Here is a 72,089-nt window from a genome sequence, read left to right on the forward strand (position 1 = left end):
GTAGGGAGGATAACACATGTATTATCTCAAAGTAATATCAAGTTGGCAAGATTAAGGATAAATTTGATCAAAAGATATCCATCATTTTGATATAATGAATATTGGCCTTCAAAATATATGGTATTCACTGAATACTCTGAGTAATGAACTTGATAGTAATGGTCTGCAGAATATCAACATATGATGTTCATCATTTTGATATCACATTTGAGTATAGGTTTACAAAATATCAGCATATGATATTCACAAAATACTCTCTAAGTAATTGTCTCCAAAATGTCAAGATGCAAGATATTCACCAAGTACTATCAAAAATGGTCTCCAAAACATCAAGTTGCATAACATTCACCATGTACTCAAAAAAAAATTTTATAAGGCATGTGCACATGCATTCTCATAATGCTTACCATATAAGCATCCACCATACAAAGCATAATATGTCATAATCTGCATAGACATCATAAGATATTCATCATAATAGAAAATTAAGTTATTTTAAGATTGTCACCTTTCAATAACTTTTGTATTTGGAAGTCGTCACTTCCTCATGATGTACATAGGGGGAAGGCCCATTAAAATCACAGAGTCACAAGGTATATTCACGAAGTACACTCCTCTTGACTGCTACAATTGATCACTCGAGAATCCATCTCAACATGGTTTATTCCCTTTGAATCTGTTAGAGTTTGAAAATATTGAGCAACAAAATTGCTCAATACCAGGATGATAATACTCAAATAATCTAAAGATTAGCCAATTCTTATAATCAATTACACAATTAGATCATCTGGACCCAGCTTCAATGAAACCAAGGATGTTTCCTACTCTTCAGGCTCTGCTAAACCAAGGTGGGTATACCTGGGGATGATTCAAATGCAAACTGATTATTACAACTATTTTAGTTTCATTCTGATTCTCATCTTCTATCCTCATACACATGCATAGTTTACCAATTTCTTTAATGCTTTCAAATCTGTATGCATCCCCTATAAGTAGATATGGTCCTAATTCTCCTAGAGTTTACAAGTGTTTCTGGGAATAGTGGCTACCTATGACTCAGAAAACTAAATGTAAACGAGTGGTGACCAGAATTAAAACCTTGAACAAAATAATATATGAATGATTTTGAATTTATAATAGTTTTAACATGTAGAGGTAGAGTTTACTTTCAATCATCTCTGATTTATAAGACCAGTACCTTATCCATTGAGCAATAGAGTCACTTATTGGCATAAGACTTTGTTCAATTAGCTTGTAATTGAATATGTCAACTATAATCACCTATTTCCATTCTTACATGATATCCTCTTCATAAACTCATGAATTCTACTAATTTATTGAAGCATTTACATAATTCATTGAATTAAAAGCAACAATATAACCAATACACACCCCATCCAGAATGCACTCAATCAAATGAACATTATCCAAATGATCTCAAAAATGATAAACTCATGAAAAGGAGACAGAAAATTGGTGATATAGATTTGGTGTAAATACCCCTTTGTATTATCCTTTTTGCTGACTAATACAATAACCAATAGGAACTCAATATAGAACCTAGAAAATCATATCGATTCTGCATTTCTATTTGTTATCAGAAAAGTACATTACTGAAAATAAACTCAAAGCAACTATATATGACTGGACCGAATGTACTTTCTTGGAATAACTGAAGACATACAAAATTTTCGGACCCTCACAATGCCTTGAAAACTCATTTATATGACTTGAGTTGCAACAAGCAAAGGGCAATTGTGATTGACATGTATCCTTTTACAACAATGATTATAACAACTTTTTCCAAAATATCTAGACACCTTTTTTCAAAAAGAAACAAAGAAAGATGGTTACAAATGGTAGGTGGAGCATAAAATCTTCAACTTTGTCTTTTTCTCTAACTGCTTCCTATTGGTAGGGCCTTGATTTTTGTCATTGCTTAGCAAACAATAACTTCTCTTTTGGTAGGCCACTCGTAAGTCTTGGTTGTTGCTAACTCAATAACAGATTTTTGCCATCTGGCATCAATAATCACCTTTCCTTCTGTAGTAAACCTATTCATTTCAACTTCAATCTTGAATAGGGTGTCAATGAGTTCATTGAAAATACACTCATCAATATCATCTTTGAAAATGGATGCCACCTGTGGCAAGTCTACAATATGGTCAAAAGAACTAGACCATTCGTTGAAATCCTTTACTTTGCAATCAGAATCAAGAACAGAAAGAATTAAAGAATGAAAACCACTTGTTAATACTTTCATTCTATTTTGTATGGCTGCCAGCTTCCCTGTGAAAAATTGCAATAGGTCTTTTATCTTGTCCATACCCTCCTTTACAACAATAACCTTATCTGGGAGATCTGGCTTTTTGGCTAACAAGGGTATCAATCTATCAAACAACTACATATATGGTCTCGATTGTTGAAAAATTGGCTCAAGCCATCCAACTGCATCCTTGCATACCAGCTCTATAGATTGTAGATTTATAAATGCAGTATAAGCATCATGAGATATTCTTTTCAAAGTGCTTGTTCTATGCTTTAACACATTCATTATGACACTTTTCTTAGTTACATTTTTAGGTTTAGGAGCCCCTGTTTCCACATTTACTACAGGTATTGGCACTATTACCCCCATAGGTATTTCCTCTGTTTGGGCCTCTGCCTCTGTAGTGTGCCTTTCTTCTTCCACCTACCTAGGTGCATGTTCGGCCTCAGCTGCTGGCCTGAGTTGCTCCTTGAGGGATATTATTTATGTTTCCAGACTCTGAATTTTCCCCTCCAATTCTTCTATTTTTTGTTTTTGTACATGACTCATTTTGAGCTCTTCTTCATACAGTTTTCTGATGTCAAGGCACTTATTGTATACTGTAGCTACCTTATCCTCAATTTCATCCACCTTGACCTCATTCATGAGAGAAAAGTGTTTGACCAAGCTAGAAATTTCTTTCCTAGTAGTGTTTTCCAATGTCCACACAATCATATCGCCCTATACAGTTTCATGTATATCCATCATTCTGGGCTTTTTGGTATCAGGGGCCACACTCCACACTGCTAAGGTTTTTGTGTCTATTTTAAATCCTGACCCTCTCTTGAATCCTTCATTTCTAGTGGCTTCATAACTTATGGACTTGCCTTGTCTTCTCATTTGGTCTAGAAAAAAATCCCTCTCAATATCCTAATGTGTTATTAGAATCATACCACTCCTGTGTACCAACTCCCTGGCTTCTACAGAGGTCATTGTCTGACTCTCAGGGTCATAAGCTAGTACTTTTTCAACTAAGTCCTTGTTCTTCTATGGATCCTTTCTGGGCATGAGACTCAATGTGAGCTCATTTTGTTTTATTTTGTAAAGAAAAATTTTTAACTCTAATGATTTAATGAAATCATCATCTTCCATGAACTTTTCGGATTGAATAAGCCTGTCATCCAATCTTGATGTTGCAATCTAGAGATTAGTAGAGGTTTTCCCTGCTTATGTAGCCCTTTGATGTAAATAATTTTTCTTAATATCAGCAAAATATTTACTATTTCCTAGCATAACCTGTAAGGCTCTTCTTACTACCCTCTATGGGATGTGCATTATTTTTTTCCTTTTATTTCCTTTGGGAACCCAAGCTAAAGTTGATGGTTGCTCCTTTTCCAACTCAATCTCCAACTGCACATCTAGCTCAAGGGATTCTTTGTTTACCATGGCCTCCTCTCCCTCTGGCTCATGTGGCATTTGAGACATGATATAATCAATTTTTTATCCACCATTTTCCTCAGGTTACCAAGGTATGGAACCTCTGTATAAAAACCCTTAAAGTTGGGATTGGTCCTTTTCAAGGCCTCCTCTACTTTCCTTATCTCTTCATATTTCCTTAATAGCTCATCAGCCTCCCCTATTGCTAATATGTTGGCAATTAAGTCCTCTACAGGGATTGGCTTTCTTGGAGGGAGGATGTATCCCCTAATGGCCTTGACCTCATTGGTAATGTAGTTGTCAGATTCATACATCCTATAGGGCCCAGTAGCAAATTTGTACTAGCCTAGGTACTCACTCAACTCCTCATATACATTCTTTCCTATTTCAGAATCTCCCACTTTAAAGGTTCTACAGACAAAAGTAGGCTTGTGCAAAGAAGGAGGGATCATTTCTTTATTCATCAATAAAAATTGCCAAAAGAATTCAATAATAGCCAATCTAGGGGGTAAATATTTAGGTAGAAGGTGAGGAGACTATGGGCATGCATAGACTTTCATCTGTATGCACTCTTTGAACAAAAGATGCTTCCCCAGTTATGATCTAATTTTGTTTTCTTGTCTAAAAATGAGGGCGTAAGCAAAGTCTTCAAAACATTTGGTGCCCTAAAGAAAGTATGATCTAATTGCCTCATGCTAACAGAACTGAATAAATTGAAAAACACAAGTGCATTTGAATAATGAAAGTTTTTATCCCAAATTCAAGTCCATAGTTGCATAGGTAACTCACCAAATTCATCAGAGGTTTGATCAGTGAAGTCTGGGCTGATGTAACCAATGTTGTGATACAGAATAAGATGCATCAGCAGTGAGTAATGGTGGAACGTGAAATTCTTCATTTCTCCCTTCTTTGCACTGACAAGTTGATTGTGCATGTTGTCCATGATAAAGGCTACATACTCATACTCCTTATGATGGAAGGGGTCTTGTATATCACATGCCATCAAGAACAGGAAGCCATAAACACAACCCTCTACACCATCACTCCCTAGAACTTTGTGCAACCCATATACTGTGTTCTTGAAATAATTTTTGAATCTGCTTAAGGGCAAAAAATCCCCCACTTTCTTTGGAATCATCCCTGCCTTTTTCAAATTATAAGGGATGTGGGGCAACATGACATTGTTTACAAAGTAGGTCTTATTAATTCCAAATTTCCTCTACAGGTCTTCAAGATCAATAGGCACATCCAACTGTCCTTCCAATCCAAAAGCTTCTATAAAAGAAGTTCTATCCAGCGTGCACAAAAAACACCCAAGTCTTTGAAAAGTCTTGGTAACCGGATTATAAGAATTTATCAATGCTTTCAATAGGTCTACATCAACAAATGCTTCTGAAAATATCAACTTGGCCATATTTTTGTTCCATGGGTTACAGACTGACACCTTTTCTATTCTATTTTGGTAAAAATATAAAAACAAGTAGAAACCATCAATTTTAGGGCACTGTGCATCCCTAACCAAGAAATTAGGGTCTCTAAAGATGTGTTCGTTAGCTGAGATAGCATTCGACGACCCTGGAAGAAGTTTCAACCAATCTTTAGCATGCTTGTTGGGCTTCCTAACCCTTGATTTCTTCTCAGTCTTAGCAGTACTCTTCTTACTTTTACCTTCTGTTGTGACTTCTACCACATCATCTCCTTTGTCTTCAACCTCAACCTCTTCTTCAGGAACCTCTTTGACTTCCCTGTCAGCCATCTTTTATGTAGATTATACTTTTGAAAATTTTGCACAGCAACACAGAAATCACAGGGCTATGGATGCTTGGATAAAATTTTCAGAGCAAGAACACAATTTCTTCAGAGTGGCAATGTTCTAGATGTTCAATCAAATATTTATGTTTTAATGATTCATTCCACCAGCTTTTTAATTAATTCTACATGCACGAGCGTTTAATACCACCTTTGTAGGCTGACAGCAAGGGATATCAATTGTGAAATTCAATCCTGATGTCCTTTTCAATGTTTTATTTTACTTGGCTATGGTGATATTGTCCTTTTCTGAACTGGTATGACACTTCGACAACTTTCTTTTCATATTCTGGTCTTTTGTTCTTACGCTGAGTCAAGATTTCCAATCTTCATAACCCGGAGACACCCCTAGCTAGCCTTTACGCTCCTTCAGGAAGGCTTTAGAACATCCCAAGCGTAGAAATGTTAGGGTTTTTTTTTTTAAACACTGCATTGAAATTTCCTTTACGCGACCCTTTACACCATAGAATCTCAAACCTTCGCAATTGATATCTTCGCTCTTATGCATCAAAGATTCCTCATATGAGCGTAAAACCCTTGCTGCTACCTTATCTTTATCCTTTACGCTCATACGCACACGTATCAACGGAAGGCTTGAAATTCCTTTACGTTGCTTCGCTAACTTCGATACCTGGCACATCGTAACTCTTTAAACACCCATCTTTCAGTCATATGCTTAAGTCTCTACTCATGGCACCGTAATGCCTCTTATCTTTTCTTTATTCCTCCTTTACATTTGCATGAGTTACCTCATCCTCGTAATATCGGAAAGCTTTTACAGATGGCATCCCGCTCTTACGTTTTTCCTTTATCGTATAAGCGTAAAGCCTTGTATTCATTCCTTCACTTTACCTTTTATGCTTATACGCTCAAACCTAACTCGTAACCATGAAGAAAGGATGAAATAGCTCTTCATTCATACGCGTATCTTGTAAGCGTAAAGGCATAATGATAAAATTTCACCTTTCACAGATCAACGACCCAGATTGCAGCATAAATAAATAGAAAATAACATCATCGTTGATTTTTAGCACATGCAAAATTGAGAACTTAAGTTGTCTGCCACGTGGGCCGGGCCCATCTAATGTTTGTGACTTGTCACCACTTGATTCACTTACACAGGGCCCCTCTAACACTTCAACACGTCCCACTTTGAAACAATCATTGTTATAATCTAGCTTTACGGTTGTCGGCGAGCCTAAAGATTGTATGCACGTAAACACAACTACATCTCACCTTCACTCTTACAAATTCACTTTACTCGTAGAATCGTAAAACATTTTGTGTATTCTTACAAACCATTCTTTTACGCCATGCTGAGGTATTACGCTCTTACGCCAATCAGTAGAACATAGATGCATAGACCTCAACTTGACACCTTTCTACCCCTTCGCTCAACCGCTTATTTGTATTCCCGTAAAGCGGCACAACACATATCCTTCAAAACCTTTTATGTCACACGCTCAACATTGCATCGTATGACTGGAAAAACCTCTTCCGCTCACCCATTCAACTATTCATCGTAAAGCAGTAAAACCACCTTTAAAGCATAAAAAGCCTTTACGTGTCTTCACTCAAAAACCAAATGTATGACCAGGGAGACTCTAAATGAATTGTGTTGGTATTATGAAAGACAAAAACATATGCCCATAAAACAAAACTTCTTTATGCTCTTACACTGCACTATAAAATGTGACCACAAGAAAATGAGGAAAAAGGTATTTTGCTCTTACGTGAAACCCTACACCATAAGACTGTAAAGGGCAAAAATTTAAGCACTTTACAAATCTTTTCAAAAATTTGAAAAGAGGCCTAGTGTTTTTCAAACTTAGGGTATTTTAGTGGCTATGCTGAGAGACAAACCTTGAGAATTAAATAGATTTCAACAACACATGAATCAGGGCACTACTAGGTTAACCTAAAATTATGAAAGTAATGAGGAATGAAACCCTAATCCGCAAAATGCAATGACCTAACTGATTTTTCACCCAAATTTTTAGACCTTTTCCTATACTGTGAAAAAACAGACCAACAGAATCAATATGATTGAGATCATCGAAGGTTGACTAAATCATATTCTCTATCTGCTCCTTCAGACAAATGTATCAAACTCCCTTTGAACATCAATCTTCTAAGCTCTTTTACCTTTGAAGAATTGTCAAACTCCCTTTTATTCTGAAATCAATCTCCCTTTTTCTACGATAACATTCTCGAAAAAAAATATCAAGGCAAATAGCTCTTATAATATGCATTGAAATACAAAAACAATCTTACATAATGATAACATTATCCCAATAGAATATAGATAATATCTAATTAAAATATATGCTTTGAACATATATACATATGTTCAATTCCTCAATTTATGTTCATATATATTTTAAACATATTATTTGATATACATTATCACCCTATATAATATTATCATTGAACCTATTACAATTATTATTATCTATTATAAATATATAATTGACTATTAATAACAACAATGGTGAAGTAGGCTTCTCCAAGTGGTTCTTGGATTCAGCTTCTTGATTATGAGGGTATTCCCTTCAAATGTAGAAAATGTCATAAGACTGGCCATTTCATTGTGTGATGCTCCTCTTACAAGGTTAGATCAAAGAAATCACCTTATTAGTGTTTAGGGTTTCAAATGATCACTACACAATTCAGAAAGTATCTTCGGATGTGGATGGGTTGGATAACTCTTCTCATAGTAATCTCACTTTGGAGGAGGATTCTATTGATGTCTCTGATGATTTGAATGTTGTCCCTACAACGGTTTTGACTCAGAACGTTGATCCTGACCCATCTCCTGTTGCTGACTTTGTTGATCCATTTATTGTCCCTTTGGAGGCTTTGAGTCAAAATGTTGTTGATGTCCCTTCTATTGCTGACTCTGTCCAGAACACTGTTGTTGGTGCTTCTCCTGCTACGAGGGTTTTGGGGATTAGTGGGAGTTGGCAAAAAGTTGTGGGGAAGGTGGAGGATGGTTGGACATCAGTTAAAAAGGGGGGGGGGGGGAAAGGCAAACCCTCCAAACCTTCATTTGATATGTCTTTACATTCTCAAAAGACAAGACCAAAATGTAAATCTTGATTCTCTATGAACTCTTGGGTTGTTTGCCCTCTTGTTGAGAACTTTGGTGTGTCCCTCTAGTTTGTCAGTTGGTTTTTCACAGTTGTTTTAAGATCCACATTGTTATATCTTTCTTGTCCCTTTGTACAAGGTTTCGAGTCCTTTTAAAACCTATTTTTACTTTATCAAAACAATGTTGGTATAATCATATTATACTTACAAGAATAATTTCTTAATCTTATTTTCATATAGTATAGCATACCTCCAATTATCGTGACTTACCTTTCCCCTATGGTGATGTGGGTCCCATCCAAACTTAAGTGTTGTCTTCCTTTTAATCGTCCCTCTTTGTACCATGCTCAACATGTGGTTCAATATGTCTACATGGTGCCAAGTAAGCATATGCAATGCACAACGATTGAAATAATATGAGATTTACATCAACTATCATATAGCCTAAACAAATACGAAGGAGAAAAATACACATGCTTTTGAAAGATGACTTGTACAACCACAACTTCAAAGTATCACAAATGAGATATCGTCATGAGTCTCATTGTTCATGTGACATTAGAGTATGAAAATTGTCTGAATTCCCATGAATCAATCAATCTGCAGGTAATTTCAGAACATTTTCTCAAGACGCAGGCTTCACTTATTGTTTGTTCCTTTTTTTTACCATGGGGTTTCAGGTGCCGGTTCAAAACCTGTTTGTGTGGCTGATGAGTACTGCGTTATCTGCGATGCCACCCTGGTCACTGTGTCTTGTTGGGTGACTTGTTTCACCTTTGGGTGGTAGTTTTGTTTGGTTTGGGCTACATTGAAAATTTTTATGATTTGTAAAGGGTTTCAAGCTCCCTTCAAAACCTGTTTTCCTTAATCAAAAACATAATATTTTATGTTTTAATTTTATTCTATAAATATGTAAACCAATTAATCATGTCAAGAATCCCTTGTAATCCACCTTTGTATTATCAACAATCTCAAAAATAGTAAAATTCATCATTCCTTTATTTTAGTTGGACTCAATAACAGTGAGACCAAAATCTGAAATGACTTTGATGCATGCAAATTTATGCCAAAACGTAATTCTCAGTGCCATTATCATCATCCAAAAGCATGGGTTAGAGAATGAAGCCAAAACTGATCACCAAACCTGTTTTCCTTAATCAAAAACATAATATTTTATGTTTTAATTTTATTCTATAAATATGTAAACCAATTAATCATGTCAAGAATCCCTTGTAATCCACCTCTGTATTATCAACAATCTCAAAAATAGTAAAATTCATCATTCCTTTATTTTAGTTGGACTCAATAACAGTGAGACCAAAATCTGAAATGACTTTGATGCATGCAAATTTATGCCAAAACGTAATTCTCAGTGCCATTATCATCATCCAAAAGCATGGGTTAGAGAATGAAGCCAAAACTGATCACCAAACCAAACATATGAATCAACATCTGAGGCAATATATGAGGGGTTCCTAATCTCCTCGAAAATGAGCCTTTCACAACACATTGAAGATTGCCCAAAACCTAGTCCAAAGTTATAATTTTTGAAGAAGCTAGACATTCAGTTGCACGAGCCCTTGACATGCTGATGTGATGTAAATGATATCATAATTCTTGTCTCAAATGAAATTGTTGTTCACCATATGTAATTCCTTGCTCATCGATATTTAGAGATACATTGTTAGAGATTTCCACATGAACGGTAGTAGAAGTATCAATGATTATGCAGGTTGATGTTATCTAAACCAGAACTTGATTAGCAATATGGTCTTTCCTGCTATTGTTGAGCCTTAATAATTACAGATTAATGCCACCATATTTGTATTACCTCTACTTTAAAATCATAAGCAATCATCAAGTTTATGCTCTCTTATTTTTCTAGTATATGCACAACCCTTCATCAGACATCATTCCCATCAACTAATATTAATGTTGAAGAACAACACTATGAGGCACTATGTGACAATTATAGGTGGCTCCACGGATATAATCATTGCTCCTAATTAGTTAAATTTTCTCACATCAAAAGATCACCTTCCACTATAATGTTTCAACGTTTTTCACAATCTGGTGATCAATATGAACAAGAGGCTTCTGCAAAGTTTCTTCATATCATGTTGTTGACCAACCAATGCTTCAAATATGACCATCATGATAATTGTTGGTCATAGTATTTTGTTGTCGATTCATATCATATCTTTGATACTCTAAAGATTATCATAGATTCAATGGTAGCCATGCTCCTCTACAATTTACAATGCCAATGATTTGAATTCATACTTTCTCATTGACTATAGGAGTTGCATGAAGGAATGTGCGAAGCTTGAACTATTGTTGCACATCGCATTATAACACCTCCACATTCTTTCTAATAACATTGATTTAACAAACTTAAATCATTTGAATTCCCAAAGGTTTGAAACTACTTGTTGATCTTCCTAAGATCACTGCAAATGTACTAAGCACTGCCATAATATTTGGTGTGTTTTCCAAAAAACAGCGACCTTTTATTTAAATTGAGAACAAGCAATAGAGAGACATGTCCCATCATGTCTATTTGTTTGTTAGATAATTAATATAATAAAAATTTAATCATTGTTTCATATATATATATATATATATATATATATATCTTGTATTATAATAAATTTCATAAAATTAGTTTAGAACTAATCTTTCTTTTCACACCACATTAAAAACTCCTTTAGATTAAAAGCCTAGTAATATTGATAGGCCTCAAATAGTTTAATTTATAACTCTTATGTTTTTATGATGATGGAACACAGTCTGGTTGAAGCCATAGATGTAAAAAAATTGAAACATAATTGTATCCAGAAGCAGCACTCTCAACATATGGATTGTGGAATTACTACTGAATTTTAACTTGTTTTCATTTTAAAAACTGAGATATCCAGCGTTCCAAATACTACAAAATAAATCAAGAAATTATATTTAACAAGATAGGGTGTCCATTTTCATTTTCATTTCCGTGTCCCTTTTTTAACTTCATGATAAACATACACACTTGGTTCAGCGACAATCCCTGTTAAAAGCACCTGGATGGTGCAAATGGACCTTAATCCATTTTCATTTTGTGGACTCCAGAATTGTGCAAAACAAATAATATAACATTTCAAGTTGGGTCTAATCAGTTATACCTTTTGAAAGTAGCTTAAAAATAGAGTTGTTTAAATCAATTTTAAAAAATTAAAAGTTAAAATACTTTTTTTTTAAATGATAAATCTAAATACAAAACCCTAATTCAAAAAAGAAAGGTATATCACAGAGGCAGTTTGACTTCGTTACATTATTTAGATTTTATTTGACATTTTCATTGAGTGCTTGGTGTTAAAATTCACATCACAGACAAGCCTTGGCACTTCTGAAAAGGTTGATGGAAAACAATGGTCATTCTGATGGCTCCTCACTCACATCTTGCTGGGTCATCGAAGCATATTTGCAAAGCAAATTGAGATCATTTGGACTACTTGCTTAGAATCGCATATGTTGTGGGTCATCTTCATATGACTGCACACTTACCAAGCAAAATTCAGTGTTGCACCTATCTCCTTCGTGCTGATTGCCATTAATCATTACAGGTGGTCAAGATTGATCCAGGTGTTGTGACTTGTAAATCAAGTCATTTTGGGGGGCAGGACTATACAGTTTTGGTAGCTGCAAGTTGCCTACAGGGAGTGTGCCAACCACTGAGACCATCTGCGATACATACGACTGTTGATTGCATCATCAAAGGGTCTTTTAACAGTTGATCACTCCATTTTCAATGAAGCGCCTTCATTTAAGAGCTGCCAAACCTGTTCACAGAGGCATGGCGTTAATATCTTCACAGTCCAAATTGAGGATTGAAGAGTAGACATATCATGGCTGTCACATTCAATCTGGTCAAACATCAGCATTTTTCGTCTTTCTCTGGCATTTTTCAATGAGTAGCTGGCTAAGTTCAACAAAATACATTTATATGTTTGCAATCAGAATTAGATTGGAGACAATACCAAATCTGGGTTCATTTGATACTTTGTGCTAAATTAATCAATTGTATCAGCAGTTTCACAACTGATCTCATCTCCGAAATTGATGAGCTTGATGTTTCATATTCGCCGTTTGTTGTTAAGTACTGCCTAAACTTACAATTGGTTCCAATTCTTTTCTGTTCTCATTTTGATTGCAGAACTCGGAATTATACAAAACCCTTGTATTTTGGAGATTACAGTACCATCTGGATTATAGAAAAATAAGATCCTTAAAACTTTAATATAAATCAAAATATATTACTGTGAAAATATACAAATTAGTCAAACTCGCATTTGACAATAGACCAAACAATGCATGTTAAGTTGACAAATATATTACCAAAACTAGATATCAAGATCAGCTAGCATAAAAGCCATTACATGGTCCAAAAATAGTTCATAAGCATAAGAAAGAAACAATTAATCAACCTTGCTCAAATTGGAGCATGCAGAATCAGATTTGTGATTTGCCTAGGTGTAATACATTTCCCTGGCATTGATGCTGAGCGAATTTGTTCACTGAGCCAGCATATGCCAACTTGACTGATGATAAGAGAATGTGTTCTAAGAAAATAGAGTCTTTACCACCGTCACTTTTTGCCGACCAGAAATTGCCTCTTTCAATTGTGCAACTTGACATAAGAGTTCACCTATTTTCTGCAAGATAAGTAAAAAATGAAAGATTGAAAAAAGCCATTAGCAATGGCTTATATGTAAAAGTAAATACAGAAGGTCCAAACACAAATCAGAGAACTAACTAAAAATATGTAAATTTCCTATAGCAATATGTCACATTTAAGCAATTCAACCATATAGATGAGGATTGCATCAAAAAGCTAATTATAATTACTAGTCAATGTACAAGCAAATTAATGTCTAGTGGTCACATGTATAACAAAAGCAGTAAAAAAAAAAAAAATTGTTTGATATTCAACCTAAACGTCATTTAGTCCTTAGTAGCCAACCCACAACTTGCCAATTTGCCCAACAGCCAAATCTGAAAGATAGAACATCCATTTCATGACTACATCACAGGACACAGCAAAATCCATAAGGTTTTGCATGGAACATTCCATCTCGCGTGCATGTAGCAAACTCCTTACTGGTTGCAGATAATTAATTATATGATATATCCACTAAATACAATTGATAAAGGAAGAGCATTATATGTTGTCTCTGTCATTTAAAGATATTTGATATGGCACACAGCTGTGAAAAAAGAAGCAAAATTAACCTTTAAAAATGTTGACTGCATAAATTTAAAAGCATTTTAACCATGCAGGAGGATAACTTACGAGAACTCATTCTACAAGAAACTCACATCAAAACATGTACATAAATTATTTCCTGCTGTTGAATTGGAATCGTACACTTGCAATGGCCAGTGAAAAAAAACTCAAAGTATATAGCCTAAATGTAACCTACGTATAGGATGCCTTCAAGTTCAGAACAATACTACTTGAAGCGTGATGGAATTAACATATTCTGCTTAAGAATACAAGGGATGCACTCCATCTACGCAATCAGTTCCAAAATTCAAAATTCATTCTAATATAAACTATAAATTGGGAATATACACAATAACATATCAAGAGTTCCTAAATAACAACAGGTTAAATATTGGTCCGTTCTTAAAATTAATGGGGCAAATGCACACTTTCATCGTCACACACTCAATTTTGTTTCTTACCATGCAGTACATCCAACAATCACAAGACATCATACTGCATAACTTATGATCTAATCACCTTTCCAAGACAATCTTAAAATGTCACTTAAGAAAACAACCACAATTTATAGCTTACACTAAAGTCATTATCAGACATTGAAATCCATAATAACACGAGAATTTACATGTTAACAAAAAAAATTTCTGCTTAATTACTGATATTTCTATCATGTTAGTGCTACAGGAAGGGGCCAGACGGCAGAATGAAGACTTTTTTGTTTGGATCATCCTTCACAAAATTTATCCTCATGGGTGTTTGCAATATCAAAATTCAAAATACTGATATTTCTGTAATATCATCCTTCACGAGTTTCCTCCTCATGATTGTTCACAAGTCATTGTTTTCCTGTAATGTCAAATTCAAAATACCCAAATATATCATTAAAATAATTTTTTTCATGAAATAAATTCAAAAGAGATGACAAGAAGCTTTCAGCATCCTGATGGGTGTTCTAAGACCTACCAGATGGATTACTTCTTCCAACTATTAGGGTGTCAAGTGCCTGTTGGCTGCACTGTTCACTAGCATATGTGTGGGAATACTGTGAAATTATGACCCCTTTCTAGTGACCATCAAAGCTCCCTCAAACTTTTAATTCTCACAGCTGGCATAGACGAGCACTGCCGTACCACATTCAGAGTCCAGGGTAGCGAAGCAGAAGAAATGTACCTGTTTCCTCTCTATATGAAGAGAATCAATAACCTTGGATGTTAGGGAGGATAAAATATGGTACCATGCTTCCTCTCAGGACTGTTCATCTAAGCGCTCTCAGCCCAAGCGACTCCCTCGAGGACGTTAGAAAACCTCTACTGTCTCTTTGATAGCAATTAACAAGGATGATAACCCTCCGCTCTTGATAGTAATACAGGCTAGAGGTTTCTTCAAATGGCCGTCCATCTTGCTTCCATCATTGGTTCATTCCTCTTAAGACTTAGATGGTATTTTATGGCTTTCGTATATTCTTCGACTACTTGAATTCAATACCATCCTATTCAGTTCAACTGTTTCTTATGATTAGGATGAGATTCAGGATTAGTGTTTATTAGCCATTATAACTTGCTACTCCTGAATCTCATTGACCTATTTGGTCACTCCTTCACAAAAACCAGTCAATTTCGTTGAAAGGGATTTCATAACTTGGAACTTAAACAGTTCCACAAAACTATATCCGCTTGCTAAGCTTTGCTAAGCTAGAGATTATAAAGAATTGGCATGTAAAGGTCACAAAAAAAAGATCAGGCTCAAATGCAACTATACGAATATCACTTGGACAGGTGCCAGAAAGCCTCAGCCTTCCTGCTAAGCTTTGCTAAGCTAGAGATTATAAAAAATTGGCATGTAAAGGTCAAAAAAAAAGATCAGGCTCAAATGCAACTATAAGAATATCACTTGTACAGGTGCCAAAAAGCCTCGGCCTTCCCCCTTACCCTGCTTGTTGCACTCCGTACCGTTGAGGTAAAGGTAGCGAAGATAGGAACACCAATGTTGATAGAAAGATTCTTAACTATCAGTTGGTGTGAACAGGATAAACTACCTAAGCAGATCCCTTTGAGGTTCTAGTTACTTCTACTTAGTTTACTTAAAAGTATTTTCTTCTTGTGTTTCAGATCATATGGATTGTCACGGCCCTATGTTGTCATATGTCTCACTCTTGCCTGTAGAGGCAAGATTTTCTATATACTTTTCATCCTATTATATATTGTACGTATTCCACCATTTTTTCCATATAACAATATTCATTTGTCTCTCTTGTATGAAAAGTTTTAGGTGTTGCAGAAAATTCCTCCTAATAATTTTAATGACTACAGCATGGTATCACAATTTCAAATTTGGAATACTTTCTCTTTTTTAGAACAGATTTTCCAGAAAGCTATTCATTGCTAACAATTGAGTCTAGAAAGTCCAAAACTGTATGGATTGATTGAAAATCCAATGGGGTTTTGTTAGTCTTTATTGGTATTTATTGTCACCCTAACTGGCCATTGTAGTTGCCCTAGGCCCTATCAAAAGAACTTAACAAATACACTAATGCTCTTGTAGAGAATTTCCTATGTTGCTGGTTCGGATTCTGGTTCAGATGTGGGTTCGACATTCAGGTTCAGAATTCGATCAAAAATTATTAAGCTGAGTTCGGGTTCGTTTTGGGTTCGTCCGTACAAGAAATTTTTTTAAAATAAAAAATGTGTCAAAATATGCTGCAGCAAACCAGTTCATACACCACTATGCTAATCTAAAGCAATTTAGCAAATTCAACCACCACATATATTAATTCTTTGTTCGAATGGCATGACAAAATGTCAAAATATACCACCATATGAATGTTTCAGTTCACAAACTTTAAAACAACAATGTCAACATTACTAATCTGTAATCAGTAATCAATCATAGACTCATATGTGATCAGATATCAATGTATCATCAAAGAATTCATCATCATTAGGCAGTTGCTGATTAGAAACACAATTAGTGCCACTAGCATCAGCAGTCTCAACCATAGTCTCAGCCATAGCCTCAGGATCCACTCCATCAGTACTATGTATCTCAGGATCACCATCTTCAATCGCAAGTGCATCAAAGTGGACTTCCAACTCTGCGACTTCTAGTTTGACATCCCATTGTTTTGCCTCCCCCTTTTTGTACGTATTCTCTTCGTGAGTTGTGAGCCTCAACTTTGAATACACAAACACCAAGTTATCTGCTTTCTTGGAGTTTAGTCGGTTGCATTTTATCAAGTGGATGAAAGAGTATGTGCTCCAATTCCTCTCAGATGATGATGAACTAGCAACCTATCAAGATTTGCAAATTTACCAACAAGAAACTAGAAATTAGAATTTTAAGATTAAAAAACTTACCTGTGACAAAATTTTGATGGCAATGGGCTACAAGTGTTGGTATCTTTGTACATGGAAGTACCAACATTTATGAACATCTACATTGTTCTTGTCTTCAAGAGCATCAAGACCACAATCATTGGTGCTCACAAAACTCATAAATTCAAACCTCACTGCAGGCCGTAGGTGCTCAAGAAAGAGTCTTCGAAGGGCTGCCTTGTACCCTTGAGCAACTTTAGGATCTCTGTATGAGGGAAATCTAGTGATACTCCCCTTGAGGATCGATTGGCTATAGAACCTAGCGTTCAATGCAAAGGCAAGCTATTGCAAAGGAGTAGTAATTTTATTCCATCTCTCTACCATGATTACCTATAGCTCCTTGAAGAATATTTTGTCAGGATCTTGCTCTTTCTCATTTATGATATTTCTAATGTCCTCAATCATGGAGTCAATGCCATCATATACCTCACCCAAGCAAGGCCTATCCATGCCAATGTATTAGATCATGCTCAATATAGGCTCGGTGATCTTCAAATGGTACCCAGCATGATCCCACCAAGATTCATATAATATCAATCCCCTTATGGTAGTTGCCTTGGCATTGATTGCCTCCATACGCTCCAATTAGCACTAGTTACCATTCTAGTCAATGTGTCTTTAACCGTGATAAGGTGCCTCAAAACAATAGTGTTGGAGGCAAAGCAAGTCTCAGCAACCTATTTTAAAATCAAAACAGTAATAGATTAAAAATTCGAAAACATAGAAAGTTTACTAAAGTGGCTAGATTTCTAAAACATGTTTAAATTTTAAACAATTCAACTTACCTTCAAGAGCTCCATTTTCAAGAATTGTCTAGATATGGCATGTATCACATGGTGGTTTGTGACAAACATTTGGATCTCTTGTGCCTCTTCATACATTTTTTTATCCACTCAACCTTTGTGCCAATTTTTTATAGCATTAGGTTGAGTGAGTGCATAGTACAAGGTATCCAAAAAATGTGTTCATACCACTCCTCAACCAATGAGCCGGCAGCGCTACAATTCTTCGCATTCTCAGTTATTACTTAAACAACATTTTGAGGGCCAACTTGCTCGATAGTTTGGATGAAAATGTTTACAATGAAAGGACCATCCTTTACCTCTCCTTCACAATCTACAGCGTTTAGAAACATTGCATGAAATGTCCCTTTTTTGATTTTGTATGATATTTCCAACCTTTAATCAGATCTTTAAGATCAAACAACTGATATCACAAATATCCACCAAATTTCTTAAGAAACCCCAAATCGGGTATGTCGAAAATAGTGCCAAAAAGCTTCACAGCTTCACCTGTTATTAATAAATCTGAAAGTAGACATTTTTACAGAAATTTGAGCAGCATAACAGCCTATAAAATGTCATTTCCAGATCTATATAGCCTTTACAAAATAGATCACAAATGTAGGACAAAAACTATGCTCATCGGGCTCCCGAAATTAACACAAAAATGCCCGGAAACACCACAAAAACACTAATAAACTATCTCAGAAGTTTAATCATGTCCCAATACATATATTCAGCTCTATTTTAACAGCTTAAAGTCTGAAATACAGCAGCAACCAAAACTGATATGAAATGCTCAACTGAAAACACCAAACTCATGCAAAAAACCACACCCAAAAACCCACAAATCTACATTGTTCAGCACAAAGGCAAACTCTGTATGAGCATGCACATGGAATGGCTTCAAACTCCCATCCTTAGCCTTCCTGGAAACCTGCAAACTCCCTTTCTTGGGTCTCCCTGGAAACCTGCAAACTCCCGTTCTTTGGTCTCCCTCTCCACAGGTTTGGCAGCCTCTGAAGAATAACAAGAATGAGCAAAAATCAAGTTCTGGAATGAGCCCAAAATGCCTCCAAACCCCTTAAAAGAGGGCATAACTGTAACTCACGTCCAAGAGAGGTTAATGAAACTTATTTTAATAATAATTTTCATTTATTAGTCCAACGGTTTCCAAAGATTAACCCCCTTTTTCCGAAACTTCACTTTCTTGGGCATGTCTGCCTTAGCAAAGATTTTCTTTTTTTAATTATTTGAAAAGGGGACATGACAAGTCCTCCCCTCCCAATCATTGCTTGTCCTCAAGCAATGGCTGAACAATAAACCAATCAATCCACCTGGATCCCAAATGTAGTCATGAACTATACTACTACCAATTAACACAGGCTCCTGCAATATCCTCTGCAATATGACCAAGAGGAATCCATAATCAAATTGACAATTATAGCTCAACCAAACTCCGAAATCACCACTACCACAATCAAAAACCCATGAGGCACAAACTCTTAGAACATCAGAACCCAAGTAAAGTGGACAAATCAAACTACCAACATAGTAAATACCATCAACGCATCCCACTGGCCTATATGGAATGTACAATCCAACTCTGCAACAATGGTGAACCCTCTCGAATGAAACTGTACCAAGTATGGAGAATCCACACACTGTACAACTCCTACAGTCAACACAACTCTGCAAATCATCGGCCACTATCTCATAACTCCCATACATTGCTAATGGTGAAAAGACATTACAAGATAAAGAGTAAGAAATGGAATCCAAACCAAATTTGTCTGCCATCAACTCCTCAGCACAAGGATCAAATGCTAACTGATGTACATACCCTGCAATATAATGTTGATAAAAAAAACCAACCTCAGTCAACAGCTCACCATGAAGAAGTGATACAACCCATTGTGACTGATCACGAGCTAAGTCAAGAGATGTCATAGCCAAGGGAGTAGAATCAATAACAACACCTGCTAAAGCATCACTCCAAAACTCCTGCTCTAAGTCATGTATTATCAACCTGTCAATTACAGGACCTATCACCATGTCATGCCCATCACAACTCTCATCCCGAGGCATCAAACTATCCCATAACTGATGATAAGCACTAGGAACCAAAGTACATCTCTGTATCATCATCTCATCAACATGGTCATCAAAGGTAGATAGATGAGCATACCTCGCAGTGTAATGCCGATAGAATGCACCAATCTCAGTCAGTGGCTCAGACTGCAATCCAGATGTAACTAACTGCAATCGATCATTAACCAAGTTGGAACTGACTACTACCTCTGAAGACATTGCGAAGGGAGTAGTATTACTAGTAGGAACCATGCCAACTATCAGCTCACCAATGTCACACATGGTCTTTGATACAACATCTCTAGTCTTCGTGCCATTAGTACTAGAGGTCACCACCATGTCAGGCACACCACAAAAATCTGCTACAGCACCCAACTCAATTGAACCTGACTCTAGTGGGAATGAACCTGATATGCCAATGTTAGTATCAAGGATGGATGCATCCCCATCTCCACTGTCTCTAACAATCTTGGCCATGGACATCCTTGGATCACCAAACACCACAGCTTGTGACTGTATAGAATTAGGTAAAGACTGTAGTCGCTCTAACTCCATGGTCACCTTAGCCAAATGAAACTGTGACTCCTTGAGAGCCAACTGTGTACTCTCAAGAATCTCAAAAGTCACCTCAAGCTGCTCAGTAAGCTCACTCACCTCATCTTCCTTGGCCAACAATGCATCATATGCTGTACTGCCCCACTCCATAAGATAATCTCTGTCGGCTACCAACTGCATATAATTTTGTCTCAAAATCCGAATAGCCTCCCATAAAGAGTGGATCTCTATCAAGGAAAGATAACTTCCTCCCTGCTCATCACTAGTAGGAGAACCCCATCCATAAACTGCTAACAACTGACGAGCAGCATCGAAATGTTGGCAAGTGATAGCAATGTCTTGGTCACTAACTCTCAACTGATTAGACACATGACGGCACTGGCTTGACTGTCTCCTACAAACCTCCTCTGATGCACTGTCTGAAGGAGTGTCCTCAAAGTTACTAGTCTCTAGAGTATTACCATCCATATCCTGTGAATCAAATCTAAAGCTCATATCAACATATGGAGTATCAAAAACATTAGCATTGCTGTCCAACTCCTCTGTACCCAAGGAAACTAAGTCTTCAAAATTGCCCACTGCATCCTCCTGGATGTCATCAATGCCAATATGATCCTGGGACTCATCTATACACACTGCCAAATATGAAATACCATCAACACATTCCAGCAAGTATGGTCGACTGGATATATGAACAAAGCCCAACATTGGTGTATAAAAACTAATACCAACATCAAACAAGATACTGGTACAAGAAAAGACAACACCGTGTAATCTGCTAATCAAATCCATGATAGCACCCAAACAAACACTGCTACCAAAAAGTGTTAAAGATCTCCAGTCAACTGAATCCCAAATGCCAATATAACAATCTCGAGTCCATATCCGTAAACTAGAATCAACTGGTAACTCAAGCAAACTCCTCACCTGAGTAATATGACCAATACCAACTAACTCCACATACCTGTCATGATGAGATAATGAAGTCACAATACTATCTTGGTTCACCTTCAGCTGGCTGGACAAATCATGTGAAGTACTACCAGCCTCAACCTCATGTGATGAAGCATCTAACTGTGCCTGGTACTCTTTCTCAGCAAAGTCATGAATGCTCAATGTCTGCTCATCTCTACCAGGTATCTCACCATCCTGCACAACAACATCCTATAATCATCATCTGAACCCACTACACTGTAGTCACTGCCTGTTGCAACTATACCATCCTGAATACCTGTGGCATCACCCTTTGACAACTTGTAAACAATTGTCTCAATTTGAGTATCAAGTTGACTGTTACTATCAATCTGTGTGATATCCTTTCCCACCACCTCCTGTGGCAGAGTAGAATCTGAGACCTCTACCTGGCTATCAGCTAGTTTCTCAAACTCCTCATGCAAGTTCTTGGGAATTGTGTCATCTGTCCTGTGAGAAAATCTGCCAAATAGAAATCCAGTCAACTTATCCACCTTAGCTGGGTCAGATAAAATGTCATTTATACGGTGGTGCTCAACCAACTGTTTAGACATGTCATGGCTTATTTTCATAAGTTTATCTCGAATGTCTAAATAACCATCCTTTCTACTATTTTGACTCGGGCTATCAATTGTCCAAGATCGTTCCCTCTGAGACTCTGTACTATACCTATCCATTCTGGATAAAGTAGAGTGTAACCCCAATAGGATATAACTTCTTCAAGCACCAAGAACTAACATGCAAATGATTAGAAGTAGCATGAAACCATAGATTTGGACATGCAACTGATTAGAAGCAACATGCAACCACCAAATTATGACATGCAAGATCTGGGTAGTTGTCAAAACTGACATGCAAGATCTGGGCAGTTGTCAAAACTGACATGCAAACTTCTACAACCACCAAATTCACCAAGAACTAACATGCAAATGATTAGAAGTAGCATGAAACCATAGATTTGGACATGCAACTGATTAGAAGCAACATGCAACCACCAAATTATGACATGCAAGATCTGGGTAGTTGTCAAAACTGACATGCAAGATCTGGGTACTTGTCAAAACTAAAATGCAAACTTCTACAACCACCAAATTCACCAAGAACTAACATGAAAATGATTAGAAGTAGAATGTAACCATAAATTTTAACATGCATCTGATTAGAAGAAACATGCAACCATAAATTATGACATGCAAAATCTGGGTAGTTGTCAAAACTGACATGCAAGATCTAGGTAGTTGTCAAAACTGACCTGCAACTTCTACAAACCCTCAGGCTGGCAAGATCATGGCTCTGATACCACTGAAATGTCCCTTTTCTGATTTTGTATGATATTTCCAACCTTTAATCAGATCTTTAAGATCAAACAACTGATATCACAAAGATCCACCAAATTTCTTAAGAAACCCCAAATCGGGTATGTCGAAAATAGTGCCAAAAAGCTTCACAGCTTCACCTGTTATTAATAAATCTGAAAGTAGACATTTTTACAGAAATTTGAGCAGCATAACAGCCTATAAAATGTCATTTCCAGATCTATATAGCCTTTACAAAATAGATCACAAATGTAGGACAAAAACTATGCTCATCGGGCTCCCGAAATTAACACAAAAATGCCCGGAAACACCACAAAAACACTAATAAACTATCTCAGAAGTTTAATCATGTCCCAATACATATATTCAGCTCTATTTTAACAGCTTAAAGTCTGAAATACAGCAGCAACCAAAACTGATATGAAATGCTCAACTGAAAACACCAAACTCATGCAAAAAACCACACCGAAAAACCCACAAATCTACACTGTTCAGCACAAAGGCAAACTCTGTATGAGCATGCACATGGAATGGCTTCAAACTCCCATCCTTAGCCTTCCTGGAAACCTGCAAACTCCCGTTCTTGGGTCTCCCTGGAAACCTGCAAACTCCCGTTCTTTGGTCTCCCTCTCCACAGGTTTGGCAGCCTCTGAAGAATAACAAGAATGAGCAAAAATCAAGTTCTGGAATGAGCCCAAAATGCCTCCAAACCCCTTAAAAGAGGGCATAACTGTAACTCACGTCCAAGAGAGGTTAATGAAACTTATTTTAATAATAATTTTCATTTATTAGTCCAACGGTTTCCAAAGATTAACCCCCTTTTTCCGAAACTTCACTTTCTTGGGCCTGTCTGCCTTAGCAAAGATTTTCTTTTTTTAATTATTTGAAAAGGGGACATGACATTGCACCTCTCATAGCCACTGCGAGAACATTAACCAAAGGACGGTTCCTTGCATCTTTCCATCCATCTAATACTATTGTCACACTTGTTTCTATCCATGAATCCTTGATGGGCTACATGGCATTCTCTACATGCGCCACCTCATCATCCAATAAAGTGGTGCATTCCTTCTCATATCCAAGGCCCTTGAACCCTTTTGGAGCCTCATTAATTGCCCTCACCATGTATTGCCAATACGATGAGCGAACAACATTAAATGACAATTCATTTGCATAAACGCATATCACTATGGCTTGATCAGCAATGTCTCTAGCTTCATTTTGGAATGATGATTCCAAGGGTCCCACTACGCTCTTACAAACAATCTATTGTTGAGGAGGACGCAAGAATGGATGGCCATCTGCAAGTGGTTCACTAGGAGTGGTAGTTGAAGACATAGATGATGCTTTTCCTTTCTTTAAAGGCCTACCATTTTCCAACGGATGTGAAGAATTTGCCCTCCCAACAACTTGCTTTGCTTGCTTCTATATATTTGTTTACCATGTGATTTGGAAGGAAAGTTTTAGGTGGCACTCCATTTACTCTTAGCTTCCCGATACAAAATTTGATGCCTTTTTGAGGAATAAAGCACAAATGTGCTTTTACTCTACTATAAAAGCTACTAAATTCCTCTATGCAGTGGCTATAGATCCCCACATAACCTCCTCCACCTGGCATCTGTCAAATCATTTGCACGTCTCCAAAGTGGAGAACATCTGTCGATTTTGAAATTGGGGTTATTGGCAACAGATGCACTAACAACCATAATAGAATCTACAAAAAAAATACACAACAAACAAAACAAAAATTAAAAATCAAAGAAACTCTTTTATGTAGACATTGCCAAGCTGTAATGGATTCTTAGTATCTATCAGTAAGTTCAAAATGAAAAAGCTATGAAAATTTCAAATCGAAGAATCTCAAAAACAATGAAATTATAATCTCAAATTTAAGAGAAATTAGAATCTCAGAATGCTATTCGTATCTAGTTCTAGTATCAAACTATGATGTATAAACAAGTTGCATCAGCATTATATTTCCCTACCTCCATTTTGATCTCTCGAGTTGTAGTAGAAATCACTACCTCTCTCTGCTATTAAAGATTAAACAAAAACACAAAGCTTCCTTTGTCGTTGTTCTCAGGAGTCTAAAGTATTGATAATCGCTCAGCCTCAGCCTCAAAAGTTAGGGTGAATCTGTAATGTCCACATCTTTTTAGCATCTCGGTGGAGTTCTAAGCCTTAACATTCTCCAAAGGCTAAGTGGAGAAATAAGGAGAAATTTATTAAATTAATTTCTTTTAAAGTCATTAAATAAATTAAAATTAAAAGGTGACTTTATATTTAATTAATTTAATTTTCTAAAAGCGCAATTAATTATTGTATTGCAAGAGAGAAGCTTCTAGAGAGTGCATTTTCTAGAAATACAACTAATTATTGTATTGGAAAGAGGGAAGCTTCTAGAGAATGCAATTAAATAATATTCTATTTCCTTCTAGAAGGGTGAAGGAAAAGAATAAATAGAGGTGAGAGCTTCATTGTTAATCATCTGATTATTGTGAATTGCATTTGATATAAACTTGGGAGAAGAAACTAAGGTTTCTGATTTTCGTCAACCATTGGAGAACGTCAACTCTTCAATGTTGCAACCATTTGAGGTAGTGAAATACCCATTGAATTTGGCATTCGGGAGAGCTTCATTCTGGAGTTCTATTTGTGCTTAAATTGGAAAAATACATTTTGGCTGCTACAGTACGCATGCACGATGTCGTGCTACAGTATTTATGTTTGATTCATCTCCATCCTTGGGCATTATTATTATCAAGTTCCTCTTGCAACTAGTAGTTAGCATTGTAATTTTTAGGCATATGATTTTGCTGTGATAATTCAGAATCAAATTTTGGCATTACTATAATCATTATTGTAAGCCCATTTGTCTTGGCAAACTCATAGCAACATTGTACATGAGAATGAATTCAATAAAGGAGATTCATGTTGCATACCATTTGTTTGACGAAATGTCCAACTAATAGCATATATGATCAGCATAATAGTTGTATGTCAATTGTTTTTCAAAATGTCAGTTGGTTGTAAGTATGCATTCCATATCTAATTTCCATGTATATATGCATTGAAAATACCAAAAGAACTGCACTTGCACATTTCATTGTAAGAGAAATTGTAATATCATTTGCAAACATTCTAAATTTCTTAGCATTGCGAGGCAGCATACAAGTGTTTGACAAGGGGATATTACATTGGTATTAGAGTTAAATCCTTGCCATCCTGGGGATTTAACAATCACAAGCCACCTGGGGTTGACTCTCACAGGTTTTCCACTTCCAAGCACGCTTTGACAGAAAACAAGATTTTGACAGACAGCCAGACACCATGGGTGACAAGCAAGAGCGTAGCCCACTAAGAGACAATATGAATGAGGATCAAGAAACAACAGAGTTTTTCAAAGCAATGATTACAGGACAAGAGCGGATGGCTCAAGCTTTGTAGGCACTCACCACCGTGGTTGAGCGCATGAACCCACAAGACAAACGGAATCAAGAACAAAGGGATAACTGGAGTGCAGTGAGATCACCTAGAGCTCATGTAACTCTTTCCAGAATAGTAGATAGACCCACACGTCCTACCTTTGTTAGAAAGGAACCAGTACAAGAGCCAACAGAGGAAGTTGAGGATGGGACATTTGCATATATCCTTATAGTTGCTAATGATGAATGGGAATTACTGACACTAGAGGTACGGGAGAGAATGACTTTTGAGAGGTTTGTGAACCAAAGAAGAGAACACTACCGTGCAGTCAGACAAAATAGGAGACCTCGTGGTGAGGATAATGAATTAAAGCAGGCTATAGGGAAGTTTTCCTTGACTATATTTGATGGGAGTAGCAGAATGACAGCGCAAGCTTGGATTCACAAGCTTGATAACTTCTTAGCACTAAAACCTATGACAGAAGTGGAGGCAATAAAATATGTTGCACTACATTTAGAGGGAGCTGCACATGATTGGTGGTACCATGGTATGGTAACACTTCAACATAAGCAGGTGACAGAATACCAGGACTTTGTGGATAGGTTGGTTGAAAGATTTGATAAGAAAGATCCAGAGGTTTACTTCCGAGAATTAACACAGCTGAAACAAACAAGCAACTTGGAGTATTTCATTGGTGAATTTCAGTGGTTGGCAATCATAGTGCCAAACATTTCAAAGCATAGATTGATAGTCCTTTTCATTGAAGGCCTATCTGAACCACTGAGAGGTTGGATAAAGGCATTTGATCCCATTTCTTTACAAGAAGCTATGAAAAAGACAAGAAATATGGAACATGCAGTCCCAACAAACAAATTTCAATCCAAAGGAGCATCTTCTAGTAAAGATAACAACCATTTTATAAAAAACCAGAGAAAACTGATTTTAAAAATGATTCTAAAGATAAAACTCCAGCACCTTTTGACAAGGAAACATTAAATGATTTGAAGAAAAAAAAAATTATGTTTCTACTGTAAGGGACCCTATGATACAAACCATGACTATCCTCTTAGACCAAAGGACAAAGCTAACAAAGTTATGTGGGCATACTATGAGGAATTAGAATCAGATAATTCAGACCACCAGTCTGATATAGAAGAAATAGATGGTGAAAAAAAGGAAGACAAGCTGAAAACTTGTCTAAAATGGAGTCCAAGGATGGGGAAGGAGATGGGCAACTTAGGGAAGCTCATCTCACTAGTATTAAGCACGAAGGATCATTTCGAATGACAGGAGTACTACTTGGACAGTGAATTATAACTTTGGTTGATACCATTGCCACTCATAATTTCATTGATGCTAGGTTGGTGGAGAAACGTGGCATACAAACAGAAGAGTTTGGAGGAATTAGAGTGAGGATAGTTGATGGTTCTGTCCTCAACTGTGATTGTAAGAGCACTGGACTCCCATTGGAATTTAAAAATTATGCCTTTAAGGCAGATTTCTATGTTGTGCCTATGGGAGATACAGATATAGTTCTTGGGATGAGTTGGTTGCACGATATTGGTGAGTTCACTCTTAATCTCAAGGAGATGGAGATGAGATTTAAAGTGAATGGGAAGACACATATTCTTAAGGCAATCAAAGACAGTGATTTCAGAATGGTCTCTTTCCGAAGGATGGCTAGATTGATTCAACATAATCAGGCAGATGGGCAGCAGAGTGCATGTTAATGCCATCACAAGAAGGACAGTAGAAGACTGAATATCCTCCTAATATTTAAGAGCTTAGAGTTAAACACTTTAAGGTGTTCAGTGACATTCCACCAGGTAGACCACCAGACAGGGGTATTGAGCACATCATTGAGTTAGAGGAGGGGGCTAAGCCCATCATGATTACACCTTACAGGCATCCAAAGAGGTTGAAGGATGAAATTGAAAAAACCATAAAGGAGTTAATTGCTATGGGCCACATTAGACCAAGTAAGTCTCCTTTCGCTTCTTCAGTGATGTTGGTGAAGAACAAGGATGGGACATTGAGGATGTGCATTGATTACAAGGTGTTTAATAGGAAGACAATTAAAAACAGGTACCCCATTCCCAGGACGATGAGTTGATAGATGAGCTTCATAAAGCTTGCTTCTCCAAAGTAGATTTGAGATCAGGTTATCAGCAGATCAGAGCTAAAGAGTAGGACATCGAGAAGACAGCCTTTAGATGTCATTGTGGTCATTTTGAGTTTGTAGTTATGCCATTTGGGCTAACTAACGCACTTGCTACTTCTCAAGCAACAATGAATAGGGTTTTCCATCCTCAGTTGAGAAAATTTGTACTTGTCTTCTTCAATGATATCTTGGAGTACAATAGATCATGGGAGGAGCACTTGGTTCACCTTGATATGGTATTGGATATATTGGGCAGAGAGTCCTTGTATGCAAATGAGTTGAAATGTGATTTGGGTATGACAGAGTTGTTATATTTGGGTCATCACATCAATGCAAAAGACATACGCATGGATCCTAAAAAGATTTGTTCCATTGTGGAGTGGCCTTCACTAGTGAACCTTACACAGTGAGGGGCTTTTTGAGATTATGTGGTTTCTACAAGAGGTTTGTGGATGGATATTCTAGGCATGCAACACCCCTGACAAATTTGATGAAAAAGGGAGCTTTCTTGTGGACTCGTGAGGCACAGAAGTGTTTTAAGAAATTTAAGGAGTTGATGACTTCCTGTCCAATGTTAGCGTTACCAGATTTCAGCAAACCTTTTGAGCTACATTGTAATGCTTCCAAAGAGGGCACTACAACAGTGCTTATGCAGAAGAAGCACCCTATTGCTTATGAGACCAAAAAATTAAGAGGGCCAAAGTGGAGCTTCAGCATATATGATAACGAGATGTTAGCCATTATGCATGCTTTGGCTAAATTTAGGCAATATTTGGTAGGTAACAAATTTTGTATCAAAATCGACCATAATAGCCTAAAGCACTTTTTGGGGCAGCAAGATCTCAATGATAGGCAGCAGAAGTGGGTGAGCAAGTTATAGTCCTATGACTTTGATATTACATATTTTAAGGGGACACAGAATGTAGTTGCTGATGCTTTATCATGTAGGCCCCATTTGAGCTTGTTGACAAATATATCGGAGGATTGGAGACACTTGATCCTTGCAGAGTATGCAAAGGATGCATGGACACCCAAATTCATAGATGGAACTATTCAGGACAACAAATACACCCTTGTGAATGAGCTCATCATTTACAAACGATGAATATTTTTGGTTCCAGGCTCAACAGTGAGGAGGATGGTTCTGAAATCTTTTCATGATTCACCTATGGCAGGACATCCTAGTTTCTACAAGACATACCGGCAAATTAGAGAGCGTGTCACATGGAAAGGACTCAAAGCAGAGATACTTCAGTATGTTAAGGAGTGTCCCACCTACCAGCAAAATAAGCAAGAACACTCCTATCCAGCCGGTTTACTTCACCCACTTTTGATTCCTGATAGGAAGTGGGAGTGTTTATCTATGAACTTCATCACAAGATTGCCTAGAGCCCAAGGCAAGGACTGCATATATGTGGTTGTGAATCGCCTTACGAAGTTTACACACTCCGATCACTGCTACTCAGGTGGCAGAGTTGTTCTTCAAGGAGATATTCAAATTATATGGCTTACCTCAAAGCATTGTGAGTGACAGAGACAACAGGATTATGAGTCACTTTTGGCAAGAGCTATTCAAGTTGTCTGCAGTAGAGCTCACTCCAAGTATTAGCTACCACCCACAGATAGATGGTCAGACGGAGATAGTGAATAAATGGGCGGAGGGATATCTCAAAAATTATATAGCAGGGCAACAGAAAGCATGGGTAAAGTGGATTTATCTCTATCAGTATTGCCACAATACCATTTATCACATGTCTATTCAGATGTCACCCTTTATAGCCCTGTATGGGTATGAGGCACCCAATTTTATGGATCTGCTTTTGAGTGACAGTAGAGTGCCCAGTGTAGGTGATTTGTTACAGGAGAGTCAAGACATTGTTAAGACTCTCAAGGATAATATAAACAAGGCACAGAATCAGCAAAAGCAGTATGCAGACTAGAAGAGGACTGAGTAAACTTTTGAGGTTGGAGATATGGTGTATCTTATGTTGCAACCTTACCGTCAATCCACTCTCAAGAAGAGTGGTACCGAGAAACTTAAGCCACGATACTATGGTCCATTCAGGATTATCAGGAAAGTGGGAGAGGTGGCTTATGAGTTAGATATGCCGACGGAGAGCAAGGTGCACAATGTTTTTCATGTGTCACACCTCAAGAAGGCGCTAGGGCATCATATTGTTCCTTCCACCTTTGGATGATGAGGGAAAATTGGTATTGGTGCCAAAGGCTATCGTTGATTTCAGAGAAAGGCACTTGAGGCGGGGTACTATAAGGGAGTATTTGGTGAAATGGAAGGACCTTCCAATAGAGGATGTGACATGGGAGAATGAGGAGATTTTGCAGCATCTAGACTTGAAGTTGCTCGAGGACAAGCAATTTCAAGAAGGGTGCACTATAATATCCCATCTTTTTAGCATCTCAGTGGAGTTATTTGTTGTCGATAAATTCTATATTGTAGCCAACGGGTAGAATAGTATCCGAAAGAGCACGTAATAGTTGAGTCACCCCTTCGAAAAGGTATATGTACACCGTCCGAAATGGACTTTAGAAGCATTAAAAAAAAACATCAATTGGAGTTATTCTAATAAACATATTGCGTATATGAATAAAGTATCTGTTTTGCGTTATATCTTACTATACTACATGTGTTAAGTATTCTTTTACCCTGTACGGTAAACATTTGGCGTCATTGCCAGTCGAATCTAGGACGAAGGAAATGTTATGAAGATTAATGTCGAATTTGCTTAACAAGGATAGGAACAAGATAAAAGATAAGGATGAAATACATACAACACAAGAAGTTTTAATTTTAGCACAAACAGCGAAGCACGGACAGAAGCTTCAGCAGATTGCCGACGGACACTGAGGGGTTGAAGAGGCACAGACAGACAGAGTGCATTCACCTAGCAGACCAAGGAGTGTCAAGGAATTGTTGGAAGAGACTCGACAACAATTAAATATAGAGGAAGAGACAAGGGAGGAGTTCCTTAACTTGTATACGCCGAGGGTAGAGAATCCGAACGGAAGGGAAGCAACTCGCACGGCTCGAAGTGCTAAAGAAGCACGAGCATGGAGTGAACTCTTCGTTCCTAATACACCTGACGAACGGATACAAGCAAAAAATCGAACAACTTCGCTTGAGGAAGATCTTTTCTCACCAGATAACACAGTTGTTGGAAGTAGGACGGTTGTCTGAAGCAGCACAGTTGTGCAAAACAATGCGGGTGCTTAGAACAGCGCAAGTACACAGCAAGTACCTCAAAATCAGAAGAAAGTAACAATGGCAAGACCAAAGGAGAAATTGCCAAAGTTTAATGGAGATGGGACAATAGATCCAATCAGACACTGCAAGACATGTGAAACAATATGGACGACAAATGGTGTAACAGATGAAGATGATTGGGTTCAATAGTTTCCAGCAACCCTACGGGGCATAGCAATTGATTAGTTTGCAAACGTTGATCCTCAAAAGTTAACTACATGAGCAGAAATCAAAAAGGAGTTCATAGCAGAGTTCCAACTACTACGAGACGATAACAAAATTGTAGCAGAAATATACAGCACAAAGCAAGGAAAGAACAAAACCATCCGTGCCTATGCAAGAGGGTTGAAAGAGTTGGTGGGGAAGATGGAGAGCCAACCGGCTGATGGATTGAAAAAACGATGGTTTGTGGAGGGGCTATGGCAGACTTTGAAAAAGAAAATAAAAATTGTACCTCCAACATCGTACACATGCATATAATAGGGCGATGGATCTAGAAAGCAAACAGAAAACAAGTAAGAAGAAGCACAAATCGTCAAATTCAGACAATTCATCGTCTGAAAGTAGCAACAGTGATGAAGAATCAGGCAAGAAAGTCCGAGCATTACCGAAGGATATGATACAAATGATGAAAGAATTTGAAAATTTGAAAAAGAATTCTCACTCGATGAAGGGGGAATTGAGGTGTACGGATTGTAAAAAGGAAGGCCACACAAAGGGCAAATGTCTGAAGAAACAATTCAATGATATCTGTCAAGTTGCGGAACATTCCATAAAGGAGTGCTCATTTAATATGAAGTCAAAAGGACACCAGCAAGTATTATTGACGCAAGAAGTGTCCATCGAAACAAACACAAACAACGATGCAACCTCAAGAGGTTATCACAACAATAACCGGCATGAAAGGGGTAGAAACAATAATAACAATAATAATAATGGAGGCCAGAGTAGGATTCAATACGACGTGAGTGCATGACCAATGATACAGTGTCGTGCGTGTAACCTCTGGGGGTACTTCGCCAGAGATTGTACCATGAAGGAGAAGCCGCAGCTATTATGCAGACGGTGTGGTCAGGGAGACCATGAAGATTCAAAATGCCCGAAGCAAGGGGTAAATTTGCTAAGTATCGCAGCATGTGATGAGAAGATACTAGCCATTATGCGTGAGCAAGCTAAAGAGGAAGAAATGAAGAGGTTGTAACAAGCACGAATGGAGTTGGAAAAACAGATGGAAACAAGGAAGTTGCAAGTAAAAGACACGGTCGATACCTCAAAGAGGAACCTAGCTGAACAAAACAAATGCTATAGTTACGAAAAGCCATTTTGAATATAACACCGATTCCAAAAGCAACAGAGAAAACAGGAAGGGACGATAGTGGAACGATGGCAACAGACCCAATGCTACTGGCACTCACAACAGGAAGGCATCCGGCAGTAGTCGTGGGTATTCTGGGAACTGTACTTAATAGACACAATTGTGGACGAAGGGTCAGATGTGAATGTGTTATCAAAAGATATATGGAAAAAGTTAGGACAACCTACACTGTGGCCACCTACATTCCAGTTACTCATGGCGGATCAGTACGGAATCAAACCATTGGGCACCCTGATGGCATAGCCGGTAACTATTGGAATGCAACCATTTTTATTAAATTTTGTGGTGATTCCACTAAAAATAAGAGGGTATGATGCTATCCTTGGACGGAGTTGGTTGGTACAAGCAAAAGTGAAACATGACTAGAAATGAAATACCCTATCCATGGAACACGGAAGCAAAAGATTCATAATCGACCTACACAGACAGATGGTAGGCAAGGAGGCAGCGTCGTCAAATTACGAAGGTGAAGGTGAAGGTGACAATGAAGGAAAGAAGAGAATGGAACCGGACAAAAGAGTGTTGAGATTAGGAGGGTTGAATGATGACGACCTAGACTCGGTGAACGGCCTATTCCACTAGCAAATGGAGGATTATGAGCTCTTTCCAAACTGTAATATGTTAAAGGTCAATGAAAGTGCGAAGGGAGAGGAAAATGTCCAAAGGAATACAAAGAAGTGGAAGAAGGAAAGGCGATTACGGCTGAAGCTGAAGGAAAGAACATACAGTACGAACCCAAAAAAAGAATAGACTCCACCATACGATACACTATGAACGAACCAAACGGAAAGAAAAAGTTACATTATACCACGGATTTAGTAGAGAGGGACCGGCGGCAAGGAAAACACATCATGTGGTCTGCACAGGAAACAAAGAGGGAGGGCTTAATAAAAACTTCAACACTATGGAGTGAGGGTTCTAAAATCAAGAATACAGTTATTGACACCAAGGAGTGGCAGCCGACGGAATTTACCGAGCTTCGAGAACAAACTGGGTAATATGAAAAGCCTAAGAGAGAGATTGTATAACTTAAATAAACTTTATGAGTGATGATTGCAGGCACAATGAGCCACGAAGATTATATAGAACAAGCATAAGGCATGGCACGACAAGCACTCAAAGTTGAACAAATTTCAATCGGGACAATTAGTGTTGAAGTATAAGAGGCGCAACGAGATCAAACCAAGTAGATTTAAAATAAAGTGAGTCGGGCTATGTAAAATCCACGAAGTGGGCGATAATAGAGCAATAAAATTATGGACACTCAACGGGAAGGAAGTAGTCAATGTAGTGAATGGATCGAAGCTGAAAGTCTATCATGAAAGAAATAATGCACCTCCGTGAACAAACAACTAAGAATAAATAATGAATATTAATGTATATATGTAAGATAAGTAAATGTAGATAAAATATAGAATTAAGCATAGTTTCAGAGTACAAACTCTAAAGTAATAAAGTAATAAAGAAAACGATTATTAAATTAAAAAGAGGATTATTAAAAGTAGTGAATTTAAAGACCGTATGGCCTGAAAAAGAAGCAAATTGGGACCATACAGCCATTAGAGAAGGAACAGAGAAGTTGTGTGCAGGCTCAAACAACTATGCAAGCAAAACAATAACCGTATGGTTGTATGAAAGAAGGAAGGCACTTAAATGGCAAGGTGGAAGCATTGACGTACGACCCGTACAAAAACACAGAGAGACATTGAAAGGATCGTATGGCATTTTGAAGGACCGTACAGCAATTGGTAAAGGACTATACTGCATTTTGAAGGACCGTACGACATTTTGAAATGTTGTGGTAAAGGGCCATACGAAAATGGAAAGAAAGAAACTAACCGTACGACAGCAAGAAAAGACCAACAATACGGCAAGCCAATATAAGGGACATTCTGCCAAGCATTACAAGTGATTATTCACTGTACGACAATTTTCAAGCAGGAAGTGGGAAGAAAATTAAGCCATACGGACAAACGAAAATACATGCAAATGGGTCGTACAAACATACAGGCTTTAGGAGCACAAAAGGAATGACTGTACGCCACACAAGGACAATAATATAACTTGCCAACACTACAGAAGCACTGCAGCATGTGGTCGTACACCGTACGAAGTTACGTGACGATATAACAAAAGGGATCAGAGAAGTTGCACTAATAGAGGTACAATAATAAAGTTACTCTTCGAAGGCCGTGCCAGAGCATTCAAGAGGAAGGAGTCATACTCTTCAACAAGCAAGAGCCATTCAAAAAAAAAAAAGAACAACGACAAATCAAAACACTTCACAATGAATAATGTGTGATACCGAAGAGAAGGAAAAGACATAAACAAGTAGTGAAACATAAGCGGCTGGCAGAAAGAGTATAGGATTGGAAGAAAATCACAAAAATGATGTGTTCTATGGACTTTTGTGTGGGTTTGAGAGTGCTAATTTGGTCTTGGCCCCTCGACCCCGCCTTGTATCGCAATAGGGAGCACGCCAAGGGCTCTGCCTTAGGACCTCGCGAGGGCGCTGCCCTCAACCCTGCTGGGGGCGTTGCCCACTAGATCCCCAGTCAATTCAATTATTAGTTGTGAGAAGTGTGACCAGTTGATGAGACCTAGAGCTGTTGCAGGCATGGAGTGTTTGTGTGCTAAAGGTGGAGAAAGCACTGGAGCAAGCCTTTCGAGAGGGATGCTACACTTTGAGGCACTCAGAGTAGGTGTTGGACATGAGGCTATCTTGGTGGATGCATAAAGAGCTCGAGAGGAGCTAACCATCCAGTTGGAGGCAGTAGAGTGACACTTGGCTCAGTGTACCCAAGAGTTGAAAGCAGAGAATGCAGCACAGGTGGCTATCAAAGTCAAATTGGCTAAGGTGACAGTATTGTGTTAGTAGAGGCTACAAATGCAACGTGGTTTTGGAGACCAGTTTGGTGCAAGCACAGGAAGAATGTGAATGTGAATGTGAATGTGAATGTGATGTGACGGAATAAGACTTGTTCTATTTTGTTAATCTATCTCGGATATTTTGTAATTGTCATCCGGAGACGACTTTTCTTTTGGAGGGATGATATTGTCAGTAAATCATATATTGTAGCCAACGAGTAGAATAGTATCCGAAAGGGCACGTAACGGTTGAGTCACCCCTTTCGGAAAGTATATGTACACCGTCTAGAATGGACTTTAGAAGCATCAAAGAAAAACATCAATTGGAGTTATTGTAATAAGCATATTGCGTATATGAATAAAGTATTTGTTCTGCATTATATCTTATTATACTACATGCATTAAGTATTCTTTTACCCTGTACGGTAAACATTCTTAGCCTTTACATTCTTCGAAGGCTAAGTGGAGAAATAAGGAGAAATTGATAAAATTAATTTCTTATCAAGTCATTAAATAAATTTAAATTAAAAGATGACTTTATATTTAATTAATGTAATTTTCTAAAAGCACAATTAATTATTGTATTGCAAGGGAGAAGCTTCTAGAGAGTGCATTTTCTAGAAATACATCTAATTATTATAATGAAATGGGGGAAGCTTCTAGAGAATGCAATTAAATAATATTCTATTTCCTTCTAGAGGGGTGAAGAAAAAGAATAAATAGAAGTGAAAGCTTCATTGTTAATCATCCGATTATCGTGAATTGCATTTGATATAAACTTGGAAGAAGAAACTAAGGTTTTTGATTTTAGTCATCCATTGGAGAACGTCAACTCTTCAATGTTGCAACCATTTGAGGGGGTGAAATATCCACTGAATTTGGCATTTGGGGGAGCTTCATTCTGGAGCTCTATTTGTGCTTAAATTGGAGAATATAATTTGGCTGCTATAGTATGCATGAACGATGCCACGCGACAGTATTTATGTTTGATTCATTTCCATTCTTGGGCATCACTATTATCAGGTTCCTCTTGCAACTATTAGTAGTTAGCATTGTAATTTTTAGGCATATGATTTTTCTGTGATAATTCAGAATCAGATTTTGGCATTACTATAGTCATTATTGTAAGCTCATTTGTCTTGGCAAACTCATAGCAACATTTTACATGAGAATGAATTCAATAAAGGAGATACATGTTGCATACCATTTGTTTGACGAAATGTCCATCTAATAGCATATATGATCAACGTAATAGTTGTATGTCAATTGTTTGTCAAAATGTCAGTTGGTTGTAGGTATGCATTCCATATCTAGTTTCCATGTATATGCATTGAAAATACCAAAAGAACTACACTTGCATATTTCATTGTAAGAGACATTGTAATATCATTTGCGAACATTCTAAATTTCTTAGCATTGAGAGGCAGCATACAAGTGTTTGACAATATTCCTTGAGCTAAAATCAATCAATTTGGGCAAGGGATATTACAGAATTGTTGCCTTAGGATGATTTTATGAAGGCGAATGAGTCGGTTCAAACAACCGCAAATGAAGGGACAAGTTTGTGAAATATTAAAAATGAAGTCAAATGTTAAGCACGGTTGTGTTTTAGGGTTTGGTCAATCGGACATTAAGCAGATTAAAATATATGTATAATAATAAACTTAGAAAGTGTCTTTCACAACAAGTAAAAAGATTTTAAATGTTGACATTTCCAGTCGCATGGCCAAAATCACTACAAAGTCGAAGTCAATCTGCTCAGGCTCTTCCGTCGTCCACCAAATTCGCTAAACATTCACCCAAATTTGATCAGGGTGCAAAATCGAGAATCCACAACAAAAATTTAGGTAAACCACGAATGTGTCAGGATCAACTTTGACTTACCTGCAAATCAAATGTCAAATTTCCCTGTAGAGGGGTGAATATGGTAACTTAGAAAAATTCATTAAATTTTACAAGTAGAAAATTTCCTAATTAAATTCCAAGGAGGGTAAGAATATGAAGCAATATAATAAGGAAAGAATAAGAAGCAAAATGGTAACAAGGCTTAAGACATTTACATGCATTGAAACTGTTTCAATTGCTTTAAAACAATCATCTTCAAGGTTTCCCATGCTATGTTTCTAAAATATTGGGTTTTTCTAGTTCCCCACACTGTGTTTCTAAAATAATGGGTTTCTCACTCCCAGTTTCTATGTCATCTCAGGCTAACTATGGTTTTAAATATTTTCTGCCATAATGAAAATTACAAGATATCCATATGATAAATCTATCTCAAAACGTCAAAATATTAGCTTTATTTTTTTATTTAAAGCATTTTAGTATTTAACTTTCTCTAGGTACTCATCTTCAAATGTTTTAGAAAAATGTCATATGAACACTGTACTTGTTCCCATACCAACCAATTAACATCTCTCCTACCAATACCAGTATGGATTTCCTAGTCACCACATTGGTCGTACATCTATATTGTCCATATGGGTAATACTGTACCTGTACAAGCATCATCCCATTCTGCAAGCATCTTTTGCTCCATCATCAGCACATGTCACTATATCATCATAATATTTTCTTACATCCTCAATGTGTTTCATATATATATTCTATGTCACCAATAGTATCGAGACGAATTTAAGGTGGGCATTTTAAAGAATTATTTTACTTCTTTCTCCAAGATCAATAGACCTCGATATGCTATACCGTTATAGGGCACAACACTTGGTGAAGGTTTTGCAAATGCAGTTGCAAGCAGAGTGGCTTTAACCATGGAGGAAAATCCGTAGTTAAGCACGCTCAAGCTGGAGTACTACTGGGATGGGTGATCTCCCAGGAAATCCTTGTGCTTCACCTCTATGAGCATCACCTAGATCTAGTGGGTGCTAAGTGTTCCATCTATTCTCATGAGAGATGGGTTCGTGTGAATCACTACTCACGAAACACCAGTCCATGAGTTTGTTTCAAAAACTACACAGATAATAAAAATATCACCACAAGGGGAAAGGAAGTTCTTTATGAGTGAGCTTGCAACTAACCTACCTCATGATAATCATGCAAAGAAGGGCCTAAGTACCTCCCTAAAGTTCAAATCCATGTTGCAAGTAGACTGACACAAATTATTACAAATAGATCAAATGCATTCTTCAAAGATATTCTGTTTACTACATAAGCTCATAGACATAAAAGTTTCAAGATTATGTACAATCTGCTTTGTCTATACATCATACAAGCGAGAGGAAAAAAGGGAGTTCTTAGCAAGGGAGCTTGTGACTGAATTAACCTCAAAGTTCAAATTCATGTTGCAAGTGAAGCAACATAAGTCAAGTCACTGCAAATAGTTCTAATGTGTTATTCAAAACTATTTTATTTACTACTTACACTCGTGGACATTTAAGCTTCAACTTCACTTGCAATCTATTTTATTTTATCTACATTTTTAATCTGAGTTTTTACTTTCAAAAAAGCTATTTAAGTTAGCACTTGCATGGACTTGGTCTAACTTGAGATAAAGTGATGCTCTACCCGCTTCTCCCTGTAATGTCCCCAAATTGGGAAATCATAATATTTATCCTATTTCTTAGATTGCAAGGGATTTCTTTCTATCTACTCCTTTAATTTGCCACTATCTTTAGTATTAATGGTTACTGAACTGATTTCAATCTGATTTAATTGCTTGGGGGCCAACAAATGGTTATGCCAATCTTAGGTAATCAACCAATATGTTTGATTTTAGAATTAATTGATTAATTACTCCTTAGAAAAGAGATGATGATGTCTTATAACATGAATGCATCAATTGATGGACCTAATATATATAGAACTATTTATTTTATATATCTCCAATTTAATAATATTCTAGGAATGACACTTTGGATTGCTGAGGTGATAATCGATGTGAAAGTTCTGATATAGTTGTGATTCTATATGAATCTGATTGTAAGTATAGTCTGCAAAGGCGCAATCATAGTTGTGATTCTATATGAATCTGATTGTAAGTATAGTATGCAAAGGCGCAATCATTGACTTATCTTTCTTTGTTATATTTGATTTGTCTCTCTATAATATTTTCTGCAGGACGTCTTTCTCTGTTATGTGTCTCTGTTTCACCACTTGGCTGGCACTGCTATCAATTTTTATCCAAATTAATTATCTGCTTGTCACCTTCCTATCTCCCTTGCTATCGGTGTATTCCCTGTTAATCATTGATTGTGTCTCTGTGCTTATGCATACATACTTACTCTGATGTAGGAGCATCCTTGGTTGGGTAGCAAATCCTGTATGTTGGTATGTTTTGACCTTGGAGTTGGAGGACTCGGTCAAAGAATGAAGTGTGACTCAGTCAATACTGAGTTAGTTTGGTTGTGTTAACAGAATGACTTGGTTAATGAAGACGTTTGGTGATGCTTGGGGCACTCGGCAGATATTGGGAGCTCGGTTTGCACTAGGAGCTCGGATTGCATGTTGGTATGGTTTGACCTTGGAGTTGGAGGACTCGGTCAAAGAATGAAGTGTGACTCAATCAATACTGAGTTGGTTTGGTTGTCATGTTAACAGAATGACTTGGTTAATGAAGACGTTTGATGATGCTTGGGCACTCTGCAAATATTGGGAGCTCGGCTTGCACTGGGAGCTCGGCAGTAGGGTTGTCCAAGTTAGCTCGGTCAATGAAGGGGCTCAATTGCTTCTGGAAGACTCGGCACATACTGGTGCTCGGACAGTGAAGGAACTCGGTAATGTCTAGCGGAATGCTAACACTCAGCGTAGTTTTCTTTGACACTCAATTTGGTCTTGGTCCCTGTGGTGCCCGAGTTGTTTGTGAACCAACTTTTAGCATTTAATTTGTGTTGCAGCCGACTTGTGGCTTGCGTGGGTATTTAATGTAAGGGTTTATTTTTATTTGTAATGGGCCAGGCCGACTTATGGCTTAGTTGGGTATAAGTAGGGGTGTTTTGTGGAGTCTTAAGCAAAGGGTAGAATCATCCAGCTTGGAGAAGAGGATGAAGTGTAGGAGCGAATTTTGAGAAGGGCTAGTAGCTGAGGCTTAGTAAACTAGGAGATTGCTTGGTGGGCTTGCGAGCACAAGTTGAGATTTCCTTGGGGTTTTCTTCCAAAGTGTAGATCTGGAATAGCTGGGATTATGTGGAGTTGGATCTTGCGGGATCTTGCAGAACTATTTTTGTAATTGCTTTTTGTATTTGGCCCTAACTCAGAAGACCTTACAGTTGGGCATATTGCATGTAAACAATTGTTATATGAATAAAGAGTTGCATTTGGTATCAGATTGTATATCTTGTTGTTGTGTTTTCGTTGTGCGGTTATTTGCAGGGATCCGGATTATCTCTAGTAGGGACACCCTTTGGATTCTCGTTGCATCGTATTCTATTATAGAATTGTTTGTTATTCTTCTTGTATGATGTCATTGTTCTATGTTCAATGATTTTTTGGATTATATCCTTCCCTTATGTTTTGATTATTGCTGGTTGAAAATATTTTATATGCTCCCCTATCGTGTCTCCTCTTAAGGGATCGTATCTCTTCGCAACTGATGGGATTTGTAAAAGACAAACCTAATGATACTAATTTAGTCAGCTAAGAGATTACTTTATTCAAGATCAACGATCATTAACTATAATGTATTAACGTTTAAGTAATATTAAACTAGTAATCATATTAAGAAGTATATTATTTAAATTACAACTTATATTTTTAATTTAAACAATAATATTATTATTTATGCAAGTAGAAGATATTTTCCACAAAGTCAAATCGTGATATTGCCATCAAGATTTAACTATGTAGTTGTTTAGTCAAACTCATTGACCCATGGGTAGCGGTTCACAATAACCCATCTCTCATGAGAATGAATGGAACACTTAGCAGTCATTGCAGCTAGGTTATTCTCACAGAGATGAAGTGCCAAGACCTCCAATAGTGGTTCACAATAACCCATCTCTCATGAGAATGAATGGAACACTTAAGTAGTCATTGCAGCTAGGTTATTCTCACAAAGATGAAGTGCCAAGACCTCCAATAGTGGTTCACACTCTCATGAGAATGAATGGAACAATTTGCAGTCATTGCAGCTAGGTTATTCTCACAGAGATGAAGTACCAAGACCTCCAGTAGTGGTTCACAAGAACCCATCTCTCATGAGAAAGAATGAAACACTTCGCACTCATTGCAGCTAGGTTATTATCACAAAGATGAAGTGCCAAGACCTCTTGGGAGGTCACTTGTCCCTGTCCCAGTACAACTTCAGCTCAAGCGTGCTCATGTATGGAGTTTCCTCCATGGTTAAGCTCACTTTGCTTGCAGCCCCATTTGCAAAATCTTCAGCAAATGTTGCACCTTATGAACCATTAGTTAGAAAGCCCCTTAAGCTCATCAATTGACAAGTATGAGATACTTTCCACAACAAGTCAAATTGTGATATAGCTATCAGGATTCAACTGTGTAGTTTCTGAGTCAAACTTATTGACAAATATTTCATGAGTAGTAGTTCGCAAGAACCCATCTCTCATAAGAATCAACAGAATACTTAGCACCCATTCCATCTAGGTGATTCTCACAGAGATGAAGCGCCAACACTTCTAGGAACACTTAGCATTCATTGCATCTCAATGATGCTCATAGAGGCAAAGCCAAGAGGTCACCCCTCCTAGTGGTAATACAACTCAAATGCACTTGACTACAAAGTTTCCTTGTAGTTAAACCCACTTTATTTGCAACCAATTAACCTTCAACAAGTGGTGTGCCTTATGAACCATTCATTAGAAAGACCCTTAGGGCTGGTTTGGTTGTTAGAATTGGATAGGAATTGGCGTCACCTAATTTTGGATTGACATCTTCTACATTTGGGTCCAAAATATGAAAACTAAATAGAGCATGAATTCCCATTTACCCCCAAATCCTAGATTTCAATTTTCCACCTCAATAGGTGGAATTGGAAAATGAATTCCAGATTTGGCTAAAATGGGAATTGGGCCAATTCTAACTTTATCCTATCGTATTTCTCAGAGGTCATTTGTTGTGGACAATTGTTCACAATGTGGGCAGATGAATGCGATCTAGAAACCACTGGAACAGCGTGCTTCATAGTCTGTTCATTTTTTGTTAAAATGAGCATCCACATGGAAGTGCCCTCTCTGCAAATTACATTGACATGTGTGCAACCATTGGCAGCGACCCCTGCATTTTGTAATTAACACTACCACTGTTGTGTTAAAAAAAAATGAACCCGTGTATGGCCTATGTTTCCCCATTTCTCCATGCATGCTACAACTATGGTATTCATGGACTGCATTTGTTTCAGGCTTTTTGTATAACAGTTCATGTTCACATGCCTTATTCTGCATTTCCGCAAAAACATTTCCAGCCATAATATTTGGCGATAAACAGACTAAGATGTGCTTCGGTGCCTGTGGATGACTGGTTGCAAAGCTCTCATTTTGGCGCAGAGGGGAAAGTTGCGAGGAAAGGTTGTGGTATCTGGCTTTACACCTGCCAGTTGAAGTTGCTTAAAAGTTTCTCACACCTCAATAAATCTATTTTCTATAGATCTTGTGATCATTGTTTTTCATGACACCAGATCCGCCATTGGCTCAATATCTCTGCTTTATGTTGCAAAGTCTGGAACCCGTGTTGGGATCTGATCAATGCAAGGATTGATGTCTTGTGACTGGATTCCTCTTCCCAGATAACACCAGCACAATCCACTGAGACCTCCAAATCTGCTATGAAAAGTAGAAATACCAGTACTATGCCTGTGTGCAAACTCAAACCCACAACCATTTTAAAATTAAAAAAATTAAAATATGCTTATTTAGGTAGTATTCCAATTCCACAAATATGCAACCAAACACAGAAAATGTATCTTCCCATTATGAATTCTAGGTGCATCAAATGGTCTCAACAGTTTTACAAAAACTGAATTCTGAATTTGCAATTCCAGAATTGTTCAAATTCCGGATTTCAATAATTCCAAGGTCACCTAATTCCGGCAACCAAATGGAACCTTAAGCTGATCAATGTATAAGTAGGAGATATTTTCCACAGCAAGTCAAATTGTGATTTTGCTATCAAGATTTAATTGTATAGTTTTTAGGTTGAACTGATTGATCCATATCTCCTAGTAGAAGCTAGTTACTATAATAAAAGTGGTGTATGTGGGAGGTAGTCACAAGAACCCATTTCTAATATGTTGAAGTTTATAGCTTTGAGGGAGATCTTTCTACCTATCTATTTCAGACATGATATTCTGTTCCTCTGCCACTTCACTTATTATCCAAGCTGCTCAATGTTCAGTCTTCTTTCAGAGGGTCATGTTTTGAAAATATCTTCATCATAGCTCTCGTTTCAGCTGGGAGTTATTATGTTTTGTTTGGTTTGACTTCAGTCACCTACATGATCTTTATTATCTTTATTTGATTCCACCGTGGATTACACTTGTTATTTTGTATGTTGTGGAAATATCCTCAGCGGCAAGTGTATCTTCCATTACCATTCCTCTTCTACGGGCTGTTTCTCAACATGGCAGAACTTAAATTGAATTGTTTCTCTCATGCAATGGTCTGTTATGATTGGCAAAATCCCTTCTCTTGTTTTCTCTTCACCGTCTAAGGAATTCAGTGTGCCGTGTGTGCTTCTTCAGCATCTTCGACTTATAGTTGTGTGTTCTTGTTCTGAGATAATTGCAGCGAATATTTGGGCATCCTTCTGATTATTTTCGTCTAAGGTTTTCTATCTAAGGAGATGCAATTTTCTTCTTCAGTGTTCAATTTTCCTTCTAGTTGAAGTCTCTGATTTCCTTCTGCTATCGGAGATCATGAAATTCATTTGTTATCAGAATTGTGCGTTTCTATTTTGGTATGCAAAGATTGTGTGTTTATCATTTCTTAGCGGAGGCTTTGTGATTTCTATATCATAAGGAAGCTGAGACATTATATTTGTTGAGCTTTGCAGACCTGAGTTTGTGTATTATTTGTGCTTCTCGGAAGACTTATTGAAAAAGTTATTAAGTTCTACCAGTGTGTATGAAGCTCGAAGTGAAAGTCTTGAGACTTTGAATTTCTCTGAAAGTTAAATAAAGTTTCCATTTGTGGGGCTGGATTGTTTCCCTTCATGAGGAGGGTTTTTCCCAAGATAATATTTTCTCTGTCCATCTAGGTTTTGCTTATTTGTTTTATCATCTGGTTCAAAATTTAACATGGTATCAGAGCCAGGTTGTTGAAATTCTATTTTTTTTACCAGTTCTTCCTGCATTTTTATCTTTAGTTCTCTTATGATTAAAGATGGTAAATGGTCTTAAAGTCGAGGATAGATTAGAAGGAACCTCACACTTTGCATATTGGAAACCAAGAATTCTTGTTGTTTTTGAAGAAAATGATTTATTGGAGTATGTTAACTCTGTTAAAGATCATCTGATTCTGTTAAAGATAATCTGATTCTCGTCATCTCCAAATTGGAATTAGCTAAAGAGATGTTTGATACTTTGAAGGACTTATATGAGATCAGCAATACCAGTAGAGCTTTTGCAATAAGAAGTCAATTGCTGCATGTTATGATGTCCAAAGGAGAATCTGTGGTTTCCTACTTCATGAAGATTACAGAACTAAAAGATCACCTTGCAACCATAGATGAATCTTTTAGTGATAAAGATCTGGTTATAATTACCATGAATGGTCTTCCTCGCTCATGGGAATCATTCATTCAAGGCATCAGCAGTAGAGGCGAACTTCCTAAGTTTGATCTCTTCAGGGGAGATTGTGTTTAAAAAGAATACAGGCTGGAAGCTACAGGTATCAATCAAAAATCCTACACTGAAGATGATCATGTACTTGCTGCTCATACTTCCAAAGGAAAAGGAAAGAAAGGTAATTTTAAAAGGTTCGGAGAGAAAGGTCTTGACTCTTCTCCTAACTTCAACAAAAAGAAAAGAAATCTCTCTCATATTCAGTGCTTTAGGTGTGATAAGTTTGGCCACTATGTGAGAGATTGTCATGTAAAACCAAAATCTTCTCGTGGAGTTGTTGTTACAGATGTGGAGAAATCATCTCCGACAAAGGAATCTTGCAAAAACTCTGAAGGCTTTCTTTCTGTTTCTGCTCTTTCCAGCAATATATCTTCTAGCAGTGATACATGGTTGATTGATAGCGGAGCCTCTTGTCACATTACTGGTTTTAAAGAACACCTTTTAAAATTGAAAGTGAAAGATACTCATTTGCAGGTCATTATTGGTGGCATTGCTAGCTACTCTGAAAGATGTTGGCTCTACTTCTTTTTAATTGGACTCTGGTATTTCTCTTCATCTCATTGATGTTCTTTATGTTCCGGGTATTAAGAGAAATCTGATTTCAATTTCTGCATTAGAAGAAAAAGGATATTGTATTGATTTTGTAGACGGGAAAGTTTTGGCTTGGAAAAAGAATTCTGATTTTAGATCAGCTTGTGTATTTGGCTCTTGGCATGATAGTCTTTGTCATCTCTCAGCTCATTCTTTTCAGGCTCTTTGTCTAAATTCCTCTGATTCATGTGTATTATGGCACAAGAGATTTGATAACTTGAATTTCAAGCCTCTATCTTCTATGGAGAATGCAGTTATCAGTCTTCTCCATCTTAATCAGGATCATGAAGAAATTTGCAAGGGTTGTGCTTTAAGTAAGAATATCAAGAGTACTTTTCATAGTAGTGAGTTTAATATAAAGAAACTTTAGAAATCATTCATTCTGATTTATGTGGCCTTATGTCTGTTGCTTCTCATCATGGATTCTTGTATTATATTTCATTTATTGATGATTACTCTCACAAGTGTTGGATACATTTTCTTAAATATAAAGAATCAGATGAAGTGTTGTCTCGATTCAAAGAATTTAAGGCTTTGGTTGAGAATTTGTCTAACAAAAGTATTAAGACCTTGAGATCAGACAATGATGGGGAATATGTGTACGGAATTTTTCAGAATTTTTGCTCAGAAGCTAGGATTAGGAGGGAGTTTTGTGTTCCCTATAATCCTCAACAGAACAGTGTGGCTGAAAGAAAAAATAGGACTGTTATTGAAGCCGCTAAGGCAATGATTCATGATCAAAGTCTTCCTATTTTTTATGGGTTGAAGCTTGCAGAACAGCAGTTCATATACAGATTCGTTTATCCTCATCAAATTCTTGGCAACCTGACTCCAGAAATAGCCTTCTCAGATATTAAACCGGATATAGGTTATTTCAGAATTTTTGGATGTCCAAGTTTTGTTCATATTCCTAAGGAAAGAAAGGATTCTTTGTTGGTTATAGTGATTCATCTAAGGCATATAGAATCTACATTCCTAGACAAAAACAGATTGAAATTAGCAGAGATGTTACCTTTGACGAATTCAAGGCATGCAAACTCTCTCAAGATTCAAGTTCTAAAAATATTGAAGAAGATGTTGAGAATCTTCAAGACCCTTTCATATCTGATCCAGTAACTTCTGTAGAGATTGAGAGGGAATCTTCTATTGCAGATCTTAATTCTGATCCTCCTGAACCAGTAGATAATTCAGCAGGTCCTAGCTCTTCTTCAGCTAGTAAGAAGCGTCCTCTATGGGCAGGAAATCTCATGGAAGGAAGTGAGTCCTATGCTGCTCCCCGTGGCACATTTAGAGAAAGTAAGAGGTCTCATAGGTTTGCCGGTTATGTTGCTCTAATGAATCACAACATTTCCTCATAGCCCTCGAGTGTTGAAGAAGCTTCTAAATGGCAAGTATGGAAAGATGCAATGGTGGAAGAGTATCAATCTATTCTTAAAAATGACATATGGGATATTGTTCCAAGACCCAAAGGTAAGTCTGTGGTTTCCTCCAAATGGCCATTTAAAATTAAGCACTCTATTGATGGTAGTATAGAGAAATATAAGGTCAGATTTGTTGCTAAGGTATAGATTATGAGGAAATTTTTTCCCCCGTAGCCCTTATTCTTCTATTAGATCTATCATAAGTATTGCACCTGTAAAAGGTTGGAAACTCCATCAAATGGATTTTAAAACAATATTTCTAAATGGTGTAATTGAAGAGGAAGTCTTTATTGAACAGCTTGAAGGGATCATTACTCGTCACAAAGATTCCTAGAGGAAGTCTTTGTTGAACAGCCTGAAGGGATCATTACTCATGACAAAGATTCCTATGCATGCAAACTGAAAATGGCTCTATATGGTCATAAGCAAGCTCCTCCTGCATGGTATGACAGGATAGACAACTACCTTTGTAGCTTGGGATTTGAAAAGAATGATGCTGATCCAAACTTATATTTTCCAAGGAATGATAACAGTTTTCTGATTCTTGTACTCTATGTGGATGACTTTTTCCTTACTAGTGACGATGGCTAAATTGTTAAATGTAAAGAGTATCTTGTTGAAGATGGTAGCTGCGATAGAGATCTTTATCTCTAGAAATATGAACGTTATTACCGTTATTGTTACGTTCAGCTGAAAAGGACACTTATGTTTAAATTGTAATATTGAATGTAATGACATGTGTCATTTATTACGAGGTAATTGGTAAATACTTGCTTATTAATAACAGAGACCGAAAGGTCAATTTATACAAAAGGAAGAGACGATGTTTCCTTAAGAAACGATCGTAAAGAATAGAAACATTCTATTCCAGAGAAAGCAAAAAACGAAAGCAAACTAAAGCTAAAGATATTTACAAGATAACCATTAACTAATAATAGACGTCTTATCTATTATTGTAATACCCTCCCTTAATGGTTAATCTATCTAACACACCAAGCTGTCCTCTGAATTTGACAAACTTATCAGGACCAAGAGGCTTGGTGAGAATGTCTGCAGTCTGATCTGAGGTAGGAACATACTGCAGATCTATAGTCTCGTCTTCAACTAGCTGTCGTATGTAATGACAATGAACATCCACATGCTTGGTTCGTTCATGGAAGACTGGATTCCGTGCTAACTTGATAACGCCTTCGTTATCAACAAACAGAGTAGTCGGTCCTGCTGCTGACATCTGCATATCCCCAAGCATCCGACGAAGCCAGACAGCTTCACATCCTGCCTTAACAATCCCTCTATATTCAGCCTCTGTAGAAGAGAGAGAAACTGCCTGCTGCTTCTTGCTGGTCCATGTGACTGCACCGGATCCCAAACTGAACACATATCCAGATGTTGACTTTTTATCATCAACAGAGCTTGCCCAATCTGAATCTGTGAACCCACTGAGTTTAGGATTAGAACTCCGAGAATACAGAAGTCCATAGTCAGAAGTACCTTTCACATAACGAAGCACACGCTTTGCTGCCATCCAACGATCAGCCTTAGGAGCTGTCATAAAGCGTGAAATATAGCTGACTGCGAAACTGATATCAGGCCTAGTAGCAGATAGGTAGATGAGGCTGCCTACTAGTTGCCTATACGTAGTATCATCAACGGAAGGAGAATCAGACTTGGCTGATAACTTGAGACCTTTCTCCATAGGTGTGGATGCAAGTTTGCAATCCTACATTCGGAATTTGTCTAACAAGGCTCTAGCATATTTGGACTGAGAGATGAACATACCAGAAGACTGTTGCCAAACTTCAACACCTAAGCAATAATGCATGAGCCCAAGGTCAGTCATATCAAAAGACTGGCATAAGTGTTGTTTGATTCCCTGAATCAAAGATGCCAAACTGCCAGTGATGATCAGATCATCCACATAGATAACCAGAAGGATGATGTCACTGTCAGTAGTCTTGATGTACAGATTTGAGTCTGAAGAACTCCTCTTGAAGCCTTGATCACTGAGGTACGTATCAATCTTGATGTACCATGCTCGAGGGGCCTGCTTCAAACCATAGAGAGCTTTTACCAATCTGAGAACCTGATGGTCTTTACCAGCAACCTTGAAACCAGGAGGCTGCGTCATGTAGACCTCTTCATGGAGATCACCATTCAGGAAAGCACTCTCTGCGTCCATCTGATGGACCTTCCAGCCAAAATATGCTGCCATGGCTAGGACTAATCTGATGGTGCTCATCTTTGCAGTAGGAGCAAAGGTCTCCTCATAATCAATGCCCTGACGCTGAGAAAAGCCCTTTGCCACTAAACGAGCTTTGTACTTATCCAAAGTACCATCTTATTTGTATTTGATTTTGTAGACCCATTTGCAGCTAATGGGTTTCTTCCCTGGGGGAAGATCAGAAAGGACCCAAGTGTTGTTCTTCAGCAGGCTCTGGTATTCAGATTGCATGGCCTGTTCCCACTCTGGAATTCCTTTAGCCTCGGAATATGTTTGAGGTTCAAACACACTGTGAATGTTGGCCAGAAGAGCAAAGTTAACAGAATCTATAGTTTTGCTCTTTTTCCGAGTAGTTCTCCCATCAATGAGCTCATCATCATGAAGATCAGCAAGTGTCTTAGCCCACCACTTAGGCCGGAGAGGAGAATGACCAACAGTAGTACTAGGAGATGCTTGATCAGCAGGATCCTGATCAGAAGAATCTGGATCAAACTCAGGTGAAGCATCTTCAAAACGAGGTGATCCTGCAGGAGAAGCCGGAGGTGGCTGTACAGGTATCACTGGCAGGACTGGAGCTGTAGGAGCTACTGGAGCCCTCCCATCAGGTGGACCTAATGGAAGCTGAACTCCCAAATCATGAACCTGCATAGGCTGGTCTGCTGGATCAGGAACAGGAGAAACAAGCATGAATGGTCCTCGTTGCTCATCAAAGACTACATCGCGGCTGTATATGAGACGAGATGTCTCAACATCAATAAGGCGGTAGGCTTTGTGAAGACTGCTATATCCAGCAAGCATCAGTTTCTGACTCTTGGCATCCAACTTGGTGCGTGAAGCATCAGGGATCCAAACAAAAGCAAGAGAGCCAAAAACCTTCAGGTGACTAATTCTGGGCTTGCGACCTGACCAGGCCTCTTCCGGAGTTTTACCTTTGACCGCCACTGTGGGTGACCGGTTCAACAGATAAACTGCAGTGTTAACTGCTTCTGCCCAAAAACGCTTCGAAACATGTCTGTGTTCGAGCATGGAACGAGCCATCTCGGTGATTGTCTTGTTCCGACGTTCAACTACATTGTTCTGTTGTGGCGTGTGGGTTGTGGTGAATTGGCGTTGGATGCCATGTGTATCCAAGAAGCTGGAGAAAACATTAGAACAAAATTCCCCCCCATTGTCTGATCTAAGAGTAATAATAGATTTCCCAAACTCTTTTTCAACTAAGGGTTTAAACTTCTGAAATACAATAAATGCATCGGATTTCTTTTTAAGGAAATACACCCACATTTTTCTACTGAAATCATCTACAAACAACAGAAAATACCTGTACCCAAGAACAGAAGGAGTGGCCATAGGGCCGCAGATATCAGCATGAACAAGCTGAAGTACTTGAGAAGCTCGCCAAGAATCACCAGTGGGGAAAGGTGTGCGATGTTGCTTCCCAGCTTGACATGCATCACAAACTCCAAAGTGTTGGGTTTGAATCTCTGGCAAACCAAGAACAAGCTCATCCCGAGCAAGTTGTGAGAAATAATGCACATTTAAATGCCCATATCGCTGATGCCAAAGTGTGCTGATGGAAGATCGCCGAGCAGCCATAGCTAAGTCCTGAGAATCACCAGAATCAGTAAGTCTGAAAAGACCATGATCCTCAAGACCAACTACAATAGTAGACTTAGTCGCCCGATCAGTGATGGTGCACTGATGTGAACTGAAGGTGACTGCCAAGTGTGGAGAATGTCGCAGCAACTGACTGACCGAGAGTAGATTTAGTTCCATCCCTGGAACGTAGTACACATCAAGGAATATGAGCTTCCTCCCAATAGACTGAATTTGAATGTTGCCTTTACCAACAACCGTGTACTCTTCTCCACCACCAAAGATAACAGAATCTGAATAAGGCTGGTAGTCAGTAAACCAGTCTCTGTGGTGAGTGAAATGTCGAGAGGCACCTGAATCAATGTACCAGGCAGATGACTGTACATGATCTGCGGGTCTTTTAGCCATGAAGGCGTAAAAGGCAGATTCCACCTGCTCAGTGTGCTCTACACTGTTCGCTTTGGGTTGCGAACCTGATTGCTTAGACTGGGCAGCTAAGTGTTTCCGACATGCAACCTTCATGTGACCATACTTGTGGCAATAGTTGCATTGAATGTTCTTCTTTTTGGTACCATCGGATGCTGGAGCAGAAGACTTCTGTTGAGATGGTTGCTGAAACTTGCCCTTATCCTTCTGAAAGGATTTCGCAGCAAAAGCTTGCTCAGTGGAGGTGGAACTGGAGTTGCTACCGAACTGTTGTTTCCACCGATCTTGCTGAAGTAGCAGGGTGCAGAGATCAGTGAACTTTAGATCAACACCAGTAGATGTGATGTTGAGAGTCTCGATAAAATGCTCATAGGAATTTGGTAAACTCCGAAGAGTGATTACCACAATATCCTCTTCCTCCTTGCGACCGATGGCAAGTAACTGATCACGGATTTCCTGAATCCGATTCAGGTGTGCCTGGAGCGAGGTGCGTTCATCCATGACAATAGAAAACAGAGTGTTTTTCAGAAAGAAGGCTCTGCTCTTGTCGCAAGTCTCATGAAGACCTTTTAGATGTGTCCAGATTTCGGCCGTTGTCTTGCCGGATGGAATCTGAGAAAGCTAGTCATCAGCTACGGAGAGTTTGAGAAGCATTACTGCCTCTCGATTGTTCAGATCCCATGTATCTTGATCAGGACCTGAAGAAGTCGGACGCTGATTGTTCGAAGATTGCGATGATGCGCTGCTTCCAGGTTCCATAATTGCGACCATTGAATTTGGAATTATGCTCGAGCAGAATATTTGTCAGAGATGCCATGGCACGTTTTTCAATGAAAAATTATGAAAATCTATGAAGGCACGTTCTTCGAGGCAAAAATATGGAAGACCCAAAAGAATCAGAGAATGACCCAAAAGAGAGCTCGAAAAACCCAGAAGGAATCTGCTGTCGTTTTCTGAATCCGCTGGCTCGAAAATCGAGGCACAAAAATCAAGGCACCCAGAAAAAACGGACGACAACCCAGTTGAGCTCTCGAAAAACCCACCAAGAATCTGCAAACAAAAAAAAATTTCGACCCCAAAAATTAGGGTTTCGAAAAAAAAGGCCTTAGCTGAAAAAAGCTTGAAAAAACTTCAGATTTCTTGATGAAAAATGGTCAAATCTGCTTCCCAGAGCACGATGACAAACTGAGACGGCTAAGAGCATGAAGATTTGATATAGAAACATGCAGATTTTCACCCCAAAAACGCGAGTCTCCAAAAAATGGCCACGATTTCCATGCGATTTGTAGACCCGTAATTCGGGAATTTCTCCAAGCAGAAAAACCCTAGGTGGGTTTTGGAGAAATTAGCTGAAATAATTTTGAAAAAATTTAAACAAATAATTTCAAGAAGAAATTATAAATTTTTCCGAAAAAATTTAAGTATTTAGCTCTGATACAATATTACGAGGTAATTGGTAAATACTTGCTTATTAATAACAGAGACCGAAAGGTCAATTTATACAAAAGGAAGAGACGATGTTTCTTTAGGAAACGATCGTAAAGAATAGAAACATTCTATTCCAGAGAAAGCAAAAAACGAAAGCAAACTAAAGCTAAAGATATTTACAAGATAACCATTAACTAATAATAGACGTCTTATCTATTATTGTAATATCATTCACATGCATTGTGGCATGAATATTCAAAGAGTTATTATTAACTATAGGAGTTATAGGAATCTCAAGAGACCTTTTGGTTATTATGTGAAGAGTCTCTTCTATTGTTATATATTCGAATCAAGCGATAAGCATTCTACACTTGAACATTTCATTATCAATAAATATATTTTTGTGTTGTGTGGCTGAGTTTTTCCATTCATTCTCCAAGGGTTTTCCTAGGATAATTTTGGTGTTCTTTGTTTCTATTTTCTCTTTCTTATTGCTGGTTATATTTATGGATTTTTAGGCTCTCATTTCAACATGGTATCAGAGCTGGAGTTTTGATAATAGTAATTTAGCTCTCCACTTCAAGTTGCTGCAAAATATATTTTATTTTATTTTATTATTGCCTCAAAAGGGCAGCCATTTTTTCATAGCGTGATTCGTTGCTGGCCGCTTACAGTAGGAAGAATTTGTTCATTCGGAGGAGATTTGTGCTTCAAATCATCATTTTTAAATTTTTGAGACGAGCAAGATTTTGTTGATTAAACTTCCATGTGGACGCTGTTGGAGACACTAGGGTTTCAAGGCATTTATTTGAATTCTTTGGAATTTGTATTTTGAGTCAGGGTTTTTCTGGCAGTTGTTTGGTGTCATCACTAAGTGTGGCAGCTATTGTGCATGTTTGATCTTTTTATTGTGCTATTAAAGCTCTGTTGGATTTTTATTTTTTTGCTCAAGAGGGCGAGAAAGGGCGAATATCTGATTCTTAGATTACTCTTTTTAGCTTGTTTTTATGTAAATATTGAAGGATAGGCGTAGAAATCAGACATGTAAAGTATGCCTTGGAGGCTATTGGTATCATTTGTTTAACATTGACTGTATGGCATCCGCTCTCTATGCAATGAGTGAACAGCACTAGGATCAGAATTTTATCTCACAGAAATATAGTTTCGATATGAGGAAATCAACAAAGGGTGTATATCCTACTGATTATGCGATACAGACAACTGGGGATACAGAGGGTTTCAGGGGTCACCGTCCGTTTGGCAGGTCTGGTAGTTTCGCTACAAGGGCTGAAGTTGACAAGTTTGGTAGCTATGGCGGATATGGGGCATCTAGCAAGGTTGATCCAGAACCAACTCCCTCAGCAGATTCCTTTACTCCCAGGAGGAAGTCCACTAGCTTGAATGCTGATAGAAATGAGGTTTTCAATGTGCCCATGCAAGTTATACAATTTCTGCAATGTCCGGAACTGAGCGGAGGGTGTTGGGAAAGAGACTTAAAGTCGAGTTGAAACAGGTGCAATCTATGTGTAGACGAATTGAAAACAAGGTACTAAATGTTGTAGCCGTGTCTTCTTCCAGTGATCTGCCTAGTTTCGAATCTGGGCATGAGAATTCAAGGCTTGAAAATGAACAAGTTAATGGCAGTAACTTGACTGCGTCTACTATGGACAAGACAGTAGCAACTCAATTGGATAGACAGAAAAGAAAAATAAAATGATGGTTTTAGAAATTATTAGCGCAAGATGGGTTCCGGCTGGAATGATAACAGGCCACAATCATATTTTCTCTGACAAAGAAAGACAAAGATCAGTGCTAACAATTCCTAGATTTCCCTTTGGCTCTATCAGTTTCTATCTTTAACTCTTTCTGACCTGCAAAAGCAGCAGTTACATAGGAGGTGTCGATACATCAGAATATGTTCTTGATTTTTCTGATTATCAAGCTTTTGGTAGTATCATATTTTACATTTTGTGCAGGTCTGAAGGTGCGAGGAAGAATGCTCGTGGTGTGTGAGGTTTTCTGGAGATTGCTCGGGTCTGATGTTTTTCCTTGCTCAACAAGAGAAGTAAGAGGAATGGATATACTGTTCAATCTATAACTGTAACAGACAGGTCAGTAGCATTTCTTTTGGAAGGTTAACGGTTGTCGGCATTCAAAGCATGTGTGCAACGTTCGCATATTGTATGTTTTGGAAATCAAAGATGGGTGCATCAGTTACTCTAAAAGTGTGCAGATGCCTGGAGTTGGTTTGTGCCTTCAGAAATAGTTTTCTGGCAGCTGATCTAGAAAATAAGTATTATTTCCAGTATATGAACACTGGTTATTGATTCTGCTACAGCAGATAAATATTTTGAGTAAATTCATATTTTTTATTTTTTATTTTATTTTGGAATAAGCAAAATAATTTTATAAGTTGTTATTAATCTCCCTTAGTTGCAGGATACAACCAGCGGGAGGCTTTATAACTAAGAGGGAGTGCTCATGGAAGTCTCTTCATTCTCACATATGCTTGTGATGCTTGTGGTATTTGTAAAACTTGAGACTTAAATGGAAGAAAGTCTCATTTTTGTTAGACCTATTTGTGGTGAATAAATAAAGATTGTAAGATCAGCTATGATAACTCTTTTACTATGCGATAGTGAACATCATGTTGAGAGAGTCCATGATGTCATCATGTTGAGAGATTCTGTGATGGGAGTTGGATGTCATGTTGAAAGATTCCATGATAGTACACGTTGAGAGAGTCCGTGAACAAAGGCTTAGCTATGAGTCTTACAAATTTTTTCATGCTGAGTGATTCCATGAATATGATTGATTGTTACAGGTTTTCATGTTGAGTGATTCCATGAATATGATTGATTGTTTCATATTTTCATAGGATATATGAGATGAGATTTTATCATTAACATATTGGTTGCAATCTTGTGTGATTGTTCAGCTAAAGATCTTTCTCTCACTAAGAGGGAGTGTTGAAGATGGTAGCTGCGATAGAGATCTTTATCTCTGGAAATATCAACGTTATTACCGTTATTGTTATGTTCAGCTGAAAAGGACACTTATGTTTAAATTGTAATATTGAATGTAATGACATGTATCATTCACATGCATTGTGGCATGAATATTCGAAGAGTTATTATTAATTATAGGAGTTATAGGAATCTCAAGAGACCTTTCAGTTATCATGTGAAGAGTCTCTTCTATTGTTATATATTTGCATCAAGCGATAAGCATTGTACACTTGAACATTTCATTATCAATAAATATATTTTTGTGTTGTGTGGCTGGGTTTTTCCCTTCATTCTCCAAGGGTTTTCCCAGGATAATTTTGGTGTTCTTTGTTTCTATTTTCTCTTTTTCTTATTGCTGGTTATATTTATGGATTTCTGGGCTCTAGTTTCAACATATCTTGCGTCAAAATTCAAAATGAAGGACCTTGGTCTCTTGCATTATTTTCTTGGTCTTGAGGTATGGCAATCTTCTAAGGGTATTCTTTTAAGCCAAGGTAAATATGCTATAGATATTCTGAAAAGGTTTAATATGTTGGATTGTAAATCCATGGCCACACCAATGGAAGCAAATCTAAAGAAATTTCGTGAGGATGCTGCAGGTTCAGATTTGATTGATCCTACTATGTATAGACATCTTATTGGCTCTCTCATGTATCTCGTTAATTCAAGACCTAATATTTATTATGCAATTAATACCTTGAGTCAATTCATATGTGAACAAAAGGCATATACATTTAGCTGCAGCCCAACATATTCTGAGATATGTTTGTGGTACCTTGGGTTATGATTTATTTTTTGCATCAAAAGATGAACTAACTTTAATAGGCTTTTCTGATTCAGATAGGAAAGGCTGTGCTTCTGACAGAAAGAGCACTTCAGGTTATTGTTTTAGCCTAGGTTCAGCCATGACTTTTTGGTGTTGCAGGAAGCAAACTTGTGTGGCTCAAAGCACTGCTGAAGCAGAATATGTAGCAGCATGTATGGCTGCAAAAAAGTTGTGTGGCTTCACAAATTACTTACTGGCCTTTTTGGTCAAATGTCTGAACTGACTATGATTATGTGTGATAATCAAAGTTGTGAAAAGCTCTCTGTGAATCCTGCTTTTCATGACAGATCCAAACAAGTGAAAATAAATATCATTACCTGAGAGATATAGTTCAAAGGAAAATCATTGAACTAAAGTATGTCTCAACTGAAGAACAGGTTGCTGATATTCTCACCAAGCCTCCTCCTAGTGTTGGTTCCCAAATATCTAAAAATTTATTTACTATTCCACTGCTGCTTGTATATGAAGTATTACTTACTATTTTATCTAACAATATGCAGTTTAATGGTTATATCAGAATTCTCTAGTATTTAATTTACTGAAATGTATAGCTAATCACTATTTTGTTTACTGATGTACATAAGAATAAAGTCCACGCACACGAAATATTCTAATGTAATACGGTTTTCATTTTTCTATTTTATACATACATAATCTTTTATTAATGTTTACCATTGTGAGTCATACTTTCTTTCTTTTTTATTTGTATTCTTGTGATATACGACTGTTCAATAGCTTTTCTCGTCCCTGATGCCGCTGCTTATGCTTCTCAACGTAAAAATTTAAAATACTATAGTATAGCCTAAAAATGTTTAAAACACATTCAAATGGCACGCAAATGCACTGGACTGTGAGCACGGTGCAGGTGAGGCAACACCGCTGCAATGTTGGTTTTTCCATGTTGGTAACTTGAAGTGCTAAATTACTACCCACTATATTTTATTTTGTTAAAATTTGGGAGTTTCTAACATTTGAGGGTTAATATTTTCCCTGTAAGGCACAGATGACATGGGTGTCGTATCTTGCAATATCCAGCACAGAAAAAATTTAACGGCGTTTTGAGTACAGTCAAATATGGTACCCGGACCATATTAGCGCCATACAATGCCAGGTCTGGCAGTATGCATACCAAGGGTTTTAACGTGCATATCCTTCCACTCTAGTGAAAACAAAACTCAAAGTATCATAATACAAAGCTAAATCGTTCTTTTATTTAACAAGTATGACAAATACGACATAGAGAACAAGTTTTCAGATACCTCACCATTCGTTCTCGGAGCAATGTGTCCACGTAGTCATTGCCATGCCTACAGTTCTGACTATTGTTAAAACAGTTTTCTAAATCAAAGGGAACTTAATTAACCGATTTATTAAATTTCACGGCACCGTTTTCTCGTGAATGTTCCACGGACTATCTTCCTCACCGACAATACATTAGAAAACAACCCAATGGGACGAGTTAAATTTCAACGCCCTCTGGACCAAATTAGTCAGTAGGACCTACAAAGGTATATTCATCAGTGTAGAAAAGATTGTTACTCTCACTGTCTCGTTCTATAAAACACAATAAATTCTCTATACTTTGTTTTGCGATCTCGATTTAAGATTCCACGTGAGACATTGTGTTTTAAAAATGTATCCGGGGGCAGATTAAAAGAAGTGTTTTTATGGCAACCTTGATTTAGGTTGCATGTCTTGCATGTTTTTGTTTACAAAATGCCTTTAAATAATGTTTCATTTAAGTGGGTCCAGACACTGATTTCACTCAGAATTTCAGAAATTCAATTCCACGGTTTCCTAACATTGTAATTATGATTTTCATATTCAAACTAATTTCCTACTTTATAGCATCTGAATGGAAAAGTACAAGAAATAAGAAAGACTTCACATACCTCGTCATTGGCACAGAGTTGCTGCCTAATCCGCTCATTCTTCCACTTCTCACTCCGCCATCTGTGCCCCAAAACCACGACACCTGCCAGAGCAGCAACCATGGCAATCGACAACAGCGTATTAGGCTGTCCCAGCCGATCCACCTGCCTCTCCCACCAGCCTTCAAAATCAAAAAAACCCTTAATCCCACTCCTAAAACCCCAATCCCAAATATCACACGAATCTAAATGTTCCTCTATATTTTTGTCCTCCTCATTCCCCAATCCAAAATTCTCCCCAACTTCCGAAATGCAAATTCCTTCATTCTCGCAAACACTCAAATCATGCACTCCGCTATGAGATTCGGGCGCTTCAAATCCCGGTGATTCCACTCCGCAACTTCTGGGGGTCTCGTTCTTAGCATTTTCTTCAAAATCATCACTATAATCATTAAAGCCCAGTTGAGAGTTTACAATGTCGGAGGCTTGGGATGATTCGATTGGCAGACCTTCGTGAAGTTTCGGAGGGAAGATAAAATCATCTGGATAATCACAAGGCTCTGTACAAACCTCACTCGTACAAGAAGAAGCAATGGAGATCATCTCCCAGTCTTTTGTCTTTGCCATGCTATTATCATCGCTATCACAGCCTCCTCCCTCGGCCATTGTTTTGTTATATCCCAACCAATCCAACAATTTTCCCCCAAATATCACCTGATAGACATACGGTAGCAGTAACTAAGTAGGGTTATCTGTATATGTTGATCGTGATGGCAAACGAACCACCTTGATGCCGGACCGTTCATTGCGCCGTAGAAAATGAAGGAATCCTCTCGTTTACTTGTATACACACATTCCAGAGATTCCTACTTCGGGGAAAAATATCTCAGGAAAAATATCACTCTATCTGGGATTTAGACTTCCCGCCCAGGCCACTTCCCTCATAAATTATTTTACGAATTTGCTAAGTAGGTTCCGAGTTTCGCTATTGGAAGAGTACCTTGACTTTTCCTTGTTCAAGGATCTCCAAGAAAGAGTCACGTTCTGGAGTTTTTAGTACTAATTTTAGTTTTTATAAATAAATAAAAAGTTATATTATTTGTATTGATGTAAGATGAAAATTCACTTGTCTTAGGTTGAAACAATTTTTAAAAAGAAAATATTTATATTTAAATTTATAAAGTTTAATAGAATGAAGGAGTAAGTTAAGTGGGTTTAACTTGAAATTTTATTCTATGGTTAGATGTGTCTTTTAGTGTTTCTTTCTTTCTTTTTAGAAATTATTTTACATGTAGAATTTTTTGATATTTTTTTATTGTTTATTATTTTATTTAATAATAAAAAAATTGTAGTAGATTTTATTTTATTGGTACTTTAAGATTGCAATTTTATTTTTTTAAATATTCAAATTTAAATTTATAAAGTTTATTAGAATAAGGTAGCAAGCTAAGTGGGTTTAACTTGAAGAGAACTTTGTGTTTAGATGTGTTTTTAATGTTTCTCTCTTCTTTAAAAAGCTATTTAACTATTTTATATAGATTTTTTATTTTTGATTGTTCATGTGTTAAATTAAGGTTGCTCTTTAGTCATGATGATGGAATACGAAATGTGATTTGAAAAGCTAATGAAAAAAACACTAAAGATCAAGCTCTTTAGTCCTTATGATGGATCATAAGTGTGATTCGAAACATTGATGGAAAAAAACACATGCACATAAAAATTAAAAAATTGTGTGCACTATTCAAATGGATTGTGGAAACTCGATAAATTTTATTTAATTTAAAATGAATGAAATACACCTTTTGGCTTGGCTTTGGATTTAGTATACACGCCTTGCTTGCTCTTTAGTCCTAATGATGGATCACATGTGCGATCCGAAATGTTGATGGGAAGAAAACACATATACAATCAAAAACCAAAAATATATATGCAATACTCGAATTGATTGTGGAAATCTAATCAATAATATTTAATTTGAATGGAAGACACCTTGGGGTGGCTTTAGATCCATTACAATAAATGTGTAGGCTCGTATATTAGATTTTTCAAGTTTCATTATTGGTCACTTCTTAGAGTTGTGTTTTTTCAAGTTTAGTGCACTTTGTTAAAACCCCAACTATTTTATTTTTAAATATATCAATTGGATTTTTAGCTTTCTTTGTTATCTTTTCTTCTTCTTTTTGTAGCGACCGAATTAATTCGATGGAGGATTAATTATTTAGGTTTACAAGAAACCCCTTGGGATCTATGTGTTTTAATACAAAATATTCATTATGGTGTTTCAAAATATCTTCAATATAATTGCTAAAATGTTTAGGTGTCAAATTCACTTTGCATAATATTAAGATTTGAATTTGAAGGCCTTTCTAACTTAAGGGGAAAAAATCCATTTTTTATTCACACTAAGACTATAATATATTATTAGATCAGAGAGTTTGCAATCTATTTTGCTCTCCTTGTGTTGATCAGGAATCGCAAAGTGTGATCTAAAACACATATACAAAAAGCTTTGATATAGTTTTACTACAAAAGTTTTTGAATTCGACATATTAGATTGATGTTGTAGGAGAAAGTGCATGAAATATACAATAGAGAACAAGGAGAAGGTGCATGGAACTAGAAGAGAGAACAATGACTTTATGGCTTGTATTGCATCATTGAATCTACAAATGTTGGCCAAGAATACCAATCTACCTCTTGTATCTATAAATTTTTGCTCCCTTAGCCAACCAACTTAAATTTTGGAGCTGGAAAGTTGAATTAGAAGACCTTTGCTTCAAGTATCTCAATCCATGTAAATACAAAGAACTACCTTCTAGACTTGTTACGGGCTTGAGGAGCAACTATCATGTTCGTAATCATAATATTGGATGACATTCTAAAGAAAATGGTTTTCTATAACCTACTATCATGTTCACATTTGAAAATTGTTAGCATGAATGGTGATGATACTACTTTGGGTGAGTATCCTAAGCATTGGAGAGTATTGACATGTTGCATTCATAACTATGCTTGTTATTGATGTCAACATAGCAATAAGTCTATAGAGATTGACAAAGTAACAGAGAGAGATATTGTAGTTATACGGACAAGGTTTTGCTTGTCTGGTGATGTGTGGTCATGGACATGTTTAGTACAGTGTCTTGATGGTGTAGTTCAATGTACACCACATAAGTTGAAGACGTACGAAAGTTGTACCTAATTTACAAAGAGTAGTACAAAAACAAAGAATTAAGAAAGCAATTTCTAGTGTTTGTTCGCTTTCTTACATCTGAGATGCAATGAAGGGATGTGCAATTAGCAAGTGATAGAGGACAGTCAGTTGATGATGTTAGCAAGTGCGCAAGCCCTTGTATCACACGTGTGAAGTTTTCCATGGACTGTGAGCTAACAATGCTATTGTAATTGTAATTAATTAATTATCTTATTATAATTAATTAGGAAAGCTTGAAGGCCAACTCTAGGAATTATTTTGAAGATATGATATAAAGGAAAGATGTTTTTCCTTGTTTGTAAAAAGTATCAATTATTATATGAATTGTGAAGTGTGAAAAGGAGTAGAATGTTTATCTAATGCGAGTAAGCGATCCAAGGGCTTATTGGATGCGAGTTTTGTGATATGCTTACAAGATTAGAAGGAGCAGAGATCTAGTTGATAGGATAGAGGAAGGAAGTACTATTCAATTCTATTATTTTGCAAGGAATATTACAGAGATCATTTGGACAATGGGTTCATTGGTCTTGCCCTTGAATTTTTTTGAGCAGTGGGTCCAGTTGTCTTCCACAACTCCTAACAAGGTTGGCATAGCTCCTAATAGGATTGGAATCTCTCAACAGGGATTAAAGTCTCCTAGTAGGGACTAATATGTACTAAATGTTGTTATAGACTCCTAATAGGGTCCATCCTCTAACAAGGAATATTTATATTAATACATCATCTTGTGGGTACCATCCCCACCAGGGTTTTCCCTATGATCAAGGATTTCCCTAGTTAACATATCTAGTGTTATTATGTATGAGTATCTTGTTGTGGTTTCTGATTATAGTACTCATATGGTTAAGTTTGTTTAAAGTTGATAATTTTGATATTAGTTGGATAATTGATTCACCCCCCTCTTAGTTATATTGGTAGCCTATATATTCCAACAATTAGTATCAAAGCATCAGGTCCTTGAAGGATAAGCTTAACAACTTTGGGAGATCGATGGTGAATCTTTTTAGAAAGGATACTCCTAGATTTGATGGGACCAACTATGACAGTTGGAAGGAGAAGATGAAGACTCATCTATTGTGCATGGGTTTGAATTATTGGATCTCAACAAAGAGTCAAAAGATGATTGTGAAAGAAGAGAAGATTGAAGAATGCACTGAAGCAGAGAGATATTTGTTCATATGCAACATCAGAGCTAGAGAAGCCCTATTATCAGCTCTTCTAGTGAATGAATACAATCAGGTAAAGACACTTCAAGCATCTCATAAAATTTGGAAAGCATTAGAATCTATTTTTGAAGGTGATACACATACAAAGAAAGTAAGATTGCAAAATTGGATATGCACATTTCAAGATGTTAAGATGATGGAAGATGAATCTATAAGAAACTATATTGTTAGGATATCAGAGATTGTTGCAGGAATCAAGTAACATGGTTCAACCAAGGAAGAAGATGAGGTTGTGTGGAATATCTTGAAAACTTTGACACCACCATTCAAGCAAGTTGCTCATATGATTCAGTTACTTATATCTTGCACTAAGGAGTTTACCAGGAAAACGTTGCTTGGAAGATTGGAAGCAACAAATGTAGATCTGAAGTAATCAGGAGAACTGGCAAGAGTTGAGATAGTTTTCAGTGCCTTGAATGTTTGACCAAGCCTGTCTAGAAGTGCAAGCACATATGGAGATTTTGTTGGTAGCAATCAAACCAGATCTGATGAAGACAAGAAGATTGAGGAAGGTATAGTGCTTCTTGTGAGAATAGATAAAGATGTTGAGAATATCTTTAAATGTTGGACATATAATGAGTTTGTTCATTATGCATCTAAATGTCCTAAAAGAGAGAGAAAAAATATAAGAGAAAGTTTGAGCCTAGAAGAGATAGAAACTATTTGTATGCTAATGAAGATGAAGAATCTGACGAAAGAGCTCAAAGTGAAAGTGATGATGAGCTAGGCTTTGTAGCTATTAAAGAAGATGGTCTTGATAGAGAAATTAGAAAAGAAAAGGCTCTAGTTTCCCAAGTTGAAAAAAAAATGACTAGATAATATATAATGGTTATTCACATCACATGACAGGTGATATGAATAAGTTTGTTAAGTTGAGTTGGTAACAATGCAGCATGTCATATTGTAGGGATTGGATCTGTTACTTTAGATGGAAGAACTAACATTGATGATGTTTATTTTGTTGATGGATTGAAGCATAATTTATTGATTTTTGGAGAATTTGTGGACAAAGGGTATAAATTGCAATTCACAAAAAAGGCTTGCACTATCAAGGATAGGGATGGTAAGATGATTGGAACTAGAACCAGGTCTAGAGGTAATGTATTTCAATTAAATCCCTCATAAATGACTTGTTTGGTTGCTAGAGTGGATAAAAATTGGTAATGACATAAGAGATTTTGTCATATTATAACTTTGATAATATTGTAAAGGTTAGTAGCACGTTTGCAATTAGAGGTATGTCTATGATAATTAAGCCTATTAATGTGGTTTGCAAAGAATGTATTTTGGCTATAAAAAAGAAGGCATCTTTTCATAGCAAGAAGTTCACTACCATAGAGAAGCTAGAGAGTGTTCACACAAATCTGAGTAGTCCCTCGAGAAGAAGAGGATTATATGGTGAGAGGTATTTCATGATTTTAATTGATGATTTCACTAGAATGATGTGGGTAGTGTTTCTTAAATAGAAGTTTGAAGCTTTTGAGAAGTTTAAGATATTTAAGAATAGAGTTGATAATGAAAAGAGTGTTAAGATAAAATGTTTGAGATCAGAGAGAGGAGGAGAATTCACCTCTAGAGAGTTTAACATATTTTGTGGAGAGAATGGAATCAAAAGGTAGTTATCTTCACCTAAGACACCTGAATAGAATGGGATTGCAGAAAGAAGAAATAGATCAGTAGCAGAGGCAGCAAGAGTGATGTTGTTTGAGAATGATGTATCCAAGACATTTTAGAGAGAAGTAATTAATACAACAGTGTACACTATGAACAGAGTATAGATAAGAAAAGATATGAGTAAGACACCCTATGAACTATGGTTTGGTCACTTGTCATCAGCTAAGTATTTGAGAATATTTGGAAGTAGGTGTTATATTAAGAGAGATGATGATGTTGGCAAGTTTGATCCAAAGAAGTGATGAAGGTATGTTTCTTGGCTATTCATTGAAAAGCAAGGCATGTGTATGTTTTAATCATATAACTAAGACAATAGTTGAATGCACAAATATTAAGATTGATGAAAAGTTTGGAAATAAAGAAAAGATGGTAGATTACAATTCAGATGAAGAAGAATATAATTCTAGAAATTTTAAACAAAATGTATAATTTTTCTTTGAGACTAACAATGATCTACAGAATGATGTATTAACTACCGAGAAAAGAGGAGAGCAAAGATCTAAACCTAGAGATGAGATAAGAGTTGAGAATTCAAATCCTACCCCTAACAGGAATCTGACAAAGAATCATGCACCAAAGCAGATAATTGGAAGCAAACACAAAAGTATGATGACAAGAAACAAAGTTAGTGAAGGGATATGTTTGATTTCTCAAGTTAAACCTAAGAGTGCATATGAAGCATGTACAAATGATCATTGGATTCAAGCAACGAAGGAAGAATCAGATCAAATTGTGAAGAATGAAACATGGGAGTTAGTTCCTAGATCTAAAGATAAGAATGTGATAGGAGCCAAATGGGTGTTCTAAAACAAGCTGAATGAGCAAGGTGAAGTTGTGAGGAACAAGGATAGACTTGTATGCAAAGGATATTCATAGCAAGAAGGCATAGACTACGAGGAGACATATGCACCTATAGCCATAATGGAAGTAGTAAGAATGTGCTTGGCTTATGTAGCGAATAAAAAGTTCAAGGTATGTCAGATGGATGTTAAATCAGCCTTCCTAAATGGAGAACTTGAAGAAGAGGTATATACTGAGCAGCCTAAAGCTTTTCCTTTGACAGAAGATGAAGACATGGTACGCAGCTTAAAGAAATCTCTATATAGTCTGAAGCAAGTATCTAGAACCTAGTATGCAAGGTTGGACAACTATTTTGCAAAGCTTGGATTTGCCAAAGGTACAACAGATAGTAACTTGTATTTGAAAGAAATTGAGAATGGCTTGTTGATAATAGTAATATTTGTTAATGACATAACATTTGGGAGAAATGATGAAGCAAGTGATAATTTTGCTGAAGAAATGAAGAATGAGTTTGAAATGAGTATATGGTAGGAGAAATGAAGTTTTTCCTAGGATTGCAGATTGTGCAGAATAGTGATGGAATTTATTTCACAAGCTAAGTACCTGAAGGATTTGTTGAAGAGATTTGGATTGGAAAGTTGTAAACCTATTGGTACGCCTAATATAATAACTGGTCACAAGTTATCTAGCAAGGATGAGACAGCCACAGTTGAGAAGAAGTACAAATCCATGATTGGAGGTTTGCAATATCTGAATCACACTAGACCAGATATAGCAAATACAATTGGGTTTGTAGCTAGATTTCAAGTTGATCCCAAGGAATATCATTATGCAATAGTAAAGAGGATAATCAAATATTTGAAAGGAACATTTGACTATGGAATTTGGTATGATAGATCAAGTGATTTTACTCTATCTGCATATACTAATGCAAATTGGGCAGTCAGTATGGATGATAGAAAGAGCACTAGTGGTGGAGCATTTTTTCTTGGAGGAAGATTGGTTTCTTGGCTAAGCAAGAAACAAGATTATATTTCTCAAAGTACAATTGAGGTAGAGTATGTTGTTGCAACAAACAACTATAACCAAGTGATGTGGATGAAACAAATGTTGAAGGATATCAAAATTGAGTTTGCAGAATTTGTTATCAACTACAGTGATAACACAAGTACAGTGAGCATGTCTAAGAATCCTATATTGTATTCTAAGACTACTATGCATATATCTATTAAGTATCATGTGTTGAGAGATAAAGCAAAAAAAAGGATATCATATTAGAGTATGTGAGTACTAAAGATCAGATTGCATATATCTTTACAAAGCCTTTACCTAAAGATATATTTGGGTACTCCAGAAGTATGCTTGGGGTTATGCCCCTGCCTACTTCTGAGTAGGTGATGTAGTGAGTGCATCAGTTCAATGGTATAGAGTACTACTGTAAGACTAGACTAGATGTTGATGCTTCTTGTATGGGGGAGTATCTATGATGAGTTGAGTCATTGAGGACTCTCGATATTTGGTCTTGAATAGTGTCTTTCGACACTTGGGCTAGTTAATGACTTGGAGCAGTAAATTGACACAATGAGGACTTTGTCATTGATGTCAATGGGGGAGAATATGCATGAAAAACATCTCCTAAGTATATATAGGGAGAGTGCATGGAAATCTCTACCTTATTAGGAAGATTTAGAAAGATTCAGGCAAAGAGAAGGATGAATATCTCTTTGGGGGAGATATGTATTGCGAGTTGTTTACTGTGAACAATTGTTTCCAATCCTAAAGAAGAATAAGAATAGGGCAATGTTCCAGAGGATTTTAGATTTGATTAATGAAGAGGATTTGAGAAGATGAGAACAACATCAACAACAACAGAGTATTATTTTGGTATTCTTCGAACTTAGATGTTTTTCATCTATGCCAAAGGGGGGGATTGTTAGCATGAATGTTGATGATACTACTTTGGGGGAGTATCCTAAGCATTGGAGAGTATTGACATATTGCATTCATGACTATGTTTGTCATTGATGTCAACATAACAGTAAGTCTGTAAAGACTAGTAGAGTAACATAGAGAGATTGTAGTTGTATGGATAAGGTTTTGCTTGTCTAGTGATGTGTCGTAATGGACATGTTCAGTATAGTATCTTGATGATGTGGTTTAATGCGTAGCACATAAGTTGAAGATTGATGCAGGAGCATCTTGGCTTTTCTTGGTGACTACTTTGGAGTTCATGGGAGGAGGCTCAGTAGTTGCTTTGGAGGGTGCTTGGACTGGTACTCAGTTCAAGGACTAGTGCTTGACATGTTCTGGGAGCTTGGCATGATCTATGGAGCTTGGCATGGTCTGGGAGCTCGACATGGTCTTGGAGCTTGACATGGTCTATTGTGCTTAGCAGGTATTGGGAGTTCGACGATGCTTGGAATTTTGTTGTCACTTGGCAGTCTATTGGTGTCGATTGGAGTTCTTGGTGCATTTAATGCATGTAGTGTGTGATTGTGTTGTGGATCAATCTGAGAGTTTGTGTGGACCTATTTGTGGTCTTGGTTATCTCTCCTATGTGCATTTAAATCTATATTGTAAAATTTGGCTCATCATAAGTATTTTGTGTGATTACCACGTGTTAACTACAAGTTAACATGAGGGTTGATGTTTTGTATTTAATGCTTGTTGTGAGCTGACGTGTGGCTTAACTATGCATTTAATGCAAGGGATTTGTTTAATTTGTAATTGTTGGGCTGACTTGTGGTTTAGTTGGGTATAAGTAGGGGCCTTATGGAACCTTTTAGTGATTCATTCATTTCAGAGGAGTGAGTCTTGAGAGTAGCTGAAGGGCGAGTTTTCCTAAGTCTATGGACAAAGCACCGAATGTGAGGTAGTTTATAATAGGATTGTGGTAGAGTTGCAAGTTTGGATTAAGGAGCTAGCAGTTGCAATTTATAAACAAGGAGGTTTCTTGGTGGCTTGTGAGCATAAGTTGAGATATTGGAGGTTTCTACCATATTGTTGTTATGGTACAGATCTAGACTAGCTAGGATTAGTGTTGTGAGTTGGATCTTGAGGAATTTTGTAGAACTATTATTGTAGTTGTTGTTGTATTTGGCCATAACCCAGAAGGCCTTATAGCTGGGCATATTGCATGTAAACAATTATTTTATAAATAAAGAGTTGTGATTTCGTATTAGATCTTGCATTATTGTTATCTTGTGTTGTGTTTCCACTGTGTGTTTATTTGTTGGGGGCTAGGTCATCTTCTTTGGGGATTATCCTACCTTACACTGCATTAGGTGGTATTAGTTCAAAGGTTATTCCTAAGTGTGTAGACAGATCACCAAAGTTGTGGTAGATTGCACCAGGACTTAGGTTGGAGAAGTAGACCTGAGAAGATCTTCATCTAGTAGTGGATTTTTCTTTTTGGAGTCCTAGATCTCTTGGTTGTGAGATAGTAGATCATTTTTCTGACTTGCAATTGTAGAGGGCATGTAGATGGATTAATGGATGCAAAGATGGAAGGTTGAATCTTATTGAGGCATGATCATAGAGAGTTTGTGTATTATAGACCCATGGTCCTGGACTTGTGATATGGTTCTTGATTATTCATGCGACGTGGTAGGTTGTGATCTGAGTTGCAAACAATTTGGGTTTATCACAAGGAGCATGGGAAGGATTTGTTGTAGAGGGTTTACGAAGATCTTGGAAGATGGCTTTGAGAGGATTGGACCCTAGGATGATTCCAAATATTTGTGATGTGGTGGAAAGGAGGTTTTCTGAGATGTCTTCTCGATTTGAAGCTAGTTTGGTTGATTGAGTTAAGGATGGGATAAGGAAAGAATTCCATAGATGTTTTAAGAGTTGGAGTCTACCAATCCGGAAGAGAGTTGTTTGGCTGTTAAGAGACTTTTTTGAGAGAGAAGATGGCATAGCAAGATCGAGGTGGAAGAGATTGGTTTTGTTAATCATATTGTGAAGTTTGATACAAAACCTGTAGAGCAACTTGAGGTTGTTGCTAAGGATATTCCTAACTCTGTTGATGCTGGGATGGAGGTTGATTTTCATGATCAGTCAATTGGGTCTGACATGGAGATTTTAGAGAACTTGGTCATGAAAGATCTTATTGGTGTTGGTGATGAGTTGTATGTTGCAGAGCACCTTGTTGCGAGCAATGAGATTGCTGGTGTTGTGAGTTTGGCATGTGCTAATGGAGATCTACATATTGCTACTGATGTGGAGTTTTTTGTTGTTGGTGTGGATTCACTAGTTGTTGCTACAGATGAGGATTTAATGTTGAAGCATTGTGTTCAATTTGTTCCTGGGAGTGAGCATGTTGATTGGATGGTTAAGATTTTGGTGTTTGATAGAATGATGCAGATGTTGATGATGTGCATATTGGTTTTCTTGTCCCTGTTGGAGTGGAAGCCTTTGGTGAAGATGAAGATGGTTGTTGATCTTTCTTTGGGCATAAAAGTGTAGGACAGAGATTTCTATTTACCTAGGGAGTTTGATGCAGGAGCATCTTGGGTTTGCTCGGTGACTACTTTGGAGTTCATGGGAGGAGGCTTAGTAGTTGCTTTGGAGGGTGCTTGGAATAGTACTTGATTGAAGAAGGACTGGTGCTCAACATGCTTTAGGAGCTTGACATGGTCTATGGAGCTCAACATGGTCTTAGAGCTCAGCATGGTCTGGGAGCTCAGCATGGTCTTGGAGCTCAATATGGCCTTGGAGCTTGACATGGTATTATGCTTAGTATGTATTGGGAGTTTTCTGTCACTCAACAGTCTATTGGTGCCGACTAGAGTTCTTGGTGCATTTAATGCATGTAGCATGTGATCATGTCATGGATCGATATGGGAGTTTGTGTGGACCTATTTGTGGTCTTGGTTATCTCTCCTATGTGCATTTAAATATGTATTGTAAACTTGGGCTCGTCTTAAGTATTTTGTGTGGTTATCACATGTTAACTATGGGTTAATGCAAGGGTTGACATTTTGTATTTAATGTTTGTTGTGAGCCAACTTGTCACTTAAATATGAATTTAATGCAAGGGGTTTATTTAATTTATAATTGCTAGGCTGACTTGTGGCTTAGTTGGGTATAAGTAGGGGGTCTTGTGGAGTATTTTAGTCATTGATTCATGGAGTGATTAATTCATTCAGAGGGAGTGGATCCTAAGTTCAATGTGGAGTAGCAGAAGGGAGAGTTTTCCTAAGTCTATAGATAGAGCATCAAATGTGAAGCAATTTATAGTAGGATTGTGGTGGAGTTGTGCATTTGTGAGAAGAGCTAGTGGCTACAGTTTATAAATAAGGGGGTTACTTGGTGGCTTGCAAACACAAGTTGATATCTTGGAGGTTTCTACTAGATTTCTATTATGTTACAGATCTAGACTAGCTAGGATTGAGTTGGATCTTGAGGGATCTTGTAAAACTATTTTTGTAATTGTTGTTGTATTTAGCAGTAACCCAGAAGGCCTTACTGTATATTGCATGTAAACAGTTGTTATATGAATAAAGAGTTGTGATTTGGTATTAGATCTTGCATTGATGTTGGATTGTTGTGTTTTCACTATGTGGTTATTTGCTAGGGGCTAGGACATCATTTGTATCAAGAGTATATTTTTTCTATTCCAGACTCCTCTTGCTATTTATTAGCTATGTGCCCTTTGTAGTCTGCTATATTTTGTCCTCTTTGAGCAATGTCAAAAGCCTTTCTTTGTTGTTGTTCATCTTTTGTTCAAATATGTACTGAAGATAAAAAAACCAGAATTGTTCCAAATTTAAGGAGCTAAGTTAATACAAAGAGACTACCATGTTTAAAAGATATGATTAACTCAAAATATAGTAGTGTTGGCCCACTATTAGACATAATATTGGCATCAATAAGATTAGGCAGGCTGCAGGTAACTATAAATGCATTCTCCATTTTCTTGTACCTATTTGGCCAAGTATCTTCTCATGTGGGTTGGTGCACATCCTCGGATAGAAGGTACTTCCTCACGTGGCATGTTGCACTTCTTTGTGA

The 72,089-nt window shown here is 37.3% G+C and overlaps 1 protein-coding gene across 1 annotated transcript; it reads right to left on the reverse strand.

Annotated features, from left to right (window-relative positions):
- Positions 1 to 12,829: 12,829 nt before the first annotated feature.
- On the reverse strand, positions 12,830 to 60,157 carry LOC149563861 (ATG8-interacting protein 1-like). The gene is made up of 2 exons (XM_089826993.1): positions 59,181 to 60,157; positions 12,830 to 13,275 (listed from the first exon to the last, which is right to left on the reverse strand). The coding sequence occupies exons 1-2, from the start codon at positions 59,823 to 59,825 to the stop codon at positions 13,183 to 13,185; spliced, it is 738 nt and encodes a 245-aa protein (XP_089683119.1). The 5' UTR covers positions 59,826 to 60,157; the 3' UTR covers positions 12,830 to 13,182.
- Between the last annotated feature and the right edge of the window lie 11,932 nt (positions 60,158 to 72,089).

The sequence above is a fragment of the Cupressus sempervirens genome, chromosome 4 (assembly GCF_028749045.1).
Source record: "Cupressus sempervirens isolate cs-2001-9-10 chromosome 4, ASM2874904v1, whole genome shotgun sequence".
Classification (NCBI taxonomy): Eukaryota; Viridiplantae; Streptophyta; class Pinopsida; order Cupressales; family Cupressaceae; genus Cupressus; species Cupressus sempervirens.

Coding starts and splice junctions, on each gene's coding strand:
- LOC149563861 (XM_089826993.1), bottom strand. CDS start 59,825: ATGGCCGAGGGAGGAGGCTGTGATAGCGATGATAATAGCATGGCAAAG. Junction 13,276..59,180: donor AACTCTGTGCCAATGACGAG/GTATGTGAAGTC, acceptor CTTATCTTGCAG/AAAATAGGTGAACTCTTATG.